Source organism: Liolophura sinensis, chromosome 7 (assembly GCF_032854445.1).
Source record: "Liolophura sinensis isolate JHLJ2023 chromosome 7, CUHK_Ljap_v2, whole genome shotgun sequence".
NCBI classification, from domain to species: domain Eukaryota; kingdom Metazoa; phylum Mollusca; class Polyplacophora; order Chitonida; family Chitonidae; genus Liolophura; species Liolophura sinensis.
In genome coordinates, this window is record NC_088301.1 from 26,510,190 (window position 1) to 26,579,415 (window position 69,226).

Below are 69,226 nucleotides of genomic sequence, written 5' to 3' on the forward strand. Positions count from 1 at the left end.
GATTTATTCATAACTATTAAGGCATTTTTTTCATTATCTTATTGTTTAGTGTTGCTTGTATAACAAACAGAACACTTGTAAATCTCAGTGTGTACTTCATGAACTGCATGTATGAATGTACCGAGAGTTCATCGACTACAAGGTAACAGACAAATACCCCAAAAATAATATGAACGCAACCATATTTACCGAACCGAACAGGATTGTCTTTTAGGAATCAACATGGAAACATGATATAATGATAATGTGACTGTAATATGGCAATATTTATATGAAAACAATGAGACATACTCCTATCGACTGCATAGACTCAGAGTTCTTCGGAGGACGGGGTGCTAACAAACAAATGACTCTTGGGTGATTAAAATAATATTTGTCCAAAACACACTATAACTGACTGTACTTCTCCTTACATGGCTTAGCGGGACAAACAATAACGCAGCATTTCAGTACAAGGAGTGCAAGCGTTCAAGTCGTTCCCCACAGAACAACGATAGTATGGCACTGAATATTTACATATACGCATCGTATATTTCACATATCATCCGGACCCAAATATCTGCTATTATTTTGTTCTATGTTAAACTGGGCCCAAGTTGCACAAAGCAGAGTATGACATTTTTTTTAGTCGTACGATATTTGTACGTTACTATACCCGTACCATTGTCCCATATGTACGATTGTCGTACATGTACATCTTTGTAAAACTAGTCCCATATAATCGCCGTTCACCATTTTGAGCATATATAATAGGGTATGACTCCCCACCGGCATGGATCTTCGATGGAGAACGTTCGTTGACAGGGGAGGGGATAGGGGTCTCACTGGCAAGGGAGGGGTCTTCGTTGGCAGGGGTTGTTCGTTGACAGAGAATCTTCGTTACTGGTCTTTGTTGGCATGGATCATCGTTGGCACTGGTTTTTCGTTGGCAATAGTTTTTCGTTGGCAGGGATCCTTGTTCGAAGGGGTTTCTCGTAGGCAGAGGCCCTCGTTGGCATAGATCCTGTGGAAGGGGCTCGTCGGTGGCATGGATCCTCATTAGCAGGTGTAATCGCTGGCCAAATGCATTGTCAGCAAAACTTGCGTTCGGAAAGTCGTACACTAGGATTTCTTATCGCAAATTTTGCCACTTTCGATTTAAATGACCAGCTACGGTGGTTTCACTTAAAGTGGAAATACTATCCGAAAAATATGTAAGCGTTAGTGAAAAGACCATTCAAAATTAAATCTATAAGCTCTACACTGCTTCACTTTTTGCTAAGTTTCTTATGGGGGAGTTCCACTAAATACAATGCCATATGCTTCAATGACATGGTGAGCTATATGGACCATATTTATTTATTTAATTATCTGATTTGTGTTTACGCCGTACGAAAGCATATTTCGGCCATGCTGATAGATACCTGTATCGGTTACAGCTGTTTTTGTTTATTTTCTTTTTATTCCTCATCAATGGATTCCCGGCGCTGTTATACTCATCTATTTCATTAATTTCACCAAAAGACGGCTCTCCTGAGGGTGTGTACATGACTATTTCACCCACAGGCTGATTCCCCAACACTGAAGTTAATGTCTACTTCACTTACCGGCGGTTCCCCGACGCTATCCTGATGTCTACATTTCACCCGTTATCGTTTATTTCACTCTCTGATGGATTCTTCCAAGTGCCCCACTTCATTCAAAAACCGCTTCGCGACTCATTGTTCGAGTTTGTCACTCACAGGAGGCTTTCCGTTGCTGTGCTAGTGTCTATTTCATTCACAGACCGCTCCCCGATGCTGCGCTCGTCTATTTCACTCACAGGCGGCTTCTCGACGCTAAGCTCGATTCTATTTCATTCACAGATGACTTCCCGACGTTGCACTCACAGGAGGCTTCATGATGCTGAGCTCGATTCTGTTTCACTCACAAACGGCTTCCCGCCGCTGAATTAGATTTTGTTTCACCCACCGACGACATTCCGACGCTGTCCTCTAGTCTATTTCACTCACAGACGGCTTCCCGACGCTAAGCTCGATTCTATTTCATTCACAGATGACTTCCCGACGTTGCACTCGAATCTGTTTCACTCACAGGAGGCTTCATGATGCTGAGCTCGATTCTGTTTCACTCACAAACGGCTTCCCGCCGCTGAATTAGATTTTGTTTCACCCACCGACGACATTCCGACGCTGTCCTCTAGTCTATTTCACTCACAGACGGCTTCCCGACGCTAAGCTAGATTCTATTTCACTCACACATGGCTTCCCGACGTTGCACTCGAATCTGTTTCACTCACAAACGGCTTCCCGCCGCTGGATTAGATTTTGTTTCACCCACCGACGACATTCTGTCCTCTAGTCTATTTCACTCACAGACGGCTTCCTGATGCTAAGATGCAAATATGCAGGACCAATTGCCAACTATCGTCTCTGCTCCTTAAGCTGCAGTCGTTAATATTGTATTAATGTTATAAGTAATAAAAATGTATGAGACCGGTGACGTGTACTAAATTGTAACTATCACTGCTGCATTTTTTGCCCGGTTTCGCTCAAGTCTTGGTACTAAGAGAGCGGAAAGTGGGGGGGGGGGGGGGGGGTGGGGGGGCAGAAAATATGCATATAGCAGCCTCATTAACTATCATTTAGAGTACACATCGTCCACTGCATTTTAGAAACCGTTGAATCATTCTCTTAAATGATAACAGCATTATTTATTTACTTCTTTATTGGATTGATTTTTGATGTTCCAATCAGGAATTTTGGCAATCCCCGGTGAAGAAAACTACATATAAGGGGGAAATCAACACTCTTTGCCAGGTACCGGTACCTAACAAACCTTACAAGCCCTGGATTTGAACACGAATCCTCAGTAGTCACGAGAACTTCCGACAGAGGCATTAGTCGTCTCTGCCCTACCGTTACATATAAGTATTCAAGCAAACACTAATTATGTATAAACATCTGGTTTTATTGTCGAGTAAATCTGAGCACTCCGATTTCATCATGTAGAAATTTAAAAGCAACATTTTTCTGTGTAAGGTTTGTCACTTTTATGCACTTTATCATTCACCTGTAGATAACACTGTGAACAATCTGACATTTAAGAAAAAAAAAACCACAAAAAAAATTAAACAACTTAAACTTGTCAAAAACAGGTAAACAGACATAAAATCATAAAATGTAGCCTAACATGGTTTATAAAGCTTGATGCAGTGACTAAAACAAGAACGACAGTGGACCATTCTGATTGGGGGAAGGGGGAAGAGTGGTAATAAACAGCTCAATGGACAGGAAAACAACGTTAAGCTCAATGGACAGGAAAACATTGTAAGCTCAATGGACAGGAAAACAATGTAAGCTCAAAAATTCCACCAATTCTGTTGTGGTATAACACAGAGGTACAATGTAATATATATAAAGATGGCTATATACAGATGCTGATCTAATCACAATGTTAACTCCATGAAGTGTTATTAACTGTTCATGTGTTGTTCACGAGTTTAACTAAGGGGAGATAACTCTCAATGGTCCTTACAGTGTGCTCACAAGAAGGTGCAAGTATTTGAATTCACTTTGTTTTTATATTTCCTGTACAGAAATCGCAAGAATAAAAATGGACACCACAAGAACACTATTCAATTGATATTACAATCTTTTCCTATCGCAGAAGAAAAGACAAAACACAAAAAAAAAACAAACAAAAAAAAACACTCAATGAAACATCGGATTTTACAATTCATCCCCCCCCCCCCATCCCGAGACAAAATTTTGGATCAAAAGTACCTAACTACCTAAATCTTCAATACATTCCAAAACAGACATAGTGGATGTTTTAGCCTGTTAGAGAATTGCCAGGTCAACTGATCATATGATGTTCATACACACCCTTTATTAACTTTGAACTATGATTTCAAATTGCATCTTAAGTTATACTTAACCCGTTGCATTTGACGAGGATTCAGGGGAAGCTTTTACACAGCACTGCCAGTTTACGTTACAATACAAACCATCTAGTCGATAAAACACTTAAATAACGGTTGTATTATGAGAAGTTAAAGAATAACTTCACAAAGAGTCATTTTATTGTTTGTTTATTTATTTATTTATTTGATTGGTGCTTAACGCCGTACTCAAGAATATTTCACTTATACAACAGTGGCCAGCATTATGGTGGGAAGAAACCAGGCACAGCCTGGAGGAAACCCACAATCATCTGCAGGCTGCTGGCAGACCTTCTCTCTTATGGGATTATTTTATTGCATCATAGTGAATTTCACTTGTGGAAAAATCATAAATAATCAGAACTTCCATCAACACATGACAACAGCTCACTGGGGCAAATATTAGTGACTTCGAATGATTGTTTTTCACATCTTTACATATAAATGAATATACATATACACGTCTCTAAAAATTGTGACATCAAAGCCAATGCCAAAGAAGCAGTTCTGACTATTACAATCATTTCAAGAACTCTCAAGTCACAACGAATCATTTGCAGCTTGTATTTCCTACATCAATAAAATGTTTTCAAATTCAGTCTTTTCACGGACATAATTCTTCAGTGTATCCAATAGGTCCCATGGATTTCAGAAACACATACCATGATGATGTTACAAATCATGTTATACAGACTCTGAGTGTAGATTTATTGCCTCACTTTACAGTGAAAATGTTTTATTTCTTAACTTTAATAAGCATGAACACTAATTTTGTGATTTTACTTATTTATTTATTTGATTGGTGTTTTATGCCGTACTCAAAAATATTTTACTTATATGACGGCGGCCAGCATTATGGTGGGAGGAAACCGGGCAGAGCCCGGGGGAAACCCACGACCATCCAAAGATTTCTGCCAGACCTTCCCACTTACTTTTGTGATTCTGAAATAGCTCTAGTCTGAGACTAGATGCGACAATGTAATTCATTGTTTGGCTGCACTTATTTCAATAAAAGAGAGCCTTTCAAAACCAGGAATGGTTTGTAAATGGTACCTGGAGATGGTCGTAGGTTTTCTCTGTACTCCGCCCAGTTTCCTCCAGCCATAACGCTGGCCACCGTCGAAACAAGTAAAATTCCTGATTATGGTGTAAAACACAAATCAAATAGAATAATACAAAAAAAAAAAAAAATAATTCAAAGCCAGGTACAGTACAAACTAGACAAAATAAGATTTGTGACATACTACTTGCTCACCACTAGTCCACTAGTAGCAGACTACGAACATTCCAGTTCAATTCTCCTACGATTCACCATCTACAAAGCAAGGTATGTTCATAATCAAATGTTGTATCAATATGGTATGTGACCTTTAATACTTTGGACCATTAAGGAAATCTTCTTTCCAACAGCAATGTGTAAACTGTCCTTTAATATCCAAAAGCACCGGTTTTCATAAAAGAGATTATTTCACAACCTGCAATATGCAATTTACCAGACTGCAACATACTGGTGATGACAGCGGATTGAAGAGCCAGTGTGAACCTCACATTACAGTGAGCTAACCTCTCCATATTGTCTTCCTTTCTCCAAAATAGGGATTCCCGATTTTGAACTGTTTTGATGTTAAAGGTAAAAACAGTTCTACTGTATCATGTGACTTGCCAAAAATGTAAGGCAACCCTTTGTTGACATTAATTTACTGATCATTTGTCTCATGATGTTCCAGAGTCATACCTCTTTCCCCCAGGGATTTTTCCCATTCATAAACATTCATCTCACTTTTCTCCAGTGTCCATGTACTCTAAATAACTTCTGAGAAATTTTTTTCAGATGCCCATGTCATAAAAAACAAAAAAATGTCATCAAAAATAGTTGCACGATACAGCATGACATTTTTTTTTTACCTAAAAAGCATCATAAGAGTTTGAATTCAAAGTTCTTCTACTGAAGGTAAGCATCTCACACTATAATCAACTACCAGTTAGAATTTCTTAATCCTTCAACTCTTAAGACGTACAAAAATAAGGCCTAGAAAGTAGATAATGGACATCTTCCATTATTCTACATATATGTCCATGTTAAACTGGATAGATCTGTTCCACTGTACTGTAATTCAACATCAGGTGAAGTTATGCCACAAATCTTATATAACTTTTGTAAAATTAATCTCGTTGTTCTTGCGTCAACACCCCCTCCCCCCCCCCGCCACGGCCCAAAGGATATATTGAATTTAATACATTTCACTGATTGATTCCGCACAATATGACTAATGACAAGAATGACATCGTTCAAAAGAGCATGTTAATGAGCCCCAGGTACCAAGTCCAGCTGACTTGAACTTATTTATGTATTTATTTGATTTGTGTTTTACGCTGAACTCAAGAATATTTCACTTACACAGTGGCGGCCAGCGTTATGGTGGGTGGAAACCGAGCAGAGCTCAGGGAAAACCCACGACCATCCATAGGATGCTGGAAGACCTTCCCACATATGACCAGAGAGGAAGCCAAGCTGACTTGAACATATACAATAAAGATATTTTAAATTTCTGCAGCAAAAACATTGCAAACACAGAAGAATCCCTGTAGTCCTGGCAACACATATCAATTTAACAAAACGTTGTAATACAATTTTCTCATTATTTTTTTCATAACTTACTCTGTTAACCTTATAGCATGATGTGATTTATGAGAAGAGTTATGCAACACTGACTTACAAACTTTTGTGAATGTGACCCCAGATCATCAAGGATGTTACCAAAAAATGTATTATCTACATAAAACACAGGCCCACAGGTGAACTTATCATTCAATATCTCACAATTAAGAGAAAAGAAAACAGGCTTCGACTTTTGAAACATCCCCAGCATTAGTCATGTTCAGATTAATTAGGAAATATTTTTGATAACACAGGTGCCGAGAATCTTGAAATAAGATATCCATGTTTGTAACTTCTCTCTGTGGTTCAACAATAAAGCTCATAGTTTCAGTGCCCTGCTGTGTTTCCATATACCTGCAAATGTCTTTGAGATAGTACAACAAAGAATACAAAAAACGAAATAAAAAAACGAAACAAAACAAAACACATACACACACAAAAAAAAACAAACTCAAAACAATGTAACAGCGAGTTAACAGAATACATAAATACACAAACTCTGGGTCACCAACTTACACTGTGTACACTGTCATAATTTAGACACTGTGTAAAAATATACATATATATATATATATACATATATCTGTCAGAGATGGACTGATTCATCAGTAATGCCCTAACCCTTTGTATGTACAAGCCTGTTCATAAATTCAGTATCAACCTTACACGATGCAACAATTCACAAGCATAGATATTTAGCATCGGCAAATGACGAGAAAGGTATGGTGCAAAACACGAAGATGTAAATTTGCTGAAATGAGGGTAAGACTAAAACCACGGACTGTATTTCTGTATGGATCGGCATGTGACTTCTGTGACTGGTCTGAGTATTATACAACCCAGGTTAGACGAACAGCCGTGCAACTGGCTGGATCGAAAAAGGAAAAAAATAAACAAAAAAAAAAAAAAAAAACACTGACAAAGAATATGCATCATAAAATTATAAAACTTAACAACTAATACATCACATCTGTCAACCGAACCCTTCGGCGAACTCATCGCCCTGGTCTTGTCTTATGACGGCCATCCGTGAGACGTCCAAATCATCTGTTACTCCCAGCACCAATCGTGGTTCTTCCAGTAACTGAAATGAAAATTTGGGAACCTTGATATACGCCCAGCATGACAGAGTCAATAACAGAGAGAATAAAAGATGATGTGACGAAACTTGGTGCTGATGATCGAAATATAAAGAATCGTGTTAAACTCTTGAGTGAACCAGTTCTTCAAATACACTCATCACAAGAAGAAAACAATACACAACAAAAAGTGGCATAACCCTGTAAAGTTTAAAGTCTGTGATATATTTTTAATAGGCTTTAGGTCTGGTGGTAAAGACCGAAATTGAAAGAACTCCATGAGTCTAAGTGAAAAAGGCCTGACAGATGGACAGCCTAAATCATGTCAGGATATTACCCACAGTATGACTGATTGAATCAGAATCATTGGTTTGTTATGGAACTTCTCCAGTTACAAAGTTTAATGATCTAGATAACCCAGATTGCTTTCCTAAATTACAACAAATTTGTAGCATGGTTATCAGTACCTTTTTTTTTCTTTTTTCGGTTGTATTTGTACTGCTATTCCATATTAAAGGTTCAAATATATTTATTGATACAAAATGTTACCCTAGTCAGGCTGAGGTCATCGAAAAGCTCCTGTATAAACCTGCGGGCGTTGAGTCGAAATGAGTACGAGCCCAGAATGACTGCTATGTCAGAGTAGAGGCACAAGTCCCGGAAAGCCCGTGGAAACTTGCGCTTTAAACTGCAAAAGTAGCAACAACAACATATTAAAATTCAGGTAATAAAAATTCTGAAAATGACTCGATATATTGGATTGATCGCCAGACTTCAATATGTTTTCACTTACATGACGGCGATCGATTTTATGAGTGGACTGGAGGAGATTAAACCACAACGAGATTAAACCACAACGGGATTAAACCACAACGAGATTAAACCACAAAACTTTGGCAATTTACTGATGCTCTTTCCCACGTGTCATACAGATATGCACATCATACCGGTGGGAAACAGATGGTCCTGTGACTGATGACAACAACAACAACATACGTGTATAACTGACCAAACGGGCATGGTTAACGGCTTGACATCACTAAGGCTCACAACAGTGAGACTGTACAGTGAATCAAACACAACTTCTTATAAAGTTGAAATCATGATAAGCGGTGAGAAAAAGACCTTAGGTGAGTACAACACATGTACATTTTCACTGAACACTTACTGTAACAAGCCCTGCTCAGAGCCTTTAGTCCCAACAGAACTGCTCAAGTTCGTGATAAACCGCATTATCTCCCTTCTTATAATAGCTCTCCCCACGTCACTGTCTTCAGACATTTTCTTGGAAGCTGAAAAAGGGAAAGTTTTTACCGCTAAGTAAACATATACATCTTAAGAAAAGAACCTCAATAGGACGCCAAGTCAAAGACACATGACATCAGGCCCCACCAATGCATTATTTCCATCTGGACGAGAGCAACGCATGTTAGGCCAGCAAAGCATTTTTTCAGTTAGAGTACATCAATGTAATTTTTTTCAGCTGGGGAAGATCAATACAGTTAGTGATATCAATGGTAATTGATACCGCTGTTATATCTGATTACAGCTTTTCATGAGTTCCTTACACTAAAAAATATTTATTCATTTATTCAGTTTGCGGTTTAGGACATACTCAAGAATAATTCACTAGCACAATGGAAGTCAGAATTATGGTGAGAGGAGACCCGACAGGGGGAATCCACATGATCATCCGCAGTATGCTGGCAGACCCTCCCACGAATGACCAGAGAGGAAGCCTGCATAAGCTGGGCTTAGTCTTATTGATGAGAGAATCCTGAGTGATTGTGCTTCACTAGCTCGCTAACCACCAGACTATGGACCCCCCCTCCCCCCCCCCCCCACCCAACCACCACTACCCCACAATACAAATGTCTCAGCTACATACTGGAGTCTGTATCTGTGGTACTGGTCAGACTGCCTGCTGTGGAGTAAGGGTCATTGGTACTGCTGGTACGAGCCCTGATCATCTTGACCGTCAGTCCTCCCCACCCGCTGTCTGGTCTGTAGGGTGCAGCAGATGGGGGACTGGGGCCCAGGTTACCAAGGACGTTGTGGGGGTCCGCATCCTCCAGGGACATGTCTGATGTAAGCAAATGGAACGGGGTGAGGAGCTTTAACAATAGCAGCAAATGATGATAATTCCTCAAAAATATGTCAGCAGTAATACAACTGAGTAATTAATATGTAATATGTCAAACTAAAAAGTGAGAGTTACACATATCATTATTTCCTTCGAAATCAAGCACACTATTAAACTGTAACTTGCTCCACTTCACTAACCGTTTATCATTTGCACAATTTCTATCATTTCTATACATTATTCCTTTATCATATTCTTTATCTTGACATACTGTACATATAGGCAGTCAAAGGCAAAACCAAAAAGCACTAAAATTGTTATCTTTTTTATTTTTCACTCAAACCATTGATCAATCCTTCATAGCAATTTGTAGTCAGGGTAAGTACAGAGCTATTTACCTGTATCCACCTCAGCGATGTGTATCCTGATCTTGGATCCATCGTGTAGTTGCCGCCGGTGACAGGCCAGACACACAGTGGTGTCATGTTTGGTGTCCTGATCCTCAGCCACATGTGACACCAGCGGTGGAGGCGCTTCTTCAACTAAAAACCACACCAGTTGTTTACTTTTGTTATCAGCTTAATTTACAACATCCGAGCAACTTGGCAGATGTTTAACACCGCACACAAGAATATTTCACTCACAAGATGACAGTCTGGAGCAGAATGATGATATGTGTAGTTACATCAGACTTAAATCTGAATTAGGGCTTCAGCTTAAACCATGGCAGCAAATTTTACGGCTGAAGCAAACTGGGGAGGAGAACACAGTGCTCAGACTGAAACACGGACTTCACGCTAAACCGCATAAGACAGCATTGTTGGCAGGTTTATTGCCATAATGACTATCAGAATGAGAGCTAGGAGAATCCAGAAAATTTCCTGTCCGACTGATTTATTTCTTTATTTATTTGATTGGTGTTTTACACCGTACTTAAGAATATTTCACTTATACGACGACGGCCAGCATTATGGTGGGAGGAAACAGGGCACAGCCCAGGGGAAACCCATGACCATCCGCAGGTTGCTGACAGGCCTTCCCACATACGGCCAGAGAGGAAGCCAGCATGAGCAGCGACAGCATTGGTGAGAGACTCCTGGGTCATTACGATGCGCTATAGATTGTGTTCCCCTCTCATGATTGAACCAGGAAAGTACAATTTCCCCAGATACTCAATGTGTACAAACTACATCATGGTGTCACTTCTACTGACAAATTTACCTGCACTGGTTGATGAGCACACTGAGGCCGTCCTTCTGTCTTCACCTTCATTTACCTGTAAAATCGAAGTAAAAACTGCCAGTCACATATAATACAAACAATGAAAGATAAAGTATTCACTATTGTCTACATTTTGTATATTTATGCATTTAATGACAAGTAAAACATGCCCCAAGCTGTAGTGTATGTACGTATGTATGCTTAGGCTTTTAGCGTCATGCTTAATGTTTCAGTCATATGAAGAAGAGGAGTCATTAGATGTGTGTACATATATTTGTGTTTTCATGAGTTCATGCCGCTAAAGTGCTGCTCCCACTGAAGTATCATACCAAAGACACCAGACATGACACTCAACCCAGTCACATCATACTGACACTGGGCCAACCAGTCATATACCCTTGCTCTAAGTGAGACAGCAGCATGTAACATTTTTTAAGTCTTTGGTATGACCCAACCAGGGTTTGATCCCAAGGTCTCCCAACTTCAGGCTGTAGCGTCATGCATTTCCCAACCTTATGGAATACATCTTGCTTAGCTGTCCAATTATCTTGAACATTTTAAAATACATGCATTAAACAAGATATATATATATATAAAAACTGAATCCATAGAACAATTTTTGGAAGGGGGGGGGGGGTGACAGTGAGTAATGGGGGCACTGAGGGGGGTGATACGGACAACTGTAACCAATGACTACTCTGTTACAGGACTGTCTGTTATAAAAGCAAGACAAAGCAAGACAATGTGAGTTTTGTGAGACAACATGTTTTCAGAATTCTGCCGTCTATACCAAGCCAGATCCCGTAAGTGAGGGAGTGATTGAGTGATTGGGGTTTAACATCGTACTTAACAATTTTTCAGTCATATGACGATGAAGGAATCCTTAGAATGCGTGTAATGTGCTTCCTTGTTGCAGGACTGATTTCCACCACTCTTTCATCTAGTGCTGCTTCAAAGAGATGACTTACCAGAGGCAAGTAAGCCACCCCACCCGAGCCATTATACTAATATGGGTCAACCAGTCCTTACACTATCCCCTTCAAGCTGAACGCCAAGTGAGGAAGTTACAACTTCCTCTTTTAAGGTCTTAGGTGTGACATGATCCAGGATTGACCCTGGATCTACCGCACCCGAAGCAGACGCTTTACCAACTGTGCTATCGGGGCCGGTAGCCACATCCTGTAAGAAATTTTATAATCTACCTGAAAGGAATCAGAAATAAATTACACACCAACAGTACCTAACAACGGGTCTGCGTTTCATAAGCTAACTATTACCTCAAATACCATGGTGACGTCTATCGGTAAGCATAGCCCCAGGAACTCTGCCCTGCCCCCTGGCAGTTTATTGTGTACAAGGGGAGGTAACCGGCTCCACGTATTGTAAGGACTAGACTGGGAGGATTCATAATCCTGTATAGATACATAACTGGAGTTTTTTGGAATGCTGAAAATAGCAAAACAAATACAGGTACATGTACAGGTAACATTGTTAGCAGTGAATAAAATATACAAGGAATGTGTCTCAAATTTGATTTCCCATTTGAGAATGAGATTTTGAAGTCAATTGACTCCTAAAAACAGAGGTAACTGTAACCTTTTAAGTACAGACCTGAGGCAACACTGGTTGGATTGGCCAGTCTCAGGACTTCACAAAAAGTATAATTTCATCAGACAACACGGAACAATGCCTTCAGAACATGCTTGAATAAACACCTTGACAGCATGCGAAAAGTTGAAGAATTACAGTATGGCCTTTTAGAACACGATGTAATGTTCATTTTGGACAATCTTGATTGGGCTATTGTTATGGAGTCACTTTCAGATTGCTGCTGTAATTTTGTATTCAAGGGGACTAGAGGTCAGCAAATCAAACTATGGAGGTTTTCCTACCCAGGCTCTCACAATATGGTAATATCTTCAATATTTTTTCAGATACCAATGCTTAAACATCACACTTCGATTAACGCTTCCATTAAATTATGCTATTATTGAGCTGCTATAGATCAGGTGAAATATTTGGATATCTTTGCTATGTTAATATCATTATTTAGGTACCACTTTAAGCTTAATTATGACATGTTTTATGATAATTATGTACATTATATATATATATATATATATATATATATATATATATATATATATATATAAGTGTAATATTCACAGCATTAATGGTTAAATGACGTGAGTCTTGCAATGTGATGACAATGCTGCAAATATCATTAAACCATATAATCACTACCCTAATTCCTCAACCGTTTCACACATGAAAGAGCAACTTTTCAACCGAGTTCAGGCATAGTTTGAGTTTGATTGTTGTGACAAAACTACATTGGGTTGGAGCCAATTTCAGGGTTTCTTAAAAAGTATAATTTTACACACAGTAATGCCCTCAGAATTTGCTTGAATAAACACAAAGCATGTGAGAAGATTGAGGAATTACAGTAGCCTTAGTTATGGTTTACATGTAAAATTGCTAAAGAGGAGAGCATACATAACTTATAATGAAGCTGTGTTATTCTTTACAGTCAGTGAGAGTGAACTATTTCTTTCCACTATACTTCATAACATAATCCCACTAATGTTATCAGATGTTTTGTACACACCCAGGCAATGTTTGTCTCCTATGACAGTTTCAGCTGATCGTAAGTCTGAAATGTAGAGCGCTCTGCTGACACTCAGGGTATGACATAAGCTAATAGGTTTATCGTGTAAAACTGGACTCACCTGGACTTAATGCTATCACTTTCGGTACTTTTCCAGGAGCTAACACTTCTACTCCTGGCCCTCGTCTCGTCCTCGTCATAGAGGGCGCTCAGCCCAAAATCGGACTCCATATCAGAGCTGTACGTTCTCTGACGCTGTATGATTCTCAGTGTATTGTAGCCCACAATGTCACGAGCACTAGCGTAGCCAATGTTTTCCAGAGCACTATCTAAACCCCTTGTCGGGGACATAACTCCTAAAGCGGGATTGGCCGGTTGCCTTCGTAAACTAGGCACCCGGCTGAGGTTAGCTCGCTTTCTGTTCACCGAAGAATGGTGCACGGTAGTCCAAGTGTTTTCTACGTTCTGTTTATTAAGTAGACTTGTCAGTGAGGCTGTGCTCGCTATTGGGCTGAGGGTTGAGCCTTCCTGGGTGACAAGGGGGCCCGCAGATTCACACGACCCGATGCCACTGGTGGTGGAGCCTGTGTTAAAACTATCTGAACGACTTTTGCTGGTAGTGTTACTTTCATTGCTACTGCTGCCTTCATCCCGCAAGCTCGACGGACGATTCTTGTAGGTTGTGACCTCGAAGATTTTGTGCTTTTTTTCCGCATCCAATGTGATTTTCTTTTTAGTATCACTATCACAGGGGTGCACTCTATCGCTACTGGAGGACGCAAATGATATAACTGTATCAGCTGTTGTTGTTGTTGTTGTATCACTTTGGTCTGAACTATGGGTAGGTTTAGCATCCCCAGCTGATGACATCTTTAAAGTCGCAGGGTCAGAAGTACTTTTCTCCTGCCCTGTTCTACGACCGTCCATCAGGCAAGAGTCATCCCCTTCGCTAGTCGACCTCTGTTTCGGCTTGTCGAACTGGAAAGACGTGCTCCGTCTTTGTGGTAAGGTTGTCCAGCCTCTCTGCGTTCCATCGCTGGGCATTGTTTGGCTTTTCGGAAGATTGCCAAACCTTTCAAAGAATTCCGCTTTCAGACGAGCGTTTCTCCGCGCTATATCGGACAGTGTCGGAGACAGACTCCTGTTAGATTTTGTATCTCCATCTTGCTCGACTGTAATCTCAATGCCTTCAACGCTTGCAAAGTCTTTGGCTTGTGCAGTTTCAGCATCCTCACTGAATGTATCACTAGTCCTTGAAACTTTATCAGTGACGTCACTCAAAGCACGAGTTTCCTTAGTAACAACACTGTTTTCAGCGTCAGTTTTAACTTCTTTAGCATCTGAAGTATCCTTCTTTTCTTCTTCAATAAAAAACAGTTTCATTGAGACTTCGTGAGCAAGATTTGCGATTGCGTTTTCAGCGCTTTCCTCTGTCATAGCAGCCTCATTGTTCTCCTCATTTTCAGCCTGTGCAAGAGAATCCCTGTCTTGTAACACTGGCCATCTATCTGCACGCGTGTGCCACAGAGACTCCCAGCCAAACTGGGCCAGTATCTGGCAGCCTTGACGAGTGGAGGCCAGCAAGCCCAACACATAGAATGCTGTGCTGTAACAACAAAAAACAAGAAACTTCACAAATCTGACATCTTTTGCTAAACGTACTAAGCTTTTTTCAAATTTTGGGAGGCAGATTTTAAGGGGCTGTGAAGCAGTTATTTCACAGAATCCAATGACAAATCAAAATCAAGTAAATAATCAAATATGCAAAACCTGGTCTAATATTCAACAAAATGAGCCTGCCCTCTAAACTTAACTCAAGTTGGCTTAAGTCTGCCAATTTACATCACCAGGATTGACCTTAGTTATCTCACTCACCCCCTGATGGAGAAAACGGCAGACTCCTCAGCCAGCTTTATAATGGTGGGGATCACTTCCTCTTCTTGTAACCAGCCTATGCCTAACGCTGACCGCCCCATGTGACCCTGGTACAAACAACACCGCCAGTGGTCAGAGATGGACATTAGCAGGACAAGTTTTCATACATAAGGTACATTAATTAAATGCACTTACTTAGCTTAGTAAAACATGACTTTTCTCATAATCTGTGTTGCTCTTCATTACCTGTTGTCCTGTTCATTTGTGTTTTTTTTTACATTTTGCAAGGCAGCTCACAATGGTTTATCAGTGACAAGTGTTTACATAGACGTACACGTAAGCCACGGTTTGAAATTTACAGCTCTCAGGCCAATGGAATTTTGGTCAGTCCAAGTTAAATAAGCACTGGTTCGAATTACCAGGGGTTCTACCTACATTCATAAAACATCAATGACTTACAAAATTTGGCTTCTACAAAATGCTACAATAATAAACAAATCACCATTGAACAGCTTTTGTATGCTTCCTATAAATCTAGGACCAGCTCATATTGACAGCTATTAGATGAAAAAAGACACAGGTCAGTGACTGGGGATAATCGCACTGGGTATTGGGGGATAACCAGCTTGATTAGGGGAGGGGGGGGGGAAGAGATAAATCCTCTACATTGTTCTGTACAAATTAAATACGGGTACGTTATTTTTTCTAGAATTAATCTCATTAGTTATGGGCACGCCACTGCCATGAATGCGTGCAAAAATACACATGCAAAATTGGTAATTTTGAAGGACATATTACAGCTGCCATTTCTCTACATATCATGCAAAAAGGGTAATCCTGCATTGCCTACCAGAGCCCAGAGAGCTGTCTTCAGGGCATGCGTGTCCTCATCTGTCACCAGCTCCTGGTACTTTAGACAGTTCACATAGTCCTTCAGGTACTCCTGAAATGAAACAGTAACCAAATATTGCTTAATTAAGAACAAACATAATAAAGCAACAGTTGTAAATCTTTTCTTAAACTGTTAGCTTTTTGAGCCATGTACATATGTTATCAAGAAAATTCCACTGCTTTGGATTTTCTAATATACAGGAAACATTACAGAGCACAGAGAAAGGAAGCTCCTCTAGCCTGATACTTGACAAACCTCTTAACGTAAAGTCACATGGGCTAGATTTGAACTTGCAAGCCCAAGGGTCAAGGGTTATATAAATTGTACAGATCTGAACAGATGCTGTATAAATGGATTTTTTTGGGCATTATTTAAGGCAAACACAATAATTCCTATAAAACGAAGTCTTATTTTAAGTAATTTACCTGTTTCTTCAGTAGGTTGAAACCTTCCTTGTGTTGAACCAACTGACCGTACAGGTGAAATGGTACATATGCATTCTTCTTTGGCCGTCTGAGAAAAAAAAAAAAAAAAATTCAGTCTTGACTTCCTAGGGCTTCACATTCACATTCCCGTTAACTTAAATCATGATAGTGTCTCTGAGCCAAAATATTTATAAATGTCTTTTTATTTTCTCAATCTTGTTTTTATAATTTTCCCCAAGGCTTTCTAATCAAGTGAATATGTTTTCTCAGCAAAAAAACACTGCTTGGAAAGTTCACAATCCCACCAAATTATTTATTTTTATTTGATTGGTGTTTTACGCCGCACTCAAGAATATTTCACTTATACGACAGCAGCCAGCATTATGATGGGTGGAAATCGTGCAGAGCCCGGGGTAAACCCACGACCATCCGCAGGCTGCTGCCAGACCTTCCCATGTACGACCGGAGAGAAAGCTAGCATGAGCTGGACTTGAACTCACAGTGACTGCATTGGTGAGAGGCTCCTGGGTCATTACGCTGCGCTAGCGCGCTAACTGACTGAACCACGGAGGTCCCCCAAATTCCATCAAATTAGAAAAGTTTTATTTAAATACCCTTCTCCAACACTGAAAAAAAGTTTATTTCACTGGTAAACTGGTAATTTAAACTAGTGTGACCTTTATACATTGATGAGTACAGCTCAGCCCATTTGATTGAGTTTCAGGCTAATTCAGAGTTGTTAATCCGGAAACAAGTCTGGGAATTTGGCAAAACTATCTCAGAACTAACGTGCAAGATGTACATAAGGTGTACGTAAGTGGCCTTACTTGCTGCTTGATCTCCGTGTATAAGAACCGTCATAGGTTTTCTCGTATGTTGTTAGAGCTTCGTTCAATAGTTCCTCCACAAAGTTCACATACTTTGTGTTGAAAGACTGAAACAAGAGAAAGGGAGATTTATAGCTGACACTTTGAACTACTGATTCAATACTGAACCAGGTCTTGTTACACAGCTTTATCTAGAAAAATTTGAAGGTAGTGATCGCTCTCTTCACACCCAACATTTTATGATCGTTATCTTTTCAAGTAACATTTTATGCCTCATAAAGAAATCTTATAAAATACAACTCAAAATTATGCTTTTTCTGTGGGCGTTTAAATCTGTGAATGAAAAGAATTTGTATGGAAACTAAATTTCTTACTTGTAAATCATATATTTTGGTCAATTTACTTGTTAGTTTTTATACCGTTTGATTACTTTGGGCACCTGACAGTTTGGGAACTAGAGATTTTGCTCTAAATATTGCCTGATATTAGTTATTGTGGTCTGTTAATGATTTTAGGTGCAACAAGCAGCCCTACAAGTTGTTTTATTAGCCTACTGGTTGGAAAATCAGTATGTCGGTCAAATTTTTTACACCCTATCTTTTATGACGGGACAGTCAGTCAAATTTGTTGCACCCTATCTTTTATCATGGGACAGTCAGTCAAATTTTTTTTTACACCCTATCTTTTATCATGGGACAGTCAGTCAAATTTTTTTTACACCCTATCTTTTATGACGGGACAGTCAGTCAAATTTGTTGCACCCTATCTTTTATCATGGGACAGTCAGTCAAATTTTTTTTACACCCTATCTTTTATCATGGCACAGTCAGTCAAATTTTTTACACCCTACCCTTTATCACGGGACAGTCAGTCTAATTTGTTGCACCCTACCTTTTATCATGGGACAGTCAGTCAAATTTTTTTTACATCCTATCTTTTATCATGGGACAGTCAGTCAAATTTTTTTTTACACCCTTTCTTTTATCATGGGACAGTCAGTCAAATTTTTTTTACACCCTATCTTTTATCATGGGACAGTCAGTCAAATTTTTTTACACCCTATCTTTTATAATGGGACAGTCAGTCAAATTTTTTACACCCTATCTTTATCATGGCACGGCCAGTCAAGTTCTTTCACCCTATCTTTTATCATGGCCTGGTCGATCAAATTTTTTCACCCTATCTTTTATCATGAGACAGTCAAATTTCTTACACCCATCTTTTATCATGGGACGATGAGTTAAATTTTTTACACCATGTCATCTTGGGACAGTCCAATTTTTTACACCATATCTTTCATCATGGGACGATGAGTCCAATTTTTTACCCCCATCTTTTATTATGTCATGGTCAGTCGAATTTTTGTACATCCTATTTCTTAACATGGGTCATTCAGATGGGACGAGGAGTCTGAGAGCAAGACAACATCAACCTTTGGCTGGATGTTTCAGCTTTTGTGAATTTGGCCATGTTTTAGAACAGTTGAACTACATGTCCCTGAACAAATATTCAATATACATGTATGCTGAAACCAAATACAATCTAGACATAAAAATATAAAAACTGGACGAATTTCTTACCTGTGTGGGAAAATAATAACTCAGTTTTGTCATGAATTTTGCCTGTGTGTGTGTGTGAATTTTAGTGCTGCTTACCTTGTGCCATTTCTCCAGCTCATTACTGACGTAGTTGGCTTCAGAGAGGTACTTGAAGCCCTTGGGTACAGACAGCAGACGACACAGCATCAATGCCCCTTTGTCCCCCAGGTGCAACAACGACGGGCGCATCTTCACCAGAGATTCCAGGTTGGCCTGATGGATAATCAGATACACACCTTAACATGAAACACTGACAATGGCTCATCTGAATGCCCCACAAGCATGTTATATTACATATAACTGAACTCACACCATCCTCCCTATGTAATCCACACATTTTAAAATTGTGTGAAAAAATATCAAGAAAATTACACAAGTTTCGAAAAAGGACACACTGTCATTTTTTAAAAGGATTTCAGCACACATACAAATCTAACTGGCTGTTTTTAAGTAGATATATTTATTTAGTTGATGGAAGTTTAATAAAGCAAATGAATATTTCACTCATATGGCAAATAATCAAGTTCATAGGTAGAGTGAAACCACAGTATTCCATCAACTTACTGACATATAGCCGCAACCAACCCAGCGAGACCTACATTTGAAGACACAACCGCATTGATCAAGATCTGGTAGTGTGAGCAAACAGCCCAAATCACTTGATCGCTGTGCCCTGCCCCCTCCCCTCGACTTACCTCCAGCTCACAGGCCTCCTCCAGAACATGTAAGGCAGCCATGGCCACAGATTTGCTGATGTCATACAACTGCGTCACTAAGAAGTCCACCCCCCAGTTATTGAAGTAAGGGGCACCTGCCCTGAGTAGCACGCGTAGCAGCTTGGTGGAGTACAAACGGCCAGACTGAAAAAAACAGAGAGGCATATATGGATCTTTCAATCTGTACATTCAGAAGAAGTATAAATACTGTAAATGACGAAAAATTTCAACCATGGCTAAGTTGCTCTTTTCGCCTGATTCTGAGAGTTCTATTGACCTTTTCGTGCTTTATTTAATTTATTTATGTGATTGGTGTTTTACGCTGTAATCAAGAATATTTCACTTATGTGACGACGGCCAGCATTATGGTGGGTGGAAACCTGGCAGAGCCTGGCAGAAACCCACGGAAGCCAGCATGAGCTGGACTTAAACTCACAGCGACCGCAATGGTGAGAGGCTACTGGGTCATTACGCCACACTAGCGCCCTAACCAACTGAGCCACGGAGGCCCCCCTTTAGTGTTTTTAATGTTTGTTGTACAGTGTGTACTGGAAGATAACACCAAACATCAGATTGAGCTTCAAAGTAAAACTTTGCCTCCATCAACAATGCTTTGTTTACAGTGAAATATTACGTCATTTACTTTCGACACAAATACTTTTTCTCGCTTACACCATGGTTTTCTGAGTAGACAATACTGTAGAGCCCAGGGCAAACCACTGACTTCAGGGCGTTACTGATGAACTTTCCCATAGAACGTACAGACACATGTATTTACACCATAGTGGGTAAAAAAGGGGTCTTCATCAAAGTTAGAATGTGCAAATCAATGGGAAGAGTGTTGTTGACTGTTGTCTATTGTCACCACGGCCCCCACCACAAGCAATGAGAGGGAGAATCTACAAATGCCCTATCCATGGCTGGGTTTAAATCAACATCTGTGGCCTAGTGACTGAAAGGCAAGCACCACTACACAAATTACCCCACCCCACCACCTCGCCTTGTGAAGACAAAAGCATTCTAGGTCACGGAAAGACAACGGAATTTAATGGAGCTGGATTCTAAGACAGTTGTTGTACCTCTATGGATGCCGTCAAGGCTTTGGAGAGTATAACTCTGGCCAGTCCATCTCGGGAGTAGCTCAGACTAGAGGTAGTCAACTTCACATACTTCTCATGGCAAGAACTGGATATCAACTCTAACAGCCTGAAACAAACAAAAAAAAAAACAAACCAATCATATAACATGATAAAACCGTATGCAAAATGCAATGTCTGCTTGTTTCTGATTGGTGTTTTACCGCTATACTTCAGAACTACAGCATTCAGGTTTACTGATGGAGCACTCTTGTTTGACCTAACCCATAGCTTTTACTTCAAAAAAAGAAATTCTTGTAGAAATTCTTCAACATTTTTTTGCATGTCTCCAAGGTGTTTATTCAAGCATATTCTGAAGACTTTATTTGTTGTGGACTGAAATTACACTTTTTGTGAAGCCATGAAATTGATTAATCCAACAACTGTAGTTTTGTCTCCAAAATCAAATTAAAAATGTGCATAAAATTCACTGAAAGTTGCTCTTTTATTTGCAAAATGGTCGAGGAATTGGAGTATCTAAAACAAGCCAGATTGAACAGGTTCATTGATTTATTTATTTATTTGATTGGTGTTTTACACGCTACTCAAGAATATTTCACTTATACGACGGCGACCAGCATTATGGTGGGAGGAAACCAGGCACAGCCCGGGGGAACCCACGACCATCTGCAGGTTGCTGACAGACCTTCCAATGTACGGTCAAGTCATTGAACAAACTCCTCTGGTGGGATCTGTGATTTAGGAAAGAACCCTAAGGTCTCCTTCAGAAAGATATAGTATTACTCTCAAAGCTCTCAAATTTGCTTCAATTTGCTTGTCCCAATGATACCTGTATATTATTACTCACTGTTGATAAACGCCTGATCTTTCCAGCCACTTATCTCCCTTGACAGTGGATGAAAATTTGCCCACCAGGAGGAAATAGTGCTGACTTACAGTCTTGTTGATGTTGCTCAGGCTGAGAATGGCATCGGTAGGAATCTTTGACACAGAAATCTAGCAGGAACAAACCAAAGGCAATGTCAATCATCAAACCACAGCATGTTTACCGAACTGCTTACAAGAGAAATCAACGATAATCAGCTGGGTAACACTTGCTAGAGTCACTGGTAGTACTAAAAGTTGGCTCCAGAAATGTTTCTCTTTTCGTTTGTTATTTATTTATTTATTTCATTAGCGTTTTACGCCGTACTCTAGAATATTTCATTTATACAACAACAGGTTGCTGGCAGACCTTCCCACACAAGGCGGAAGAGGAAGTCAACAGAAGTTGTACTCCAACCCACTGCGCCACCCTCCTTGCCACAAACGCCCTCTGTTGACAATTAGCCACAATAACCCCCCCCCCCCCACTTAGATATTTGCGGTGAATTACTTATAAGATGTACCATTACAGACGACCATTTAATGTCAAAAAGATTACACACATTAGTAAACAGACGGAAATGTGTCAAGGTAAGTTTTATATTTGTGTTACCTCTGCCAGACAATGAGCTATATCACTGAGCCAATCAAAGATATGCTTCTGAGCTTCCTCCTATGGATGAAAACAAAAAACATAGGTGAGTCACTCAGTTAAGAGTATTAGGAGTAAAGGCACACCTTGAATTTCATAATATTTGTTCAGTCATATGAAACACTGCTACCATATATTACTAACACTGTTATGCAAAATAAAACACTCTGAAAATTCTAATTCAGAATTCTGAAAATTGGAAGCAATTTAAAAATGACTTGGCACACAACTTCAGTAGTTTAACAGAAGACAGTCGTCAGAGTCTTCCCAAGGCAAAGGTAGACACATGACTAGATATTAAAGCCCCATGTAAGAAAGGCTACATGTCAAATGTGCACAGTCTGTTATTAAGTAGATCTCACCTCGTCTGAGTTGACTAGAAAATCCACCAGATGGCAGCCTGTAGAGGATATTGTCCTGGTGTGAGGTGTGCCCTGCTCCAGCGCAGAGAACTGGTGATTAGTGGGCTTGTAGAAAAACACCAGGCGTCGTATAAATCTGAAATAGTCCAAATAATACTGAACACCTCAGAACAACACTAAACATTCAACATGTCACAATCTACACATTCGACATCTCACAATCTGAACATTCAACATCTCCAATACCACCAAGCAACCTAACAGTAGTAAACAACTCAAAACAACACTAAACCACTAAAACTAACATTGTCTGAGAAAACCCTCTTTGAGAGTTATCAGGTAAAGTAAGATTTTCATCAAAAAGCCCAATATCAACAAAATGAAAACAAAAACCACACCTAAATATTTTTTCTGAGACAATAAATATACCAGGATGCGCTATTTACCTCTGGGCTGCAAGGAATTTCCCTTTTAAATACAAGTAGTGAAGTGGAAGAAGCATGGACTCAATACTGGTTCAAATCTCAACGGGGAGGCCGCCTCATATAAACACAAAATTCATAATGTTGACATGAAGTGCATGCTGACTCTCACCTTGCAAAGTTAAGATCTTCAAGCTTTCTTGTCCTGTCATCAGACCACTACAGACAAAAAAACAAACCATAAATGCACAAACAAATATCATCACAGGAAAAGTCAATTCTCTTAAAGGAGAAAAAAGTTTAAATATCAAATAAATACCACTGAAAAGAGTATGCATTTCCTCACAGGTGCATGCCCTAAACAAATTCTAATCTGTACCTCAAGTTGATAAATTATAAATAAAGTCAGCGCCAAAATCTGCTGTGGGCGACTCCATTTTGTTTAAGAACTAGTCCTGAAGTCTTCTGTGTTAGGAGGAGAATTGCCGTCGGAAACTGCCGAAGTGCAGTTTGTACATTTCTGGTAGAACTCTTCCTCCCAGAAGGTTGCGAACACTACAGTTCGTTTTCTGCTTGATGATCAGGAAACCGGAATGTTGGACGTAGGTTCAGAGTTTACACGAACAAGCCGGCAGTTTTAATGACTCTCCTTGGCTGAGAGGCAACACACCCCCAACATAAACTACAGGGTGTTAAAGATGGAGGATGCGACAGACTCAACGATTTATGCCAGCTTTGCTGTTTTCAGGATTTACTTGTATGGCGAGGAAAAATCGCAAAATTATGCAGCAGGCACCACCATATGTGCTCTTTTCAGTCTATAGTGTCATTTTATAAAATTTTCTTCTCCTTTAAACATGAACACTCAAATGATCTTGACCAAAAAATTCTTTAAAATTTAAACTTAAGAAAGCTGACGTTTTGTGCTTTCATATGCACCCAGCTCTCTAAAAAGTTCAGGGCTTACTTTTCCTTTACCCACTACATATTTGTGGTGAAAAAGATTTTCATACCTGATATCTTGGCCTGATACGCAAGACCTGTCAATGTTGCAACAATAGCTTTGCTGTGTGATACAGTTTTTGCTTTAAAATTACAAAATGTTTCATCATGAAAAGTTGCATTATAATGGTGTTGGAAAACTGAAGTGGCAATTCAGTTGCCATGGAAACCAGAGAAATAACATAATCTTGGAAAATAAACCTTTAAAAAATGTACAAATGTTTTACTTGTGTGCATCTTTTATCTGAAATACATGTATCATTTTATGTGCCCCTCCAAAAGTTTCAGGAAAGTCAACCATTTCTTATATACCTTTTGGGAGAGACACATGGGAGAGAATTTTCTTTTCCCCATTATGAAAATATTACATCCTTGACTAGGGTACTTATCTTGAAGGATTCTTAAATTTCTTTTGATCCTAGAAAGGTCTTTTGAGGCATGTTTAGAAGGCAAATGTAATAATGTAGGCTAGGATGAAAAAATTCCAGCACTAAAAGTAATGTGTTCTGCATCTAAAAATGCACTTTTCTGGAGACAAAAATTTTCAGTTCACTGACAAGTATTTAGCACATGTTGACTGGATATTTCGCGTCCAAACAATAATTTGAAACTATCTTCAAGAAATTTCACTTATTTGATTGGTGTTTTATGCCGTACTCAAGAATATTTCACTTATACGACGGCGGCCAGCATTATGGTGAGTGGAAACCGGGCAGAGCCCGGGGGAAACCCACGACCATCCGCAGGTTGCTGGAGGACCTTCCCATGTACATCTTAAAGAAACACAGAGAGACAAAGCTAATTTGAGTTCATCATTATGATAAGTTTGTGATTTCACTTCTGTCCCAGTGACACATAATGCATAATTTGTGCATGATGACAGTATCATATACCTGTAGGATAGCGATGATTAGCCCCCAGTCCCAGTGCGTGTGCTCTTTGCTGGTCAGAACCTGAGAATCTCTCACAGCATGCCCCACGATGTCCTCACTGGCAGTCTACAGCAATACATACAGAAAATGTATTCCCCTAATACCGCCGCCTTTTCGCGTATGAAACAGAAACTTTCAGAGCAATCTATACACATTTTTAAAGTTGATTTTGGAGACAAAATTACATTGGTTGAGTTGGCCAATACCAGGGCTTCACAAAAAGTGTAATTTTTTCAGTGTACATAGAATAATGCTTTGAACATGCTTGAATAAAAACCTTGCAAACATGCAAAAAGGTTGAAGGATGACAGTAAATACCATCCTTTCTAATATATTAACTTATGTATTTATTTTCTTATTGGATATTGTCATACCCGGACTATTGCACTTGCATGATGGTAGTCAACTTTATGGACGATACATTTGTTTATCTGACTGGAGTTTTACATGGTACTCAAGAATATTTCATTTATACGATGGCGACAAGCATTATGGTTGGAGGTAACCAGGCAGAGCATGAGGGAAACCCACCATCATCTTCAACTTGGTTTATGGATGAAGGAAACCCGGCAAATGTTCATGGTGAACAACAATGCAAAATGCTGTCTGGACACCTTCTTTCATGCTTCCAGCTAGCCCTCTGGATTAGAGGAACGACACAGCTACTTGTGCACGTGGTTACATTCACCTTAGTACAGTACAGCTCCAGCAGTTTAGTTCTATTAAACGTCAGAGGTTTGACGGTTTCACGTCGGCCAAAGCGACACGAGGCGACCAACTGCTCCAGGTACAGGCTGTGAGGGACACACCCCCTTTTCTTCAGGATGTGGATGCGGTTAAGACAGTTCACCGCCAGACTGGCACGACTGCGAACACATTATCAAACATACTATGTATTTGGGTTTCTGACAAGTTTGATACTAATATTGAAGAAGTAAGGCATCTCTACACAATTTTAAGTCACTATATAACAAAGATCCCAGCATGAAAATCAAAATACCAGGCAATGCACTTAAAGCCCTTCAGTCTTGAGCACACGTACAATGTAATGAACAGAACCACTTAACGGTGAAGGTCTGTCCGCAACCTGCAGATGGTCATGGGTTTCCACCAGGTTTCCTCCCACCATAATGCTGGGAGACATTGTATAAGTGAAATATTCTTGAGTACAGCGTAAAACACCAATCAAATAAATAAATAAATAAATAAAACTTAACGGTGGTTTGTAATAATGTGAAGATCTTCTTCCAGCGGCGTTCAGAAAGTCATAAAACATGCAGTAGGAGAATACCTTTTTAGGATAACAACTTTTTTCTTTATTTCAAACTGCCGTTCAGCCTCTTAAATAAAATTTAACTGAAATGATCCCAATGGCCGCGAAGAAAAAGGCCAAGGTCGCTGAAAATCAATAGGGTTCTTAGGGCATTTACCAGGATATAGACAGACGGACTGGTGCTGCTGCTATGACAATGCCCCTTGGCCAATACTGGCTAAGGGGTAAACAACTAGTGTGAACAGTTTAACTGCGTAGAGATGCCATCACCTCATGATTAAGAGAATTGTTGTTTCACTCATTTATGTAACATTTATATATCACAGTAACCTCACTTATCTCGAGACCTAAGCATATTAAACCAAATCCAACAGTTGTACTGTTGAAGTACAACTGTATGTACAAAAACCTTAGGCTGCAGAGAAAGGGGAGACAACTAGTGACTTACTGTTGCACCTGTGGAGGTGCCTCAACGGATGAAGCTCGCGCCATCAGGGTGGGAAGACTCTGACAATTGTTGCTGCAGTCCATGGGTAGTATCGTGCTCGCCTGAAACAAGATAGGAGTTTGGGACCCTAAAGATTTACTTGCATGGCAGGGTGAATTAAAAGACTGTGTCATCAGGCTTAATGTTGATGTATGAAAGTCACAGAATGATCCTAATTACTCATATATACATGTGACACTAAAATCCTACAATGATGTGCCTCCTTTTCAATAGGCTTTTGCTCTGGTGATGGAGACAAAAAGCCAATAAATTTTCTGGTTCTCCAGACACATCATTGATCATGACATGGCTAGTCATCATGGATCATGACATTGCCAGTCATCATGGATCATGATATGGCCAGTCATCATGATATGGCCAGTCATCATGATATGGCCAGTCATCATGACATGGCCAGTCATCATGACATGGTCAGTCATCATGACATGGCCAGTCATCATGGATCATGACATGGCTAGCCATCATGGATCATGATATGACCAGTCATCATGATATGGTCAGTCATCATGGATCATGACATAGCCAGTCATCATGAAGCATGATATGGCCAGTCATCATGGATCATGACATGGCCAGTCATCATGGATCATGCTATGGCCAGTCATCATGGATCATGATATGGCCAGTCATCATGGATAATGACATGACCAGTTATCATGGATCATGACATGGCCAGTCATCATGGATCATGACATGGCCAATCATAACTGAGGCTACAACAATTTTTTCTATTTCCCTGATTCTAATAGGCTGCTGGATTTTGTGCGATAACTGTGCTTAATATAATGACTGATTTTGATAATACTTTTTGCGCAAATTCAATCTGTGGCCAGAGGCCTCCATGGCTGAGTGGTTGCTAGTGTGCTAGCACAGCACAATATCTCGGAAGCCTCAGACTAATGTAGTCGCTGGGAGTTCAAGTCCGGCTTCCTTTCTGGCTTTGTCTGACCACAATGTGGGCTGTCGCCGTAGAAGTGAAATATTCTTGAGCATGGCCTAAAGCACCAACCAAATAAATAAATGAATTCTGTGGCCCTTCGCATCAAGTACAATCCATGTGTATATATAAGTGTTGCATATTTTACAAATCTGAATTTGCTGGTTTCTCATCGGATGAGCTCGAACATGTAACTTACCAGATGGACGAGTTCCCCCAGTAAAATGACTGTCCTGACAAACAGAGGTCCGTCAGAGGAGGTGATCACTTCCACTAGAGCCTGTAACACCAGTGAGAGTCAGGGATGATTGGGGTCAGTGATTACAACAGCAACGCCACACAGCAACTTATAATTAAGTCAAAATATAAAATGTTGTCACAATGTCTTGTTTTTGATACTAAAAGTAGATATTTTAACACATCAACGTTTACGACATGGCGAAATTTCCAGGGCCCAAAAATAATCTCTAGAATCATATTTCAATTTTCACTTTCAAGTTAGAACTGGGTATGTGGAATTGGTCCCTGTTGTTCAGCCATAATACCATTTTGAACTAAAAACCATTATGATGAAAGATGGGTATATTCCACATGAGCCAAAGATATTAATATTCAATATCTTAAGTTAGATACATAACAATAAATAATTGTATAAATTACAAAAATTATCAAAAATAATCAACACTGTGACAGGATGACGGAAACCATGTAAGTATTAGTTGTCATTTATTCATGGAAGCTCCCTGAAAAATTTCAATGAAAATTTCATGTGCATGCAAAAAGAATGCATAGTATGAATGCAGTTTTTATTTCATGATTATGAAAATATTGTTCAAAAACAGCCTACAAACTGTAGTCTTCAATCAAAAAAAAAATTCTTTAAAAATGTATTCACATGGAAATATAATTTCAAAATGAATAAATAAAAAGCCTTACTTCAAGTATTCCTGCATTGATCCATGCTGACAAGATCAGAGCCTGGTGATTCTCCACTAAGTTTGGTCTGCAAAGAAATAGATTTATAGATTTATTTATTTATTTATTTATTGGATTGGTGTTTTACGCCGTACTCAAGAATATTTCACTTATACAACGGCAGCCAGCATTATGGTGGGAGGAAACCGTGCAGAGCCCGGGGAAAACCCACAACCATACGCAGGTTGCTGGCAGACCTTCCCACGTATGGCCGAAGAGGAAGCCAGCATGAGCTGGACTTGAACTCACAGCGACCGCACTGGTCAGAGACTCCTGGGTCGCAAAGAAATAAAGGAGTAAAAACACTTTTTCAGAGTGGGTTTAAGTGAAAAAGAGTATCCCTTGCTATCCCCGGTACATACCCCAAATGACCTGACATTTTGCCTACAAAAGTGCATTTTCAAAAAACATTATTTTTGGTGCTGAAACTTAATTCTACAATTTTCTAGTAAAATATCATCCCATGTTCCAAGCAAACCTCAAAATGCCTTTCTAAAATCAACACAGCTCAGGAAAAATGGGAAAATTAGTAATGGACGAAATTTACAGTCCATATAGTCCAAGCTGGCCTGAAAGAACATAAATTCTACATAAATTGAGCAATATGAAAAGGTACATTTGACAGTGGTTATCGACTTTATAATTTCTATTGTTTATTTCATTCACTATATCGTATCATCATATCATTCACTGTTAAAAAAAAAACATTTAAGAAATCAGGAAAACCCTATTTCGCAGCAGAATGAAATGGCTCTTCTGTCAAAGTCTACTTTACTTAGCGGTAGTCTGCTTGTCATTGGGTTATGCTTGAAATCATATGAACATGTCTGTATGTTCCAATCTAATCCTATATTACTAAGGATTTCTAATTAGGTAGAACAAATATTTCAAACTGATTGTGGACAGCAATTTAATAAATGTATTCTAAAAATTGTTACTTAAAGCCAAAAAACAAACACCCAGAATTTATAGCACAGTTTTATGTACTGAATTGACAGATCTAAAACAACTGATTCGATTTTTTAAAATTTCGCAACTATTGCTGCACACACAAAACATACAAATACAGATGCTATCCAAACTGTGGAACATATGTTCTGCCAAACATAAGCTAATATAAAATATCAACAAATAAAAAGGCCTGTGGGCAAGATTTAGAGACAATTCAGCCAAGTCCTACCCACTGATAAAACATACTGACTGCTTGGTATCATCCATTTTCTAGTTTTTTCTAGTTTCTAGTTTACCTAGTTGTGTAGAGCAATATGTTGCCAGTTAAATCTAAACCACACAGTATCTTCACTATCTATGGGCAAACAGTTAAATGTTACATACCACAGGTATAAGAAACACTGAGCACAGCACCCACTGTGCTTTCTGCGACATACCTGTATTTGTGTATACTTGTGTTTTGTGATGCCACCATACTTCTGTCTTTATGTACTTTGTAATACAGTTGTATTTATGTACTTTGTAATACAACTGTATTTACGTACTGTTGCGTTTTGAGCTGTATTCATGTTTTATAATACAGCTGTATTTGTGTACTCTGTGTTTTGTGATATAACTTTTTGTGTATTCATGTGTTTCATGATACAGCTGTATTTGTGTATTCTTATATTTTGTGATACAGCTGTATTCTTGTGCTCTGTGTTTTGTGATACAGTTGTATTTGTGGATTTTGTGAGTCATATTTGTACACTCCTGCATTACTCCTGAAATACAGCTGTATTGGTTTACTCATGTGTTCTATGAGACAGTTGTATTGGTTTACTCATGTGTTCTATGAGACAGTTGTATTGGTTTACTCCTGTGTTTTAAGACACAGCTGTATTCATGTTCTCTTTGTGTTTTGTGATATACCTGTATTTGTGCACTGCTGCAAATTGTGATATACTTGTATTTATGTACTTCTGCGTTTTGTGATATACCTGTATTTGTGTACTCCTGCATTTTGTATTATACATGCATTTGTGTACTCTTGCTTTTTGTGATATACCTGTATTTGTGTACTCCTACAATTTGTGATATACCTGTATTTGTGTACTCCTGCATTCTGTGATATACCTGTATTTGTGTACTCCTGCAAATTGGGATAAACCTGTATTTGTGTACTCATGGGTTTTTGTGATATACCTGCATTTGTGTACTCTCGTGTTTTGAAACACAGCTGCATTTGTGTATTCATGGTCTGTAATACAATTGCATTTGTGTAGCTCTCAAGGAAAAAGAAAAGCAACGTTTGTCAAGGATGATATACATACCTGTAATTCCTATGCAGTATATATTAAAGCAGCCATCAAACACTAAACGTTTCATCCAGCTATGTTGCAGCATTTTATAAAATAATAATATTGTTCCTATATCCAAATTTTAGAGAACTTCAAGCTCTAAACGTGTTGACTTTTTAAACTAACTTACTACACACTTGGGTTGGATTACAAACAGTATATTTATTCATTCTAGCCACTGAAGTGTATTATACAAAGAAAATTCCAATAAGCATCTTCTCTTTCAGTCAGCAACCTGCTAACTGATAAATTTGTAATTGTGCCTGGGGATTTTTAGAATGAACCAGTCTACATAGCGGGATCACCTTTTATAAAAGTTTAGTCCCTAATAACCATACAGATACTTAATGAAAGAGCTGAAAACAGGCCAAACCTGGTGTGACATTGATGTGACAAGAGTATTCTCCCTTCCTCTGCCACAAAGCCGTCACTCAACCTCCACGCATCTCTCATCTGGGAGGGGTCTGGCAAGAGAGACAAAAAACATAACCTGAACAAACAAATGCATCATTATTTATTTTTTATTTTTTGATTGGTGTTTTACGCCGTACTCAAGAATATTTCACTTATATCACGGCGGCCAGCATTATGGTGGGTGGAAACCGGGCAGAGCCCAGGGGAAACCCACGACCATCCGCAGGTTGCTGCCAGACCTTCCCACGTACAGCCGGAGAGGAAGGCAGCATGAGCTGGTCTTGAACTCACAGCGACCGCATTGGTGAGAGGCTTCTGGGTCATTACACTGTGCTAGCGCGCTAACCGACTGAGCCACGGAGACCCCTTTACTGTTTTATGCCTTACTCAAGAATAGAATGATTGAATGAATTTAATTGATTGTCTTTTAATGACATACTCAGGTTTTTATCACTTGAACGGCTGGAGGCATGTGTTTTGCAAATTATATAAACATATATATATATTTGAACATGTATTTGAGAGCTTGAAACAAAAGGAGGGGCTTCCTTTGTTTCACCGATGTCCAAGGTTTATCTATACAAAAACCATATGTCAGAAATGTCAAAATTTCAACAAAATTAAGTTGAAGTAAAATACAGGATATCCCAGTTTAATTCTGCGCATCATCTCTTATACTATTTCCCCTTGCGCATAAATACTGATCAGGTACCAGGATCACGGAGTCGTCTTAGACTTGAGTCAAACTTAGTCTTAACTTTAAAATAGTTTACTGTGCTAAAATTGTGACTAGTCTCAACTTTAAAATAGTTTACTGTGCTAAAATTGTGACTTCAGGAATTTTTACCTAAATACTTCGAGCTCTCCTAGTCCTTCACCACAAGATTGAAAATTGGTGTTCACTTTAAAATCTAAGCTGAGGGACAATACCACAAGTAAAGACTAAGTCTGACTTGAGTCCAAGACTTTAGGCTTTATGATAATGGGGCAAATGTAACCCTGACTCTTTTTCTTCACTCACCTGTACTGAGCAATGCCACTGAGAAATCACTGGTCCATTCACAGCTCTGGATCCTGAACAGCTCAAACAGCATGTCGACTATGTTTTTCTAAGTACAAATAAACAAAGACAAATAAGCAAACTGATTATAACATACAGCAGTAATGAATAAAAAAAATATTTGCTTTTAGCCATAAAAACCTGAAGGACACATCTTGTATGTTATGTATGCACGCATATGCTTTCTTCTGAACAATACACTTTTCTTCTCTATTAAAAGATAGTTGTATTCTTAGTTTTCATTAATCCATCAATCTGTTTATAGATACTTGAACAATCAATCAATAATCACCTCAACACACTGTAGTTTGCCACACTTCAGGTCACAAGCTCAGAATTACTTAACATGTACGTGTACATTTAGATTTGATAGTACTTAGTATCAGGGGATGCTCTGAGATGGATCATGGGAGTGAGACCTACATGAAGCTTCACCTACATGAAGGTTCATATACATGAAGGTTCGCCTACAGCAAGGTTCACATACATCAAGGTTCACCTACATCAAGATTCGCCTACCAACACCAAGGTTCACCTACATTAAGGTTCACAAATATGAAAATTCACCTACATAAAGGTTCACATACATGAAGATTCACCTCCATCAAGGTTCACCTACATGAAGGTTCACCTACATAAAGGTTCACATACATGAAGGTTCACCTCCATCAAGGTCCACCTACATGAAGGTTCACTTACAAAAAGGTTCACATACATGAAGGTTCGCCTACATAAAGGTTTACCTCCATCAAGGTTCACCTACATAAAGGTTCACCTACATGAAGGTTCACCTACATGAAGGTTCCCTTACATAAAGGTTCACATACATGAATGTTCACCTCCATCAAGGTTCACCTACATGAAGGTTCACCTAAATCAAAGTTCACATACATGAAGGTTCACCTAAATCAAAGTTCACATAAATGAAGGTTCACCTAAATCAAAGTTCACATACATGAAGGTTCACCTAAATCAAAGTTCACCTAAATGAAGGTTCACATACATGAAGGCTCACCTAAACCAAAGTTCACATACATGAAGGTTCACCTAAATCAAGGTTCATGCAGACATTACTGCTCTTTTGGTAGCTTATTTATCAGTCCATTGAATGTAATGGTATATCACAGTTTAACAGTGACTGCGGAAAAAAACTACTGTAAAAGACTTAAGGGCTTGAAAATCTTTCAACAAAACTCAAAGACTTTCACTGATTTTAAGAACAATATATGCCTTTGCCCTCCCCTCACAACATCATAACAGTCAAATTTACGTTCAAACTGGCAGCATTAACAGAGTGGACATCAAGAGAATTTGTCTGTATAACAACTCACCCTTATTTCTGCATTAGGTAAATAGAGAATGCCCACTAGAGATTGCAGCCCAGAGCCGTCGGGTCGACATAGCCGTATCATACCTGTGCAACATCAACAACACGATACTGTTAACACACATTTATGAATACACATTTCACATACTGACTTTAAGCTTCACTTTTCTCTGATACATGTTCATATTTATAATCTTGCATACGTGAACCTTTTATTTTTTAGCTGCGATGAGCAACTACATGTTCTTTTTATTTTCAAAATTCACTTGAATCTAAGTTGTCTGGGTTTAGAATGTAATAAGGTTACCTGGTGATAATTTAAGCACATTCTGAGGACATTCCTCTGTCTTGAAATTTATATATTGAGTGAAGCTATTACGTTGGGAAAAACCATCAAGAATAAATTATTGCCGTAGTAAAAAGATTAAAATTCAATTAAATTTGCCATTGCAATTCGTGGAAAGCAAACACAAACTGATTTCGGAAGATTTGTGAAAGTGGAACCTGGAGGCAATAGACACCATGGTTTTCACTTAGTTCCATTCCCAAACCTCAATTCCAGTAACACGCCGACAAAACCGCCACATGAAAAGATTGAACTTAACAATTTTAAACAAAATTATTATAAGAACAGAGACAAAGGCAACTTTTCTTACCTGGCCATGATTTCATCACAGTAACAATGGCCATTTTACTGGCTGCAAATCTGGATTCTTTATCATCACTATAACAGAACAACATTAAATTATTACAAATTTACAAATCAAAAATTTGCAAAAATAATATTTCCAATCACAAAAATACGACAAACACACAATTGAGACAAACATGGGCAAATTTTGAAAGGTTAAATATGTGACATGGGCTGAAATTCTCTGGGAAAATCAAATGAGTTTGGACCACATATTCAGGTAACCCGAGCTCTTGTACAAAAGATTAAATACTAGAGAAACTTGACTGGTCTAAAATATAACGGTTTATATCGTCCATAAAGCCCACCTCAGTATTCAAATATATGAAAACACTGAATATAAGTACATACATGTACATATAACAGCCTTCCAGATTCAGTTACAATGGTTAAATTCGTCCAAAAATTGGACCTAGTTTACAAACTGGCTGCAAAAGTAAATATTTTTGGGTGCTCTTGCTAAAAGTTGGATATACATGTGGCAACCTTAATTTCAAACACTGGGTAATCACACGATGAATACCCACTTTTGAGTGCACTTTGCCTTTCACTAATGACAGACTTACCTTAATGATTTTTCCCCAGTATCAGCACCACTGTGTTTATAATGACAGTCTGTGAAAGGGGCCACCAATTGCTGCCGGGCAATAAAAGAATAAATGATCAGTTACAAGATCTGAGTAACGACCCACTAATCTTCCGGCAAGGAGTGCTGGCTATGTCTTTCTCCTAGTGACCATTTCTACTAGGACTTTTGGAGATTTGATTGATATTTTCTCATTTTCACACCTTTAGGGGACCATCTAAAAGTATTCAAAGGCCTTAACAATTTGGGGAGTGCAGTGTACTATTACTTTATTACAACTGTAATACATCGCAGCAAATATTTTAGGTGTCTAGCAATTAGCAACGCCTCAAATGTTGTGAAAAAGTTAAAAGTACATACAGTTAACAAGGACTTGGAACAGTTAACATGGAATGAGAGCGCAGAGTCTAATTTTTAAGTGGAAATGGGCCTAGCCAAAGCATACTGAGTGTATTTGATTTTTTGGCATTTTACTTAAACAACTTCATACTGTGTATTGCAATTGTGGCCCTTGAACTGGCATGAGGTGTATAGCTGAAACAAGCCGTTAATGTTTCCTTCTCATGTTATTTGGTACACATGAGTGCTGGGCAGGGCTCTCGATTGTTGCATATGGAGAGAGACGAACATACCAAGATTCATTTAGTTTGCATTTATTTATTTGCTTCCTGATGAATGCCAAACTCAATAAATTTTGACTTAAACATACATGCTGGTGATCAGTTTTATGGGTGGAGGAAACCACTGTGTCCAGAATAAACTACCAACCTTTGGAACGTTACTGATGAACTTTCCCACACCTGCTGTACAGGTGGGGGATAACGCCCAGTCTTGGACAGGTTACTTGTAGATTACCCAGCTTGTGGGTCACAGTTTGTGGGACATTGGTGCCAATAAGCACTTGAGGAGTTTCAGAACCTCAAGATACATCTGCGCCCATCATGGCAGTGTGTGTAACAGACAATGCCATCTCGTTTGGCCACGATCGAAATACACATCCTATTTTAAATTATTAAATTAATATTACAAAAAGCGTCATTTTAAAGCGATGTGACTTGATTTCACAGGGCTTTTGCTCTGAAGTGCTGAGACAAAAATTATGGGGAGTTAATAGCTCTGATAAGAGAAATGCCGAAAAAGTTAGAGAAAATAAAAAAATAAAAGGACAAACCTCCAGATCGATATTTATCTTGATAAAATGCCGTGTGCGTGGGTGGTTCAACAGGTAGAGTATGGTTGCCACGAGCGACTCGTTGACCCTGGGGTAGAGCTGACAGTCTATGATATTGTGGAGAATTGCACTCACACCCCCACAGTGTGATATCACAGATGCATTGTGGAATGCTACAACAAGGAAGTCAATGGAGCAAGAACGGAACAGTCAGCAATGTACATGTATATAATCAATTGAGCCAGGAAGGAACAGAATCACCTGAGAGCGGTAGAAACAGGACCAACTGAATCAGGAATGCATATATACACAAACAGTTAAGCTAGGAAGGAAGATGTGCAGTAACGCTACATGTAGGAAGGAACAATCAATTGAACCAGGAAAAAACAATCAATTGAACCAGGAAGGAACAATCAATTGACCCAGGAGAGAACAATCAATTGACCCAGGAAGGAACAATCAATTGACCCACGAAAGAAGAATCGACACAGGAAAAGAACTATTAATTGACCCAGGAAAGAACAATCATTTTACACCTAGGTATTTAGCACAGCTACAGAAAATTCATTAATTTTTATCTCTTGCACACTTAACTGCTCAAGAAAATATCCTACCCTGGTTAAAAAGAAATTCATCAGAGAAGATAGATCTAAACTAATTCTTATTGAGGGTTCGCACCTTTACTAAAATGTTTGTCAAGGACTTTCAACGACACAATTACATTTGTTTTCCAGTACTTTCAAGGACACAATTACATCAGTTTTCCAGTACTTTCAAGGGTTCAGATCTAGGTTTACATTTTTGTTGTGTCAATTTTATTTTACTTGAGTGGTTTATAAATAGGTTTGACAAACAAGTCAAGATGTCTGACAAAGAAACATCAATTAGCTCTTTTTTTCCCAAAACTACTGTCTTTCAAGTAAAATGAAGGTTATAAATATTATTTTTAAACAATTTAAGTCCTATTTTTTAAAGATTTTTAAAGACCAGTGGAAACTCTGTTAAACTGTGTAATGTAGCGTCAAATGTAGTACGCACCTATTTCACATATTGAGGCGAGGGAGACCTTCGTCATGCGGTCCCTCTCCTGGGCTCCATCATTGCCTATGGCCACCAATGGATAGATAAGAGATGGGGGGAGTTTGTGGGGGTTCAGCTGGCTAATCTTACGAATCAGTCGGATGGCATGAACCCTCTCCACCTCATTGTCCAGGCATACATCTAGGCTTCTGCATGGGACAAACAAGGTGATTCATCGATTTATTGGACTGATTGATTGATATTTAATGCAAATCTTTAATGCAATTAAGGTATTTTAGGAGCCACATGCTACCCTAATTGCTCAACCTTTTCGCATATGAAAGAGCAACTTTCAGTGCAATTTATGCACATTTTTAATTTGAACCTGGAGACAAAACTACATCTGTTGGGTTGGCCAAAATTCACACAAAGTTTAATTTTATCAGTCTACACATTATCAATAATGCCTTCAGACCAAGCTTGAATAAACATTTTCAACATGCGAAAAGATTGAAGAATTACAGTACTATATTTCTCTTTTGGCTCACAGAAAGCAGAATCAAATTGGTTATAAAGGAAATCATTGACTCCTGAATTCCCACATCCATAAAACAGGGACGCCAAACAAGAAGGTTATAAGGTAATCAATGTGCAGAGTGAACAGGTAATCCAGACTCTCCAGTACCTGTGTATTCAGTCACCTGATGACATACCTGGCTATGAGATAACCAAAGAACACAGTGAGCAGGTAATCCCGGCTCTCCTGTACCTGTGTACTCAGTCACCTGATGACATACCTGGCTATGAGATAACCAAAGAACACAGTGAACAGGTAATTCCGGCTCTCCTGTATCTGTGTAATCAGTCATCTGATGACATACCTGGCTACAAGGTAATCAATGTGCAGAGTGAACAGGTAATTCCGGCTCTCCTGTACCTGTGTACTTGGTCACCTCCCTATAAGGAAATCTATGTGCAGAGTGAACAAGTAATCCAGACTCTCCTGCACCTGTGTACTCATTCACCTGGCTATAAAGTAATCTATGGGCAGTGTGAACAGGTAATCCAGACTCTCCTGTGCCTGTGTACTCAGTCACCTGGCTATAAGGTAATCAATGTGCAGAGTGAACAGGTAATCCAAGCTCTCCTGTACCTCTGTACCCAGTCACCTGGCTATAAGGTAATCAATGTGCAGAGTGAACGGGTAATCCAGGCTCTCCTGTACCTCTGTATTCAGTCACTGGCTCAGTGTACAATGTGCAGAGTGAACAGGCAATCCAAGCTCTCCTGTACCCATTTACTCAGTCACCTGGCTGTAAGGTAATCAATGTGCAGAGTGAACAGGTAATCCAAGCTCTCCTGTACCTCTGTATTCAGTCACCTGGCTATAAGGTAATCAATGTGCAGAGTGAACGGGTAATCCAGGCTCTCCTGTACCGCTGTATTCAGTCACTGGCTCAGTGTACAATGTGCAGAGTGAACAGGCAATCCAAGCTCTCCTGTACCCATTTACTCAGTCACCTGGTTGTAAGGTAATCAAGCTGCAGAGTAAACAGGTAATCCAGACTCTCCTGTACCTGTTTACTCGGTCACCTGGCTATAAGGTAATCAACATGCAGAGTGTACAGGTAATCCAAGCTCTCCTGTACCTCTGTACTCAGTCACCTGGGTATAAGGTAATCAATGTGCAGAGTGAACGGGTAATCCAGGCTCTCCTGTACCTCTGTATTCAGTCACTGGCTCAGTGTACAATGTGCAGAGTGAACAGGCAATCCAAGCTCTCCTGTACCCATTTACTCAGTCACCTGGCTGTAAGGTAATCAATGTGCAGAGTGAGCAGGTAATCCAAGCTCTCCTGTACCTGTTTACTCAGTCACCTGGCTGTAAGGTAATCAACATGCAGAGTGTACAGGTAATCCAAGCTCTCCTGTACCTCTGTACTCAGTCACCTGGCTATAAGGTAATCAATGTGCAGAGTGAACGGGTAATCCAGGCTCTCCTGTACCTCTGTACTCAGTCACTGGCTCAGTGTACAATGTGCAGAGTGAACAGGCAATCCAAGCTCTCCTGTACCCATTTACTTAGTCACCTGTCTGTAAGGTAATCAAGCTGCAGAGTAAACAGGTAATCCAGACTCTCCTGTACCTGTGTACTCATTCACATGGCTATAAGGTTATCAATGTGCAGAGTGCACAGGTAATCCAAGCTCTCCTGTACCTGTTTACTCAGTCACCTGACTATAAGGTAATCAACATGCAGAGTGTACAGGTAATCCAAGCTCTTATGTACCCATTTACTCAGTCACCTGGCTATAAGGTAAACACCGTGCAAAGTGAACAGGTAATCCAAGCTCTCCAAGATCTTCTATACCCGTTTACTCAGTCACCTAAAAACGTAATCAATGAGCAGAGTGAACAGGTATTTCAGACTCTCTTGTACCTGTGTACTCAGTCTCCTGACGACATACCTGGCTATAAGGTAATCAATGTGCAGAGTAAACAGGTAATCCAAGCTCTCCTGTGCCCGTTTACTCAGTCACATGGCTCTAAGGTAATCGACGTGCAGAGTGAACAAGTAATTCAGGCTCTCCTGTACCTGTGTACTTGGTCACCTCGCTATAAGGAAATCTATGTGCAGATTGAACAAGCAATCCAGATTCTCCTGTACCTGTGTACTCAGTCACCTGATAAGGTAATCAATGTGCAGAGTGAACAGGTATTCCGAACTCTCTTGTACCTGTGTACTCAGTCTCCTGACAACATACCTGGCTATAAGGTAATCAATGTGCAGAGTGAACAGGTAATCCAAGCTCTCCTGGTCAGATAACAGGTAACGTATAGTCCTCAGGGTCGCTGCTCTCACTTCTTTAGCCTCATGTAATAGACCTATCCGTAAACTGTGCACAGTGAAGCAAGCAGATTATAGGATGTATTTATTGGAAAAGTCTACGTGTACATGTATCTGTAATTCTAATTTAAGTATACACTTTAACCTTAATTTTAAACACAATGATTAAACATAACATTTTTTAGGCATCGCTTTGCCTATTAAACATCTATTTAAATATCAGAACAGAATAGAGTTTCAGGCTTTAAAATACTTTATATCATACAAATATTTCAAAGTGCCCGTAAGTACCTTTTATCAATCTTTACTGGTAAATATCTTTCATAGAATACATTCAGAGCATGCACACAAATTTATGGGTATAAACATTTGAGAAGTTAAAAAATATAAATTAAGAACTTACCAGCAGAAAATGTCCTCTTTGGAGTATGGAAGCTCTTTATCACCCCCAACTTTGTATAAGTATTTGACAAATGCATTAAGGTAGGCCAGTTTCTTGCTCTTGGATATGCCATGTTGACGAACAATGTGAAGAAGTATTTCACGGATATTCTCTTTGGGCTCTATAACACAAATACAAGGCCAAAGGTCAGGTTTTTAACACTTTCATCTGTCACCAAATAATATGTTTTTAAATTATTTTATTTTTAATTTTTTATTGCCTTTTTTTTCTTCTACATTATAATATTACTATAAGAAATTTATTTAAACTTTCAAAAAAAAAAAAAAAATAACTGGCATAAGTAGTTATAAAAATAGATTACAGGTGTTAAAACCTAATGCATAGCTTTAGCCCTATTTCTATTATAAGCAGAACCTATAACATAGGTAACATGTGTATTCAATACTGTACATGTATGTTCCATACTTCATGCATAAAGGGTGAGGCAGCAACCTGGGGCTGATCATGGGTTTCCCCCAGGTTCTGTCCCATTTCCTCCCACCATAATGCTGGCCGCCACCATATAAGTGAAATATTCTCGAGTACAGCATAAAACACCAATCAAATAAATAAATAAACAAAAAAATAAATAAATCCTGCATAAAAACCCATTAGTCCTAAAATTAGCAGAAAACTCCATTCTTAACAAAAATTAATTGATCACATTAACAACAGTCAGATAAACACGCACACAGTACATACAATTACTCATTCATCAGGGAAATCTGCTTAAGTTAACTGAGATTAATTCAATCTATAACAGCAACTAACAAGGCGTGTCCTATCCAGGAGTAGATAAGCCTGCTAATTACCCAACTCTATCAGCCATAATGATAGGCTCTAATTTGAAATCAGGCAAGATAAAAAATAATTGATACGTTTACAAGAGCCATGGACATGGTACATCATGATAGGCCATATGTAAATGTACGTACAAGTTTGTACAATGTCTCCTCTGAAATTCCGACAGCATAATACCTTTGTACATGTGCAAGTGTACCATTATAAAATTCAGATAGCCTAATACCTTTGTACATGAGCAAGTGTACCATTATAAAATTCAGATAGCCTAATACCTTTGTACATGTGTAAGTGTACCATTATAAAATTCAGATAGCCTAATACCTTTGTACATGAGCAAGTGTACCATTATAAAATTCAGACAGCATAATACCTTTGTACATGTGCAAGTGTACCATTATAAAATTCAGATAGCCTAATACCTTTGTACATGAGCAAGTGTACCATTATACAATTCAGATAGCCTAATACCTTTGTACATGTGCAAGTGTACCATTATAAAATTCAGACAGCATAATACCTTTGTACATGTGCAAGTGTACCATTATAAAATTCAGACAGCATAATACCTTTGTACATGTGCAAGTGTACCATTATAAAATTCAGACAGCCTAATATCTTTGTACATGTGCAAGTGTACCATTATAAAATTCTGACAGCCTAATATCTTTGTACATGTGCAAGTGTACCATTATAAAATTCTGACAGCCTAATATCTTTGTACATGTGCAAGTGTACCATTATAAAATTCTGACAGCCTAATATCTTTGTACATGTGCAAGTGTACCATTATAAAAACAACAGGTGCCATAAAAATTTAACTTAAAAAAAAGTTTAACTTTAAAAAAAAAAAAGCATCTATGATTGCAAAACTGATGCATTCAATTGCAATTTTCAAATGACATAACAAGTATACAAAGAGTAATTTGTCTCAAATGGCGGAATTTATGTATGCTAAACTCGCCATAAAGTCAACTTGATTAAAAATGATTTCCTGTCCTTCTCATTTGCAATGGCCAGTGTACTCTTAAAACTAATGAAAATTAACTTGCTGATGATACATACAAATGTGCTTGATAATTTAAATTCACAGTTTCAGCTTCAGTGCTTGAAGACTAAGTATCATGCTTTCTCAGCCTCAATGAAAAGAATTACTACAAAACTGACAGAGATTAAATCGGCATTTATATATTAACTGATGATTAAACAGGTGGTGTGAGAATCCAAGCAACTCCTTACTGTGGCTATTCCATGAACTACTTCAGTATAAAATCTTGACGTCATGTAAAAAAAATAGCAGAAAGCTAAACCTTGTCTATCACCAAATCAAGATTAGCCTGTAAACCCTATCAAAGTCCTTCAACACATATTCTTAACAACTCAGGTTAAACTTATTCAAAGCCTGGATTGACATAGATATTTAAACTAGGTACAGACAACATGCCACCACTTTACCTGAATCACCCCTCTCTAACAATACCTCATGAGCTGCATGTAATGAAGGTTTTCTTGTACGCCAGCAGACAAACCTAAATTTATAGATACCCCACTTTCAGGTCATGAAGGTGTGATATGAAAGGAATATAAAGGTATTTGCACTTAATCTCTCCTTACTTCAAGAGCTTTTATGGCTTTTACCCAGGAGAAATATCTAAAATGGGGATTGAAAATTTCACCAGGGTCTTCTCAAGAAATGGCCATATATGTTTGAAGATCAAACCCTGACTCACAATGCAGCAAGAACACCTTTTCACCAGCGCCACAATCAATTATAACTAAGCAAAGTTACTGAGTACAGTAAATAAAACTTGGGTTACAGAACACCATTAGGTGTGCTTGCTATTCTATACATGTACATGTTTGTATACATTTAAAATTGAAAATTATTTGAAAAATAGCTAACTGATGTTCAGTGTTCAACCAAAGGATGCTTCATAAACTGTTTAACTGCATATTTAAACAGATGATTACCCTAAATCCCCAACCTTTTCGCATATAAAAGAGCAACTTTCAGTGCAATTTATGCACATTTTTCTATCTGATTTTTTCAGTCAAAACTCCACTGGTTGGGTTGGCCAATTTCAGGGCTTCCCAAGAAGTATAATTTTATCAGTGTACACAGAATAATGCCTTCAGAAAATGCTTGAATAAACACCTTGCAAACATGCAAAAAAGCTGAAGAATTACAGTAACATTAACATGTATTAGCTCAGTATTTATGTATCAATCAAATACAATTTATTTACACTGTCCTTACTTACATGTAGAACTTAAGAAAACTCTCAAACGGAAAAAAAAACCCAGAAGTTTTAAGGTATCTGTTGGTGGATTTTTTAAAAAGACTTCTTGCAAGCGAGTAAACTACATACTAAAGACAATTTAGCCACATGTAATATAGCCGAGGGCTTCTTATCTTTAAAAGTGCATATTGTACATGAATTGATCAGTGTAGCTCTAAAAACATGTACAGCACAAATATACCATACAACCACAGAGCCTAATATTTTCCATCCACCACACAGCATTTATATGTACCTTAAATGACTTAAAATTTTGTCCATGACTGTTGCTCATTTTTCTGCTCAATATCAGGGGAAAATTTTATTGACTGTAGAAAGGTGCTTGACATTTGTTTGAAAGGTAGGGTGATATCGTACTGGGAAATGGTTCTGCACCAAACTTAATATTTTATGACATTTATTACCCTTTAAAAATAGGGGCCTCCATGGCTCAGTTGGTTAGCAAGCTAGCACAGCGTAATGACACAGGCATCTCTCACCAATGCTGTCGCTGTGAGTTCAAGTCCTGCTCATGCTGGCTTTCTCTCCAGCCATATGTAGAAAGGTTTGCCAGCAACCTGCGGATGGTCGTGGGTTTCCCCCGGGCTCTGCTTGGTTTCCTCCCACCATAATGCCTGCCGCCATCGTATAAGTGAAATATTCTTGAGTACGGATTAAAACACCAATCAAATAAAATAAAACAAATAAACAATCCTTTAAAAATGCACTTTTTTGGTCTAAATCTTCAGTAATTTATACATGTATGTATCTTGTGAATAAGTGAATTTAAATCTCCAACTCTGTGACTTATTTCCAACTCTGGGGCCGATATCCCAAAGCCAGATTACAGCTCAAAATTAGTAATGTGATTTGAATGTTTAGTTTTAGACTTATAAAAGAAAAAATTGGGAACAATAAACAAGAATTATGTTAAGATAAATTTATAAAAAATTTGAAGCCCTGGGGCAATTAATCGAGGTCTTAATCGCTCTGTGGAATACATGTATAAGTCTTGACAAGAAGAAAGTCTTCTGCTCCTACATTCATGCACACTGCTTAAATGACAGACAGTGTGACAGAGTAAGTCTTATCTACTGAGCCTAGCCCTTCCTTTGACATATGCTGCATTTCTTTTGTGAATTTATTTCATTTTCTGATAAGACTTTCCATCTAACATTATTGACAGCATACTAAAGCAAAAAAAAAAAAAACTCTAGTTATTTAAAAACTTTTCTGATAAGCAATCTGTACATGTAGGTTAGTAGATGAAAAAGTGTTTCAAACCAAATGCACACATCTACAATGTACAAGGTGACTGAGCGAAATAGTGAAAGCCATGCAAAGATGGTGTTTACATCAGAATGCAAAAGCTTAAATGTAAATGCAGCTCTAGAAATGTTTATTACCACCATGGCCTGGAAAACAGAAAGGGCTAATGGTACTGGAACATGTGCATGTATTTAGACTCCCGGGCAGAATGTAAGAAATTGCATTATTATGTGAAGCCATCTCAATCTGACCACCTTATATCCAGCATTTTATATGTAACGTTGCTTCACACACAGAGAAAAATTTTAAATTTCCAGGCATTTTTTTAAAGGATTTCTGGGACCAAAAGTCACATTTCAGAGCAATGAAAAATGGCCTTAATTAATTAAGCTGTCTCTCACATATACACAGCAATTTCAAAAATGTTGGAAAACAAATTTCTGTGAATAGAATGTCAGCATGCTATGCACAGCTTTTCAAGCTTTTAATTTAAAGTTACTTTAAATTCCATTTTCCTCTAGGTTTTCAAGGCTTTGCCCGAGTCCTGTGCAACATACCTAGCCTTAACATGTCCACACTAACATGGCACAATTGTGGTTTTACTCTGTCGCTTATTCTGTCATCAGTGTTGTTGAACCAGCTTCAGTATCTAGTTTTGCGTACAGAATCCTGATGGCTTGTGGCAGTAAAACATGGTTCATTGAATCAAGATTGAGAGATTGTTGATATACATACAATGTGGCTCTCAGAGCACCGCACCTAAATCTTTATTTTTCATCTCACAATACGTCCACCACACTGACAATGTCCCTATTGAGATAAAGTAGGGAAAAGAGACAAATTCTATTTACTCTACTTCAAACTGGCCAGGGCAAACATATCACTATGACAGGTCTACCCACATACACAAACTTTGGTGTTACATATCCTAGCTTGTCCCAAATGACTAGTGCCAGTACCCTTCTTATCCACCATATATCCAAAGGTGTATTTGCAGTTCGGATCTTAGCATACTATACATATTCAATAGTCTTCACACTTACACATGCACCTGTATCGTATTGTATCCAGACAGGACAAAGCATACACATATATGTTCATGATTAAAGGGGAGCCAGAATGAAAAAAATGTTGATTGTTTGGGGTAACAAGCTCAATTTATGAAATTTGTGTTATCTGCTGTATTTTATTTTAATTTTTGAAGAATGGATTCTTCATATTTGAAATACAGGATGTATAATGGGTTTTAGATGAGGAAAAGTTCAAAATGATATACTGTGTTCAATTTACATTTAAAGATAATACAGATTTACATTTTTACACTTGTAGAATAATATCCTAAAAGCTGCAAATTTTAAACAAAAACCAAAAAATGCTGATTTCACATACATCAAAACAAATGCTTTTAGGTGAAGTGGTTCAGTGAATATAATGTAAGGTTATCCTGAAAAAAAAACAACAAAAAAACAAATGGGGAACATTTCCTGCTCAAAGTGACTGGAGCCTGTGTAGTCTATTGTTCATTTCTGCCCTCGTGATGACACTCTGGGTGCAAAGTGGTAACATACAATATAGTCCTCATGCATTACAAGAGATCAATGGTCAATCTGGATTGGCCCCGAGTCACCACTGCATGGGAAAAGCTATCTCAATGTGATAGTAACTACTGCAACTATTCCTTTATACATACATATCTATGAGTACTGAGAATGGACCAGTGGTATAGAAAATCAGGGATTAGCCAAATTGGAATTTGCTTGCATACTATTCTTGTATACTTGGCACAAGTCATGGCTAACAGCCTGTTTCCACTGCATGTATGGTGGTACTTCAGGTAAAAATCTTTATCCATGTCCTCCTTGCCCACAGTTTACAGACCCTTTGCATAAGAGCAGTAGAAAAACCACAGGCTTTTGCTGACATATCTACATATTCAACTTCACACCAGCCATAAAGCTAAACACACAACATTAACCTGCATGTATGCCTTGTAGTACATATATTTCATATTACCTCCTGCCCTCAATTCTATGGCAAATAACTCACAAGGTGCCCCAGCTGTTTTAATAATATGGTTAATGGTAACCTTGTCACTTTCTGCATGTGACAAGCATTTCAGGGAACGAACCTGTATATAGTTAAACACCCAATATTCACACATCCTGTGGCTCTTATTAGGGCTTATTTCCCCATAACATAACGACATGCCTACATTACTGATAGGTAAAGGTCATTTGGGGTTTGAGCTGGAAATGCATCTTGCATGAGGTCTATATAGTGCTACATAATATGTACACATACACGTTCTCTCTATGAACCATAGTTGTTATGCATGTTTGCACATGTACACACATAAAAACTATGAAGTACCCAGCTATGAAGTTTTAGTGATACATTTACCGCTTAGAATAACTTATATCTTGACTGCCTCCTAGAAAGTCACCAGCTGTTTGAGAGACAGTCATTTCTGAAGTATACAGGCTTTTTCAGCTGCCACAAGTTGATTGATTGATTGACTGATTGGTGTTAATTGTCATACTTTTTCTTATTTACATGCATCTGACAAACCTGACTCTGTCAGATATCTTATCTTTAACATGGATCATTCACTTAGTAACGAAGGGCCTCAATTATGTAAAATGCTACATACCGAATGTCTTGATTATATTGTAGTCCAATTACATTATTCTTTTAATTATCCAATGTAGGCAAAATACATCAAAAATTAAATTCACTCTGCCTAGAATGGTTAACTACTCCCCGCTTTAAATAAGGCATTCTAAAGCTGTGAATTTTGTTTTTTTCCCCTTTATTATGTCACAATTGTATGTGCATATGTGCACATAAAATGCCTCTAGGCAGCACGCAAGAACTGCAGCCTCACAGCAGAAAACAATGTTAAACTGTGATTTTGACCTTTCTGTGTAGCTCCTGGGTAAGTCTCCCTCCAAAAAAAAAAACTCTTTTTTCTGTTTAAGGTTTAATGTCAATTTCACATCACCACATAAGACAACATCTTGAAGAAGGAATATTTATGATGCTGCCTTGCTGGAATGCTATGCCAAAGACACCAAACTTGACACTTGGCTCAATGGCACTATTCTGACAACAGGTTGATTAGTATTTGGCCTGTTCCATTATGCTGAGGGAGGAAAGAACAAATATTATTCATCTTCAAGTCTTCAGCCAGACTATATAAAGAGGGAACTGAATGGCAGTTTATCATGTTCTGTTCCAGGGTCAAAACAAATGTCCACAGAAGGTATGTGTTGTAACAGTCAGCCTTGGCATTTCACTCTGAGCCACATTTGCATTTCAAGTTGCATGCTACAACGGCTTATACACTGGCCAAAAACAGAGCTGACGTTTTCATGTAGATGTATTAGCACCCAGTAGACTTTGAATTTCGAGGATGAACCTGTTTTTTACACAGTACAGCTAATAAAACAGCAACATTTCAAAGTAATGCTTCATACTTGGTATTTTACTTTCCTCTATTTTTGGGCCAAACATTAGTGTGGATAGAAATATGACTTGCAAAGTAGAGTTTCAATAAAACATATATTATATGTAGTAAGCACATTACTAGTTGTCCAGAAGCTTGACCAGATTGACATGTAGGGAGAAGTACACACAACGTCCACTGCTTCCAAGCTAGCATTCTTACTGGCTGTTGGAAACATATAATTCGATGGTTTATAAAAGCACATGTTGGGATGTCAAAACGAGACCAAATAAAAAAAAAACACTGTGGGGGAAGACGTCAAACAGAAGGTTTGCTGTTTATCTTTGGGTTTCGATCAAACAATATGTGGGTTTTAGTAAGAACACATTTAGGAACATTCAGAATATAATTTCAATGATGCCCTGCTAGCACTTCAGTGCAATCTCACCTCTAAGCATAGTGAGCTGGCTGCTCTAGAATGTTGCTATTTCACACACACATGTATGTACATTGCATCTGTCATTACACCCAAATCTGCATAACCCAGGATTCATTATTTTTCTGCAGGATTCCTTCAAGAATTGTCAAATGTTCTAAATTCTAAATCTCATATATTCTTCACAGCACTGTAATTCTTCAACCTTCTTGCATGTTTGCAAGGTGTTTATTTAGGACCTGAAATCAGCCAACCCATTAAGTGTAGTTTTGTCTTCAAAATCAAATGAAAAGGGTGCACAAATTGCACTGAATGTTACTCTTTCATATGTGAAAAGGTTGAGGAATTAGGGTATACTGCAACTTGGCCACAAGGTGAGTAAATGTCATGGTAGAGGTAATACCTTATATTCTTATTTGATCTGTGTACTTGCGCATTTGGTTTCTACAACATGCTCTCAAAATATAAATAACTGGATATGAAAGCTCACCATAAATTAAAACCTTTGCTATTATAAACAGAGGGGCACGTAGATTGTAAATATCACGTTTAGGTGCAACGTTCAACATTAATCTTGCACTGTTGCGAGGTCATCTTAACTTCTTATACTGTCAAGTAGTGACGACACAATTTGTACGAACATCATTAATCAATTAAGCCCTGCTCTTGTCCCACGAGATTAAGGAAGCCCGGATCCACAACAGAGTATGTGCTGACGGAATTACGTGAAGTTTAAGCACTACACAGATGACAGTTGTCGGCAAACCGACAAATACAAGATTGTCTCACCTTTCGAACAGTCCAGTCGCACAGTCTCTTCTCCACTATCATGGCGACCTGCAAACAGGCAGACAACGGGTGAGCCCAGGGATTTATTTAAATAGAACTACAGACGTCTTTATAACAACAATGGTCCAACACTTACCACGGAATCGTCCATTTCGTAAACTGCTCCTACCGTGGCGAACGGCAATATTCGCCATGTTTTGCCGATGTAGAACGCTTTATGGCATGTCGTTCAAGTCAAACCTAACTTGCTTCTCGTCATTTAAAGTTTTTGACAAAGTGTCAGTTATTCATAACTCATGGCATGACTGAGTGAGTCTGAATAGCTAACATACCAGCAAAAACTTCCTAGAGTGTTTATTAACGCCGATGAACGCAATGATTGGAAGGTGAAATATTTCGTCATAGTATTACGACAATAACATCTACTTTTCGGCAATTAAAGCAACATGGCAGATAACGGCGAGGAAGCGGCATTGCCAGTTGTTAAGTTTGCATTTGTACAAATTGTTGCAAATCTCCTAGGTGCAGAGGGGCCTGTTTTCGACACAAATGGGACATTTTACATGGTGGCCCCAGAAGTTGAAAAAAATTCTCTTCCGGCTGGACAAGTAGTTCGTGTTGACTTGGACATGAAAGAGGTTTGTCAAAAAATGGGGGCGTGTCTATAGCCGTACCACCACTAGGGATGGCTTGGTAGTTTTTTTTGTCTAGCGGGGAAAAAAGGAAAAGAAACAAACACAAAACAAATGAAAAAACAAAACAAAACTGAAACATCCCTCAGGATAAGTCTTAAAATATTGGTGATATAAAAACAGTATGCGTGGAATATTAAGACTACGGTAGCCCCCGGATACACAAAAGTTAATTGGTGTAGGCCCCTATAGCGGATTATCTTCAACACGCAGAACACACATCTATGCATACAATTTTTGTTTTATTTAATAAAGTATAAAATAATAGAATAAAGCACCTAGATACATGCAAATTTTCCGTTTTCTAATATTGAATAAGCCAAATCAGGGTTTGTATGGCTGAAAGGTATGATTTTACTGTATTTGCTACATTTTCGCGTAGTCGGATCTCTTGACTCAATGGTGCCATTAGCAACTGCCATAAAATCACATCTTTCAGCAGTGTTGGTTTGCAAGAATCCCAGCCTTATCTCGCCTAAACCTGTGTGAACGTGCAAGACTTTTGAAATGCCAATTTGGCTATGGTATGTCCTCTGATATTGCCAGATCTGGTAGGTGTATGCATACCTAATGGCCAAAGATATTTTTTTTTTTTTGGGACATGATGGGTAGCTTCTAATAAGGCATTCGTAGAAAACCATGGCATGTGCTATGTTATAGCGAAACGGAAACACAATGTCGCTTCACTCGTACCCCAAGCACTTACGGTTAAAAGGAAAAACAAGGTTCAAATGATGTACTGGATTAGCAGAAACAGGCAGATCCTTGGGCTGGTAGAAATAATTCATGCCTGATTGGATAGCTCTGCTTTGGATGGTAGTTTTGCATGATTTTGCTTGCCTAAGTAATGCTCCAAAATATTACAAAAAAAGAAAAGAAAAAAGGTTACTCTTTTTAAACTTCCTGTGGAATGCATATAGACATTTGGTTTAGTGTTCATGCCTTGCCTTTTAATATCTGCCTTGAGGCTGTTCAGTACAGGACACTAACCTTGACTATAAACACGACTACAGATCTATAATTGAATGGTTGAGCATCAGTGGTTGAAAAAGAGAATGAGTTCTAAATATATATACTTGCTGAATCAGACTAAATTTTCCATGGATCTGATATGCAAGTAATGTTCATACGCACTTCATGTCAGACAGTGAATTGTACTAAGAGACCTGTTCTCTGCCAGCAGCTAGTAACTTTGTGAACTAGTAACGGACAAATGGCAGTTGTTGTAGATACTGCAGACATTGCTCCTTCTGTGGTCAGAGTTCTCTTTGTGCAAATTGTTGCTGGTCTGTTTGGTGCGGAGGGACCTGTCTTCGACACAACTGGAATGTTACATATGGTAGCTTCAGATGTTAAGATAAACAACCTACCAGCAGGCCAAGTTCTAGGCATAGACTTAAACATAAAAGAGGTAAGGCGTAATCCAAGAATAAACGGTGTGTACCTTGGAAATTCTTTGAAAGGGGCAGTAACATTTTACGCATTTGTGATTTTGAATAAATGATGTTTTAATGAATGACATGCCACATTACTTGTACCTGGGACCTCACTTTAATTTGGTTAAAAGGCGAAAAAGGGTTTGCGTAATATTGGCCTAAACTGCTGCATTCACATGTTATAGAAATGGGTATGGTGGCGTTTTTGCTTTTTCATAATGTTCCTTTTTTTTGTACTTTGAACTTTGATATCTCGGCTATGCTACATCACAAAATTAGAAAGATATACCTTTTAAAGTTCATCTGGGATGTTTTATTGTTGCGTATATTCATTTGGTGTAGTGTTATCTTTACTGTTAAAACAGAATTTGATTAGCGTAAAATGTTGTAGTCCACTAGCTATTGTCACGTGGTCAGTGGAAGTCATTTAAAGTGATATGCCCTTTGCGTATATTAGCAGACATTCTTGCAGTAATTTATCCCGTATTTGTGTACGAGGGATATTTTTGGAACAGCCGTTCATGGGTTATAATTTACACGTATATGTAAATGACTTTCCAGTCTATTTAGCTCAAAATTACCAAGTGGCTGCTTAAATTGTGATGCTGTAGACAGCCATACAGCTGGCCAGAAGTGACCAAACCAGTTTTACATGGTATCTGCATTTAAAGCAGAGCTTAAAGTATCATCTACAACAATCAAATAGGAAACTGAACTTGCCGTAGATAACTAGACCCAAGTTGAGAATTAATTACTCAGCTGTGTATTCTCTTATGTTTTATACATTAGGCACCAAGATCACAAAGCAGTTTTAGACAAATCGAAATTTCGAATCAATTTAAAATTGTTATTTCTTACGTAACCAGGTCAAAATATTGCTTGAACACGTAAATTCCAGGTAAGTTAGTGTACAACAATTTTCAGCTGAATAATGGAAAGGAACATATCAAATTGAAAGATTAAAATTTAGAATTAAGTCTAAAATTGCTCCGTGATCCTGGGGCCTGTGATCATCGGATGACTTAACTCAGGTGCCAAGTATGTGCAATGCAATATTAAAGTGTTAACTTATATGGTATCCACCGGCCCGGATAGCACAGTTGGTAGAGCGTTCGCTTCGGGACTGGTAGATCCAGGATCAATCCTTGATCGAGTCACACCTAAGACTTTAAAAGAGGAAGTTGTAACTTCCTCGTTTGGCGTTCAGCATGAAGGGGATAGTGCAACGACTGGTGGACCCATATCAGTATAATGGCTCGGGCGGGGCGCCTTACTTGCCTTCGGTAAGTCATCTCAGTGAAGCAGCACTAAATATAAGAGCGGTGGAAATCCGTCCTGCAACAAGGAGGCACATTACACGTGCATGCACCCTAATGATTCCTTCGTCGTCATATGACTGAAAAATTGTGGAGTACGACGTTAAACCACAAGCACTCACTCACTCACTCACTATATGGTATCCTGGTATTACTGTGTTAAACATTGGCTTGCAGTCCCTGTCAGTTTTGTATTGAGAAACAAGTAGATGTGTGCAAAAGCATAAAATTCTGTCTATGTTTGTTTGTTTGTTTGTTTATTTATTTATTTATTTATTTATTTATTTATTTATTTATTTATTTATTTATTTGACTGATCGGTGTTTAATACTGTATGCAAGAATATTTCACTTATGCTACGGTGACCAGCACTGTAGTGGGAGGAAACCGAGGAGAGCCCAGGAAAAATCCACGATCATCCACAAGTTGTTGGCAGGCCTTCCTACTTACCGGCTGGAGAGGCAGCCAGCAAGAGCTAGACTTGAACTCAGAGAGGCCGCATTGGTGAGAGGCACCTGGGTCATTGCGCCGCGCTGGCGTGCGAACCCCCGCGGCCACAGAGGCCCCTTGCTCAATGTTTGCATTTGGAGACACATCAGTGCAGGAGATACATGTATGTCTTATAATTCGTGTATAAGTTGCTGTACTTTTTCAAATCACTGTCACATTTTTGGCTTGTTCAACCTTGTTTCTACAATGAGAAAACAAAGAAAAGAATGATGATAACCATAATAAAAAAAAAAAAAAAAAAAACATTTCAGGGGAGCTCACTCCCCACTAATTTCTTCAGTCACCCTCAAAATCCTCAGCCACACCTACCCACACCTTGCTCGAATCCTCGAGTCAACTGCCTATAGATGGTTTAATTGATGTAAATCCAGATTAACGTTGCGGTTTCATTGCGCACATGATTTTGTTGTTTAACTTTCCAGGCAAAGGTTGTGTGTGAACCAGAAGTTGATGCGTATGGAGGGATTCCGGCCGGATGTCAGAGTGACAAGGATAACAACATTTACATAGCTGACATGAGACTAGGACTCCTCAAGATGGCACCAAATGGTTCCTTTGAGCAGGTAATACAAAATGTCACATATCAGAGTTTAAAGTCAGGCATGGATTTGACATGCGACAGGGAGGAATTGTGCATTTTGACAGCAGGAAGCAACTCGGAGCATCTGGCTGGTTTCAGTTCATCTGCACAGGTATTACGAACACAGACAGCTATGACCTAGCCGTTGCTTTTAGTCGAACGTATTCTGATTTTATGCAGCTCGATGCATACAGCTGCGTCAAGTTCCGTCAGTCTGTGCATATTTGCACCCAGTTGGAAACAGTTGTTTACGGCTGCACAATTTTGTCAAACTTTTTGACATACCCAGTGTACACCAGGTGCAGGACAACTTTGTAAAGTTGGACCCAGTATAGACATCTGCGCTTAGGTTATGTTAATTTTGGCACACTCTGAATTGGAATAATGGCCCTAGCCTGGTCACATCTAGAATATTAAGTCGCTGGCTTCCTCTCTGGTCGTAAGTGGGAAGGTCTGCCAGCAACCTGCGGATGGTCATGAGTTTCCCCCGGGCTGTGCCCAGTTTCCTCCCGCCACAATGCTGGCCACCGTCGTATAAGTGAAATATTCTTGAGTACGGCGTAAAACACCAATGAAATAAATTAATAAATAGAATATTAAGTCACAATTTTACTCATTTAGAAATAGAATCCTTCAAATGGATCACCTAGTTTGATCCAATAGGTAGGTGAAATGGTAAGTGAAATGTATATGTCTGTTTTCACAATGAATGATACATTGTCATTGAGTGAACTACTAGGATACTCTGGCCAATAAGCGTTACAGGAAGTAACCTGTCATTCTGCTTTGAAAGCATGTGAAATGATATCCTCTTGACCACAGATGCTAGTAAAGCTATATTCAGGCTCAGAAGGTCATATTTCTTACTTGCTGTCAGTGTATAAAAAAAGGTTTACCTTTTGACTGTTATCAGAGCAAATCAAATATCATTATTTGATGCTTAAAGTAAAGGAAAGCTAAAATATGAAGTGAGGTTCATCTCATAGATGAAAACTATGGGTAAAAATACTTTTGTTATTTTTTTCAGATTTTTTTAAGAGAGTTGAAAGGCATGCAAATATTTGAATACTATGGTGAGCTGTATGAGCCATATTGACGGAAACTGGGAACTCTGACATCATGTCACCTTTTTTCTGTGAATTTCACCAGAAGAGAGGAATTTTTGAGAACATTATTTCCATAATCTTTTTCTCATGGGTATAAAGAGTTTTCCAACGTTCAGTGTTGTGATTAGAGCTGTAAAAACTTCCTGTGACGTCAGATCTCCTAGACTTTGATAGTATGGTCCATAAAGCCAACCTTAGAATTCAAATGTTTGAGGGCCTTAAACTCTCTTCACAAAAATCTGAAAAATAAATGGAAGTATATTTATGCATAGTTCTAAGTGGTTTATTTAGTGATGCCTACTTTGATTTTTAGAGGTCTTTTCCTTTAAGGTCAGCTGCTATGCAACAAAGCAGGAAACAAGACTAGTACTTGGTGGTAAAAAGTTGTTTCCCCTTTTCATTTGGTCATTATCTACTAAATTCCTATCAAAGACAAGTGTTCAGAGATTTAGTTGATTGTATATGTGAATAACATGTTTGGTTCATGGCCAGGAGAGACTGGGTGTGGCAGTGATCGCGATTGACGACAGTCATAAAGGCCTTTTGCTTGGTCCGACGCTCATCGAAGACTACCCGTCTTCCACGAATCATGATGTGGATATTTGTACATCATGAGTGGGTTGATAATTTACCCAGGGCTCTCTGATTTCCTCCACCCGTAAAAACTGACTGTTTATATTGTGTAAGTGAAAAATTCTTGAGTATGGCGTTTAACAACACTCCGATCAATCAGTTAATCGATCAATAAAGTAAATATTGTATAGCTCTTTTCAGGTTTTTCTCTCCCTGTTTAGCTGGCCACCAAAGATTCCCAGGGCAACAGAGTTCAGGGCTGTAATGATCTGACCTTCGACTATAATGGAGACTTGTGGATCACAGCACCTGCTGGTAACATTGCTCCTGACAAGTATACCAGATCCATGGAGGTACATATTTGTGGTTTTTTTTATTCAACTTTTTGCCAAATTATCAAAACATGTACCTAAATGTGTGAAATTTAGAGCAATCTTACTTTTTGTGAAGGCTTTACTAATGGGGGAATTTCAAGTTCAAACTCTTGTCATTAAAGGTAAAATTAGTCCTATTCTACCAGTGTGACGGGTCAAAAGTATATTAGGGTGTGTTCCATTCGTTGATCTGACTGCCACTGGTGGCAGATTCAGTGGCCACCAGAGGACAGTGTGTGACGCCCCAATGCTCCGGAACTCGCGTCAGGGCAAGACGCTACAATACACGCCACCGACTCCACCGACGTCAGACTCGGTGGCGACTATGAGGCCACTGGCCTTCTTCAGTGGCCAATCGTACGACATTTCAGTGTCCACTGCCTCCTCCAGTGGCCACCGGGGAACAAATGGAATGGACCCCAAGTAACGAAGCATTATCATGTACACAAGGTGTTTTTCCCCTTAGTACACATGGTGTTTTTCCCCTTAGTTTAGGCTAAGTTGAAGGTAAGAAGGAACATCAAAAGTGATATCGAAAAGGATGTCTTTACTAGAGGTGCATTCGATGTGTCGATCTGACCGCCCCTGGTGGCAGATTCAGTGGCCACCGGAGTACACAGTGTGACGTCCCAATATTCCGGAACTTGCATCAAGTCGCTTGAGTTAACACGCGACAATACCTACCACTGACGTTAGACTCAGTGGTGGCAGTGGCGCCACTGGTCTCCTCCAGTGGCCAATGGAACGACACGTCAGTGAGGAGCGAATGGAATGGATAATAGGATAATAATTCATTTACCGATCACCTGTCTCACCGTGTCTCACCGTGTCTCACAGTGTCTCACCGTGTCTCACTGTGTTCCAGAGGCACAAATGAGACCTCTTTCCTTTAGAAACTTTGCAAATTAGCAAATGTTCAGCCCCTTGTCAAAGCTAAAAATGTTTAAAGCCTTTAGTTGATGGTATTGAAGGCAATGAAGTAAATTATAAAAACCTTGGTGAACTCCATTAGTAGGGGAGGCAACTTTTCAATGTCATTGTGTATGATGTTACTTTAGAATTGTCTCCCCTTCTTTCCTCTGCAGGAACCATTTGGGTCTGTGTACTGTTACACGAGGGACAAACAGTTGGTGAAAGTTGCCACTGATTATCGCTTTCCTAATGGTATCGCTGTCCTGCACACCGACGATGGTCGTCCACACAAACTCATCGTGGCTGAAACACCCACGAAGACGTTATGGAGTTATGACATTCTGGGCCCAGGGAAAATTGCCAATAAAACAAAGTGGGGAACTTTACCAGGTTAGTTTATCTATAAATGCAGGGGGAAACTGCCCCTAGTCAGTGTTAACCAGGTGTTGTATTGTGTACATAAATGTTGCCTTAAATCATACATGGGGGTCCTCTGTGACCATGGTTGTGTGTGCTAGTGAAGCACAATGACCCTGGAGCCTCCCACCAATATGGTCACTGTGAGTCCAACCTATGCTGGATTCCTTTCCAACCGTATGTGGGAAGGTCTGTCAGCCACCTGCGGATGGTCGTGGATTTCTCCTTGGATCTGCCTGGTTTCCTCCTCGGATCTGCCTGGTTTCCTCCCACCTTATTACTGTAGTATGAGTGAAATATTCATGAGTACAGCGCCGTAGAATACCAGTCAGTTAAATACGTGAATCGTAATGATTTTGCTGAGTAAACACAAAGACATGTATGAACTGATTGCTGATGTATAAGTGTAACAAGGAAGTGATCAGATATTGCAGAATCTTTGTCATTTGTAGTTTTTCTTTTGAACATACCCGCATGTTAAGTTTAATGGATTATTTACCTGCTTTTGGATTTTTAAAAGTATTTAAATGATCTATCAATTATTGACTGAATGATTGTACGTAACTCCGTATCACAGTCAAATAAATAGATACATAAGATATAAATTGAATAAGTAAGTGATGAAATAAATCCTCTTCACAGGTACACATGTGGGGGGTCCTGATGGGATGGACTTTGACCAAGACAACAACCTGCTAGTGGCTAACTGGGGAAGTTCTCACATTGAGGTTTTCAGTCCAGACGGAGGCAAACCCATCAAGCGAATCGAGTGTCCATTCTCCAAACCCAGCAATCTTCACTTTCAGCCCGGGACGAACACAGTATTTGTCACTGAACACGAAAACCATGCCCTCTGGAAGTTCGAGTGGGAACGTCCTGGAAAACTGCAGTTCTGTGATACTGTTAATCTCTAACCAAACGTCTGTAGTATTGATACCGTGACTTTATTTGACCAAAAATTTCATCCACGAATAAGTTAATCATTTTGTCAGATTCTAAAAGTGCTGCTGATTTTTAGACAGGTGTTTTGAGGTTTATTGTAAAAGTAAGGTAATATCTTACTGGAAAAATGTAAATTCCAATATCAATGAAAGTTATTTTTTATCATCTTCTATATTAGACTTGAAAAAGGCATTTTTGGGTGAATTTTAAAATCAAATACAAGTATTTTTGTATTGGTGTTGAAAAGCATCCTTTGTGGAGTTCAGGATAAAGCATTTGGTGTTAAAATATATTTTTTTAATTTAGTCCCAAGTAAACAAGTCAAGATCTCATTTGTATGATTTTATACAAAGTGTCTTTCAATTGTGGATCATTTCAGAGATTTTCTTTGTTTTGAAACCACATGTCAAAGTTATTGTTCAGTCTCATACTCAGAATAGAGTGAATTACGCTGCTTAGTGGTATCATGTGATTTGATAAATGTCCTCAAAGTACAAGCAGCATAATGACCCAGGAGTCTCTCACCAATGCTGTCGCTGTGAGTTCAAGTCCAGTTCATGCTGGCTTCCTCTCTGGCCGTAAGTGGGAAGGTCTGGCTGCAAAATGCAGATGGTTATAGGTTTTCCCCGGGCTCTGCCAGGTTTCCTCCCACCATAATGCTGGCCGCCGTTGTATAAGTGAAATATTCTTGAGTACTACGTAAAACACCAATCAAATAAATAAATCAAAGTGCGAATCAGGCAAATGTTGGGAGTACTATCGTCATATACACCAGTGAAAACACATTCTTACTTATTTATTTATGGATTTGTTTGATTGGTGTTTTACGCCGTACTTAAGAATATTTCACTTATACGACGGTGGCCAGCATTATGATGGGTGGAAACCAGGTAGGGGGAAACCAACGGCCATCCGCTGGCAGACCTTCCCACGTACACACCTTTTTACCACCCAGGCTGAAAGATACCCATTGTTATACCAGCAGTTCACCTCTAGCGCACAATTGGCTGTCTCGTAGCATTCCAAAACAATGGGCGACTCAAGGACGGACTAAACAAAAGGTCCAAATTACAGTAGAAAGCATTGTTGCAGTGCGTTTGTGCTTCTTATATGTTTCACAAGCACGATTGCACACATTATTGTGACGTAATAAATGAAAGAACAAATAAGTTCGCAGTTTTGAACCGTCTTGATACAGGCAGGAAGGAGTTTTATGAGTTCCGGACTCTCCTAGCTCTCCTCTAATGACGTGTAGACATACTTCAGTATCCAGTGGATACAGCGACCAGAGAACTTTCTTTCTTGTAGTGTTCACGAGTCACACCATGGGTTTACTAGAGGTGGACTACTGGCTCGCCTATAGCGGCCTTAGTGACCTTCGAAAAAGTTTGTCTGAGGCACAGAATCATGTCAGATAGCAGAAATTTTATCCAGTGTCTGTTTTTGTTTTTAAAATTCAGGCCAAAAGTAAAATTTTGTAAACTGTTTTTTTGATGCTTTGGATTTTTTTAGGTTTTTTTTACAATGCCATGTTTTTTGTTTTTTTGTTTTTTTTTTTTTTTGCTTTTTACTTAATGGTTTTGGGAATAATTTACAAATCTGATTACAACTCACATAATTTAAAACATTATTTATTTCACATTGCCATGTTTACTTTTTTGTTTTATTTTTTGCTTTTTACTTAACGGTTTTGGGGATAATTTACAATATATATAATCATACATATATTTATATATTCACAAGAAGTGTTGTAGTAATGATACATAGCTTGTTTGTATAGCTTGCCATGTTTATGTTTTAAACATTTAAAAACTTACAATAGCTTCATTTGTATGGGAAATGTGTATAATTACATTTGTATGCAAGTTATACATTCCGAGGCCTGGACACCAGGTGTTATGATGCTAGATCATTTTAAACTTAAGATGTTAAAAGGTGTATTTTTTAATATCTAAATTTTTAAAAGTGATTCGTCCACTGGTATTTCTTCATTTTTATTCTACAACATATACAATTATTTATGTAAACTGTGAATGGGAATACAACAATCTCTTTCAAAGTACATTTCTGTGATCTACTTTTAAATATCGTGCGCAAAACATTGATCTCGTGTTGTATTTTGGCATGGAGGGGTTAACGCAGCGATCCACCTGTAAAGTAACGAAAGGATTTAGACCTTCGACTCGCAAGTGTTGTTATTCCGACGCTTACAACGTAGTGAAATTTACAGAGAAAAGGCCTTTCAAAGCCTTATGTCAGTTATCAACTACGTCGGAATTCGTCCAACACGGCGGATAGAGTTCGTCTGGCTGTAATCACCGGTTGAAGGACAAAGAATGGCTTAACTATTTCATCCACCTCATGTACCAACCCTATTCTTTTTAAAGAATCCACGGCTACAAGTGATGTCTTTATTTGGCGGTCTCCAGATTCCACAGGGGTTAAGGTCATTACCCTTCATTCGTGTATTAATCCTGAAGCTTCCCATACTTCCATCGTTCTCGGGACCTCGGTGGCATTAAGGGGCCAACGATGGTCATTTACGTCGTCTTGCATGAAGTTCAATGGTGATGCCTCGCACCAATATGACGTATATCACAAGTGGGAGTTCGCCAATAAGTCGTCAATGGTTGGTGGTTTACTCTGGGGACTCCGGTTTCTTCCACTCTTAAATTTGCCACTACCAAGCATACAAGTCAAAAATGGCGTTAAAAATAATAAATAAATAATAAGCTGACTGTGAGTGTACCACATATCAACAATGACATATCAACATTTGACATAGGTAACTATTGAGGTTTATTAGACCACATGGACGTCTCAATTTAGTGGGCCTATTTAATTCCTCGAAACGGACTAGAAATTTGATCATATACATGTAGTTTCTTCTTAACATGGTCAAACATCTCAGATCTGACGATCTCAATAGACCACATATAGAAAAAAGACAACAACTTTTCATCTCAAACTTATCGAATTTAGGTTTGCTTCATGAAATCGGGGTCCAGGGGCTCCTTTTACAGAGCTGTCTCAATGCTGTAGACGGACATCTACCGTGGTGACGTGTCTCTACACAATATTTGTTTATTTATTTGATTGGTGTTTTACGCCGTACTCAAGAATATTTCACATATACGACAGCGGCCAGCATTAAAGTGGGAGGAAACCGGGCAGAGCCCGAGGGAAGCCCACCACCATCCGCCTCTTCACAATATATTATCATGGAAGTTACGCCAGGCGCAAATGTGTGACCACTTCGTAAACCAGGTGCAAATGTGCGACCACTTCGTAAACCAGGCCGCAAATGTCAGTCCAGAATTTGCTCATTCAGCCATTATCTGGGATTATAACATGAGATGGCTTTGTTGTGAACTGTGTTCATAAACCGCATATATTTATGACCGTGAGAATGATTCTCGTAAATAATACATGTTTTCACAGCAACAGTTATGTTAAAGCAACAGCAATTCTGGCGGCAATAACAATTTTGGCAGTTTGATGTGAGAGTAACTGTTCTGATGGCAAGAGCAATTCTGTCCATTACAGCAATTCTGGCAGCAATAACAATTTTGGCAGTATGATGTGAGAGTAACTGTTTTGATGGCATGAGCAATTCTGTCCATAACAGCAATTCTGGCAGCAATAACAATTTTGGCAGTATGATGTGAGAGTAACTGTTCTGATGGCAAGAGCAATTCTGTCCATAACAGCAATTCTGGCAGCAATAACAATTTTGGCAGTATGATGTGAGAGTAAGAGCTATTCTAATGGCAAGAGCAATTCTGTCCATAACAGCAATTCTGGCAGCAATAACAATTTTGGCAGTATGGTGTGAGAGTAAGAGCTATTCTAATGGCAAGATCAATTCTGTCCATAACAGCAATTCTGGCAGCAATAACAATTTTGGCAGTATGATGTGAGAGTAAGAGCTATTCTGATGGCAAGAGCAATTCTGTCCATAACAGCAATTCTGGCAGCAATAACAATTTTGGCAGTATGATGTGAGAGTAAGAGCTATTCTGATGGCAAGAGCAATTCTGTCCATAACAGCAATTCTGGCAGCAATAACAATTTTGGCAGTATGATGTGAGAGTAAGAGCTATTCTGATGGCAAGACCAGTTCTGTCCATAACAGCAATTCTGGCAGCAATAACAATTTTGGCAGTATGATGTGAGAGTAAGAGCTATTCTAATGGCAAGATCATTTCTGTCCATAACAGCAATTCTGGCAGCAATAACAATTTTGGCAGTATGATGTGAGAGTAAGAGCTATTCTGATGGCAAGATCAATTCTGTCCATAACAGCAATTCTGGCAGCAATAACAATTTTGGCAGTATGATGTGAGAGTAAGAGCTATTCTGATGGCAAGAGCAATTCTGTCCATAACAGCAATTCTGGCAGCAATAACAATTTTGGCAGTATGGTGTGAGAGTAAGAGCTATTCTGATGGCAAGATCAATTCTGTCCATAACAGCAATTCTGGCAGCAATAACAATTTTGGCAGTATGATGTGAGAGTAAGAGCTATTCTGATGGCAAGACCAGTTCTGTCCATAACAGCAATTCTGGCAGCAATAACAATTTTGGCAGTATGATGTGAGAGTAAGAGCTATTCTGATGGCAAGAGCAATTCTGTCCATAACAGCAATTCTGGCAGCAATAACAATTTTGGCAGTATGATGTGAGAGTAAGAGCTATTCTGATGGCAAGAGCAATTCTGTTCATAACAGCAATTCTGGCAGCAATAACAATTTTGGCAGTATGATGTGAGAGTAAGAGCTATTCTTATGGCAAGACCATTTCTGTCCATTACAGCGATTCGGGCAGTAGTAAATAAGATTTTTTGTTGTGTTTGTTATAAGATTCTGGCCGCAAGACCAAGCAGCAGTCATAGAAATTCTGGTGTCATAATAAAAACATTGACACTATTGACCGTCCATTCTGTAAGTGTTACTCCCATCAAATGGGCCATTCTAGACGCAGTTGTCACTCCCATCAAATTAGCCATTCTGGATACAAGTCTTACTCACATCAAATGGATCATTTTGGATGTAATTTGTTACTCCCATCATAAGATCTATTCTGGATGCAATTGTTACTCCCATCAAATGGGCCATTCTGGATGCTATTGTTTCTCCCATCAAATGGCCCATTCTGGAAGCAGCTGTGACTGCCATCAATCATTTTGGAGTAACACCGACGCTCCCACAGAAATGGCTCTTTCCGTTATATTATCTATATTACCTAAACACCCCAACATAAAATGTTGCTCACAGGTGATTCTTGGAATAGATTTCATGAAAAAAGGAAAAGAAAGAGGAGAATTTCTTCCTGGTCTGCGTTTTATTCATAAATAGGTTAAAGGATGTCAGGTAACAGATATGCACACCATATTGGTGGAAGACATTTAACTGAGCAAACAAATCGCAATTTAAAGTCCTACGAACAGCGAAAGCAGGAGAACCTCCAAATTCCAAGTTCAGGTATTAACGGGAACCTCACTTGTCTTCGCAACTGGAAGGGAACCTCCTTAACCACTTGATGACCACTTGACCATGGTCAGTTCCCAGTTGCTAACGATGTTGGACCAGAAAACAAGCCTATCAGAATACTCGTCAGCTTCATACATGTATGTAAATCAAAGAATGTGCAGACGTGGGAAGGTTTTGCAGCAGCCTGCGGATGATCGTGGATTTGTCAAAAGTTCTGCTCGGTTTCCTTTTACCATAATGCTGGTTGCCGCATAAATGAAACATTCTTGAGTGGGGCGTAAAACACCAGTTTAAAATAAGTTTTATAAATAAATAAATAAATAAATAAATAAATTAATAAATAAGTTCTTGAAAGCCATGAATAAATATATCTGATTAATGACGAGGAGGCGCAGTTGTTGTGTAGTACATCATTTATTCCAGAAAGTTGACAAACTCTCCTTTATAAATAATTGAAATAGACTATATACAGACAAACCAAACTGCATTGAAATGCGTGTTTGTGTAACTTTCAGTAAGGTACTAAACGCATAGTATTGCATCAATTTATAAACAGTTATACAAACAACTCATAATCCCCTGGAACGTCAATGCAAACAAATAACTTTCATCTTGCAAAAAAAGAAAAATGGGCAAATGTATAGAACATAGACAGTTTTATGTCACATCCATGATCAGCTTAGTATTTAACATGTTGAAAGGGGGAGTAACTCTCAGGAGCATATTTGTACCTGATATTGGAAGAGTTGTCTCCCTTTATCGCGTTCAGCGTCATCGTTGCTGTCGACGTGAGGTCAATTACAGTCAGTAAATGATAGCAGGTGTACAAGGTTAAAGATAATGACTTGAAGCGATATACAAAGAGCTGCTGAACAAAAACCAACCGTGAGACGCACATAACGCCTTCCGATCATTTTAACAGCGTGGCTTGATGTCAGGGATATAGAGTCCAAGGGTATTCACCACCCAGACTCATGTTTAACTAATTTACTTTAGCTAAGATTTTTTATTTTTTACAAAAGACTCATTAACATTGTCAAATCGCTTTACATTTGAAAAGATTGTCCGATGAGAGATGATCAAATTGCCAGAGAACTAGCAATCTGGGATTCCACAGAAACAATGACGTAATACCAATATATGTAAATTATCTACATCACTTTGCTTTTGAAAATGAGGGTATATAGGTTGTTAACATGCCACGTTTCGTCGTAAGACTTACAGACCGTAGTAAAGACAACGATTTAAAACCTTACATAGTCATTGTCTAGTATGTATACAGTTTTTTCACACTTTATGTGCAAGTATATTCTATGTATCTATGAACGTATAGTCTAAACTGTGCCCTAGATCACTTCCACATACTTCAAACGGTTGTGGAAGTTAGTGCATCAACAACAACAAATTGTGTCGTTTATCATGAATTCCACTCTAAACTACACTGTATATCAGCCGCTGTACACGGTTTGCTGAGATTGCTTAAGGTAAACCGTTCAATCTATAATGAAATATCACCCAATGGCAAAGTACAAGAAACTGAAATTATGCTATTTCAAATAACAGTTTCAATAAATCCAAAGTCACTTTGGAAATGACTTTGTTTTGACGGCTGTCATTACTCCAGACCGGCAAACCCGTATAGGAACATCTATATATATGTATATAAACATAACAGCTCGTATGACTACACAAGCACTTAATCATTCATTACAAATCATACGTTTGCATATTGAGCTACACAATGGGCTAACGGTCTGTACAGTATCACATGTTACATGTAAGAACCATATAGATTTATACACTTACAATATATATATGTATATATATATTGAATTTGTTTTAATTACATACGTATAAAACTAAATTCTTTATGAAGCCGAACTGAAATTCCGTGAGAGAATCGCTTGAATTCAAGAATTGCAACACTATGCTTACATATGAAAAGCTAACGGATCGCAACTATACATGTACACTTACCTATACCGGTACACATTGATTTGTCACCTCAGTCTGACGTCACCAATTCAAGCGACAGATTCACAACAACAACAACATAGCGTACAATGTAATGATTCATCTACAAACTGTTTCCAAAATTTATGGACACCAAACGGAACTAGGGGACAAATGTAATAATTGTATAATCAAGTCTTTGGGGAGAAGCGTGTAAGGTTCTATACGAGGTCTCAGGAATCGTCTTCAAGTTCCAAAACAAATTCACGTATTTATAAAAGTTTTACCACTGATATGTAAACAACAGTACTCACAACGTGCACCAGTCAGTGGATGATTAGCAACGCCACGGAAACATTGGAATTAAGAGTACTTTTCTACGTGGATCTTTACCAACACCCGTATTAATAATTACAGTACACAATGACATCTTTGAAGGGAACACTCGAGCGATATATCATCGCACGCTATAGGCCTAAATAAGGTGCGTGGGGACCCTTAATCGATGACCAATACAAATAAATTGGGCCTACAGCTCACACAAATCACATTGGCATTCTAACAAACCAGAAACTGTAAAATGCGAGTCATGATTGCGTTTGATAAGGCCTACATCATAGCCTTTGCTTCAGTTAAAAAGACTCGTAGCCAGCCGCCATCTTGGAACGCTACAATGCGTTTTTTATGTGATAGGGTTAGTCTGTGATGAATGAATATGTCTGACCGGTCCGCTTCTACACGCGTTTCTAAGGGCTAAAAGGTAGCAAAAAATTGTTACTACTTTGTTACTCTTGCTGTACAATTTCCAGTGAATATAGTATTATATAGCGTGAAGGTTGGTACTTCATGTGAGACGACACGGGAATGACTAGGATCAAACATCTATACAGAGACATAAATGACTAGTGGAAAACAGCCGTGTAGTGATGGCAATATATTAAAACTTACTGGAGACTAATATAGGCCTCTATATATATGAAAAACAACCGAATCACTAAACACAATTCAACAAAGATTAACCTCCACCCATATATCTATATATACATTCGCGTTTGTATCACGAATTGCTGAAAATGTGGAAAATAACGGCATCAAACCTACATTTCGCGTAACCGGAAAATTTGCAAAACAAAAAACAAACTTTTGTCACCAAAATGGGCATATTTAAATGATATGATTTAAATAAATACATATCAAGAAGGAGCAAACCATATAGATCTAAACGATCAAAACAGAGATAAGATTGGCGTGTCCTAAGGAATCCTATATCTATTTTACGAATACATAGCGCCTGTCAACTTTACCGCCTCAAAAACGATCAAGGGAAAAACAATGAACACATAAACAAACAAGCAAACATTAAGTCTGTATAAACTACTTTTGCTTTCCCACAAGCAGAGGACACAGAAATAATATCCACAGCTTAACCTGTTAAATTTCGTCTAAAATGTTTATGTTATGCTTGAATCAATTATAGAATTAATTTGAGAATTATTTTGCTATCAATTTTTGCTTAAGGCTTTTGTTATATGGCAGTACATTTTAGAAGCTCGGGGGACTTCGGTAATTACCTAAACCATTTAAAGCGTTGGCTAATCTTACAGTGTATCAGAGTAACGGGAAGCCTGAAGGCACTTCAGTTTTATAATATTTTGGAGAAGTGAATCAACATGGCGTTTATAATGGTAAACATATCATAAGTGGGATTTTACGAAATTTGTTTTCTTTTTTTTAGGAATTGATGGTCAAGCTCACAAACACAAAAAAATTAGTCTGTTTAATTTAACAGAAAATATGTTGTCTGAGTGATGCTAAAATGTATTCTGTTATAACATAACACTGTGTCATATCCAACATAATATCCTGTTAGTCTAATAGAATCACTGTGTTGAATTAATAAAATTACCAGGTTAATTTTTTGAGTGCACAGAAGGAATTTGTTTTTTTTTTTGAAATGTATCATCAGGATTATGAGGAAGAAATTTTAAGCAATTATCGTTTATTTTTAGAAGTGTCGATCTGGATTATATCCATGGAATTTTACGCAACGTGTATTTTTTCGACGTTTGCATGAAAATTGATATCGGGGAATTCTAGGAAATATGTATTTTTGAAATTGCTGGTCAGGTGTGCACGAAGGGTTTTTATAAAATATGAATATATATAAATCTCAATTACTTACCCCGAATATTTTCGAAAAATGTATATTCGGAAGGGAAGTGTAAGTCAAGATTTCGTACGAGGAATTTTATTTATTTATTTGATTGGTGTTTACGCAGTACTTAGGAATATTTCGCTTATACGACGGCAGCCAGCATTATGGTGGGAGGACACCGGACAGAGCCCGGGGGAAACCGACGACCATCCGCACGTTGTCGCCAGACCTTGCCACCTTCCGAGGAATTTTAAGCATTTTCGAAAGTGTATCTTGAGGTTATGCTTGGGGAATATCTGAGAGCAAGATTTAATTTAACACGTGGGATTTTTACAAAACATGATTATCTGAATGTGTACGTCGAGAATATATGTCCCAGATATGTGCATTTTCGTCATTATTATACGTGTGAAATGTTACGTAACAAGTAATTATGGCAGTATAAGCCAAGATGACGCGTGATGAATTTTTGGCATGCGTAAAGTGAAGGTTAAACTTGACGTAAGCGGAATTTTACGAAATGTCCATTTCCTACATATACAATCTGGTGGGAAATGGTCATTTACGGAAGTGCAAGCAACTAAATGTGTGTATGTCAAAATTACATCAGGTGAAATTTTCGCCAATTGCTTGTCCATTGCGAAGGGTTTCATTTAAATCAAGGTTGCTTCGGTAATCTGAGATAATTTTCTTAAATTGAAGTCGTGTTACAAAGCCACGATGCTCAATATTATAACTAACAGTATATTTAGATTACATTTCGAAGTTGTCATAAAAACGGGCTTACATGTACGCGCAAAAAATGTCTGAGAAAAAAGTGGGTGATACCTTTGTGGGATGAAACTATGTACACATATCTGAGAGTAGGCCAAGGTCTAATTCAAGAAACAAAAACCCAAGATATCATCAAATATATAAACAATTCTTGGTACAAGTAAATCAAATAGGGCTAACCGTGTATGGGTAACAAC

The 69,226-nt window shown here is 38.6% G+C and overlaps 2 protein-coding genes across 2 annotated transcripts; one reads left to right on the top strand and one right to left on the bottom strand.

Annotated features, from left to right (window-relative positions):
• Nucleotides 1-7,547: 7,547 nt before the first annotated feature.
• On the bottom strand, nt 7,548-50,032 carry LOC135470339 (rapamycin-insensitive companion of mTOR-like). The gene is made up of 35 exons (XM_064749212.1): nt 49,934-50,032; nt 49,798-49,845; nt 40,740-40,899; nt 40,254-40,385; nt 37,508-37,698; nt 36,470-36,642; nt 35,279-35,349; nt 34,678-34,745; nt 34,026-34,108; nt 32,656-32,743; nt 31,594-31,684; nt 28,891-28,957; nt 28,154-28,234; nt 26,958-27,058; nt 25,925-26,102; nt 25,198-25,302; nt 23,475-23,521; nt 22,881-23,016; nt 22,480-22,539; nt 21,850-21,998; nt 20,985-21,111; nt 19,885-20,049; nt 19,247-19,402; nt 17,592-17,698; nt 16,765-16,852; nt 16,298-16,390; nt 15,448-15,554; nt 13,694-15,178; nt 12,242-12,410; nt 10,965-11,019; nt 10,142-10,285; nt 9,549-9,743; nt 8,829-8,952; nt 8,210-8,348; nt 7,548-7,665 (listed from the first exon to the last, which is right to left on the bottom strand). Exons 1-35 carry the CDS (start codon nt 49,989-49,991, stop codon nt 7,555-7,557), a joined length of 5,352 nt encoding a protein of 1,783 aa, XP_064605282.1. The 5' UTR covers nt 49,992-50,032; the 3' UTR covers nt 7,548-7,554.
• Nucleotides 50,033-50,241: 209 nt separating this feature from the next.
• On the top strand, nt 50,242-58,966 carry LOC135471210 (diisopropyl-fluorophosphatase-like). The gene is made up of 5 exons (XM_064750331.1): nt 50,242-50,435; nt 54,174-54,314; nt 56,232-56,363; nt 57,470-57,686; nt 58,356-58,966. The coding sequence occupies exons 1-5, from the start codon at nt 50,244-50,246 to the stop codon at nt 58,625-58,627; spliced, it is 954 nt and encodes a 317-aa protein (XP_064606401.1). The 5' UTR covers nt 50,242-50,243; the 3' UTR covers nt 58,628-58,966.
• The last annotated feature ends 10,260 nt before the right edge of the window (nt 58,967-69,226 follow it).

Bases quoted from the DNA above. Each gene is read 5' to 3' on its own strand.
- LOC135470339 (XM_064749212.1), bottom strand. From the start codon at position 49,991: ATGGCGAATATTGCCGTTCGCCACGGTAGGAGCAGTTTACGAAATGGA. The intron at 23,017-23,474 runs GTGAGAGTCAGC...GGACTATTTCAG, and splicing joins GAAGATCTTAACTTTGCAAG to ATTTATACGACGCCTGGTGT. The intron at 8,953-9,548 runs GTATGTAGCTGA...TCCCTTTTTCAG, and splicing joins TACCACAGATACAGACTCCA to CTTCCAAGAAAATGTCTGAA.
- LOC135471210 (XM_064750331.1), top strand. From the start codon at position 50,244: ATGGCAGATAACGGCGAGGAAGCGGCATTGCCAGTTGTTAAGTTTGCA. The intron at 50,436-54,173 runs GTTTGTCAAAAA...TTAACTTTCCAG, and splicing joins TTGACTTGGACATGAAAGAG to GCAAAGGTTGTGTGTGAACC. The intron at 57,687-58,355 runs GTTAGTTTATCT...TCCTCTTCACAG, and splicing joins AAAGTGGGGAACTTTACCAG to GTACACATGTGGGGGGTCCT.